This window comes from Mercenaria mercenaria, unplaced genomic scaffold (assembly GCF_021730395.1).
Source record: "Mercenaria mercenaria strain notata unplaced genomic scaffold, MADL_Memer_1 contig_3486, whole genome shotgun sequence".
NCBI lineage: Eukaryota > Metazoa > Mollusca > Bivalvia > Venerida > Veneridae > Mercenaria > Mercenaria mercenaria.
In genome coordinates, this window is record NW_026461628.1 from 1 (window position 1) to 71,044 (window position 71,044).

At 33.4% G+C, this 71,044-nt stretch overlaps 1 protein-coding gene across 1 annotated transcript; it reads left to right on the plus strand.

Moving 5' to 3' along the window:
- Nucleotides 1–21: 21 nt before the first annotated feature.
- Nucleotides 22–41,280, plus strand: LOC128553110 (interferon-inducible GTPase 5-like). Its single transcript, XM_053534224.1, has 4 exons — nt 22–146; nt 2,870–2,914; nt 27,932–27,991; nt 37,329–41,280. Exon 4 carries the CDS (start codon nt 37,487–37,489, stop codon nt 38,483–38,485), a length of 999 nt encoding a protein of 332 aa, XP_053390199.1. The 5' UTR covers nt 22–146; nt 2,870–2,914; nt 27,932–27,991; nt 37,329–37,486; the 3' UTR covers nt 38,486–41,280.
- The last annotated feature ends 29,764 nt before the right edge of the window (nt 41,281–71,044 follow it).

Genomic DNA, 71,044 nt, shown 5'->3' on the forward strand with positions numbered 1-71,044 from the left:
CTAAAGGACCAAACAATATAACAACACTAAATCAGAGTATGAATAAGCATGTTCTATTGAAAAAAGGGTTTTTGTTTTTTTGAATTTGTATATTCTTTCAGATTGTGTTGCAGGTGCCCATAGGAAAGACTATCATCTGGAATCAGGTAAAAGATACTTTCAGTTTATTTGTTTGACTTATTTGATGCTGCACTTACCTTTCGTTAATATATGTTGTGTTCTATGAATTACATGTATGTAAATCATCATAAGGCAGATACACACACCCTTTCAGCAAAAATACGCAATAACTGCTCGCCTTCACTAGGGATACTTTCTTGTTTATCCGATATTAAGTGTTTTCTTTCGGCAGTAAGAAGACGGTTATGTCTGAACTTTCACTCAAGCTTGCAAATGAAAAAAAGGACTCACTACGGTGGTGTAAAAAGCGATTTTCATTTTGTTTCTTTTCTTAGGCAAAACTTCTGTCATCATTTCCTACTCCAAATTTATCTATAATTTATTTATTTATAATTAAATTTCACTAAATCATTATCATAAGCTCTGTCAGGAAAACAAATTTGGATGATTCGTTTACCTCAATGAAGAGTAAGGACATGAACTCATATGGTATAACGAAGGAATATTACATAAAACACTGTTGATTAAATACGTTTTGATGGCAATACTGTAAAATATTTAACTACTTCACAAGGCCACACCAAACTGATTACCTATCGTCGGATTTCCCGCACCAATTTACGGCAAATGAAAAAAAAAGTATTTTGATTTTTTTAACCGCCATATTGAACAAGTGGTAATTTATCTTCCATTGTGTACCAGTCACTTGTCTTCAATATTTCTTATCTGAGACAAACACGCGTTGTTTATAGTTTTTTTCAACGTTACACAAAAAACTTCGTTGAACTTCCCTAGTGAGATTCCGGTCTAGCCTACGAACACACATTCTGATTGGCTGATGTGAAAATATGTCAGTCGTGTTCGCTAACATGCGTATTTGCAGCATAAATGTGCAATATAAATTAAATAAACAGTACAGATGTATACCAATGTATGACTAAAAATTCAAAAACATATATAAGATGAACTCCATTCATCATTTCGAGTTTTATTGTTTAACTGTGAATATTTTGCATTCTGTATTTGTTTGTTTACATTTCGCCTAACATGTGCACACTGCCGTGGCCTCTAGACCGGATGTTCATTAGGGGAGCTCACGCAAGTTTTTCTGTAACGTTAACGAAAAACATAAAATATGTCGAGTATCTTTGCAATATGAAATATTGATACAATGTGACTGGTGCACGACTGAAGATAAATTACCGCTTGTTCAATATGCTGGGTACACATTCACCGAACTTATTAGGTGAGAACCTTACGATTGAAATGTGTTAAAGCACTTTTCCGTTCATGACCATGGTTCTTATAGAATATCTATGGGTAGGATATAACATGTACATAGGCATTTTCTTTCTGCTCTGGTGCCAGTGGTCTAGCTACCGCACAGAAGCGATACTTATCCCGGTAGTATCAGTTTATTCGATTATTTTTTTGTAATATTCGATAGCTTTAAAAATCGTGCATAACAAAATGCCCCCCACCCCATGTCTCTTTTGTCTCATGCCGAGATGACGAATGGCAGGCATTTCAAGCAACAAAAGTGTCAATATTTATTTTTGTTTACTTTGAATAGTCAAACTCTCAAAGTGCTGGGTTTTCATCATTTGATTTCCGACAGTAAAACCCAGCATGCTGACTTAGTACCGAATAGTACCACCTCAGATTAACAAGTTCAGTTGGGAGTTGTGTGATCTGCATTTACAATTGATACGTTGTCCAGCATCAAGGGCTAAAAGGTCTAATGTCAATAGCGGAGACAATTGTTAAGTGATATGGAATAAGTAAGACATTTCAGATAATAAAAGAGCTGAACTATTTCTTACTTTTTATTCTATGCATCACAAATTAAACATTGAATACTCTTAAGACAAAGCTGTCTGAATATCACTTCTCACACATTTGTTTTTCCGGCTTATGAATAGAAACATACTTGATTTGGTGTTAAATATGACACAAGCGTTTATTTACTCTTTTTTTTTTTTTGTGTGTTTCATTGTTTTTCGCTCGCTTCAAAAAGTGACGATTTAAAAAAAATCGCTCGCTCGCTCGCCCGAAATTATTTTGGAAAAGAACAGAAGAAGAAAACATCAATTTGGTGTGGCCCTAAGGGAATGGGGGCAGGATGTTGTTAAAACAAAGATTATTATCCAGTTTAACTACACTAATTTCGAATGTTGTTGTCGTACGTGTCGTGAAACGTACAGATAATCATAATTGTAATCTAAATTAAGTTTTGTACTATTAATATTGATTAACGAACATATTAATTACATCAGTTGTGTTTTGTTCTGATACCAGATGATGTCTGTAATAAATAAATTTGGACAAGTTACTTATAAAGCTTTACAACAGAGATAAAAAAATGTCATTGTCTTTCACTTTTTTGACTGAAATTGAAACTAGTTTTGCCTGCTTTTTAAGACACTGCTTACTGTATAACAAGGACTTCAACGGGTATATGCATCTAGAGACTTTATTTCCAATCATTTTCAAAATCTTTTTTACAAATATCATTCACCGATTGAAATATTATTGCTTTGTTTTGTCTCTTCCTCTGTAAAACAGAGACCGAAACAGCGCATGCTGTAGCATGCTATAGTAGCTTAAGCGAACATTCTTTATATAGATATTGAATGGAATCCCTGATCCGAAGGGACCAGAAAATATGATAACACTAAATCTAAGTACATGTACGAATTAACATGTTGTATACAAAAAAAAAACTTTTTAAAATTGTTTATTCTTTCAGACGATGTTGAAGATACCCATTGGAAAGACGATGATCTGCAATCAGGTTGTAATACTTTCACTCCTCAGTTTATTAGTTTCACGTATTTGATACAGTACTTACCATTATAAATTTTGTGTTTTATGAACTAAACAGTAATTTAAGCCATCATATCTCAGATATGCTTTTAGTACCCATACGCACGAGCTTCTCGGTTTCACTATGAATACTTTCTTGTTCATGCGATCAAATATGTTTTCGGTTGTAAGAAGACAATGATGTCTGAATTATCACTTCATTTTCCAAATTAAAAGAAACAACATTAGACTCTACAACTGTGTGAAAAAGCGCAAAGTGCATTGTGCGAGTATCCGTTCTTGTTTTAGGGAAAACTACTTTTAAGTAGTTAAAACAACCGCATGGCGCATGAGAGTAGTTTAAATTATGCCGGTATAGGCGCATACTTTTTTCCTCTACTAACTGTTCTCCTTTATCGTTACTGACCTCTACAGACCAATTTAATATCTGGGATCAAATGTTATATATGAATTCTAAATTTAAGAACATTAAGTAAAATGCAAGCTATACGGCTACAGACATCCGGGTCCGGCAATTTTTACATTATCTTCAATCACCTCTCCCCGTGTTCCTTCTTACCAGTTGACACATTTATTCAAATGTCAGCTGCTAGTTCAGTTCAGTTGGCACACTTATTCAAGTGCCAGCTACCGCTTCTGCCTATCTCAGTTACTCCTTTTAGCGGATTTTCCTCGGTCAAAAATACATGGAAGATCTACATGAAGTAGTGACATATATGATTTCAAGCTTGATTAAAACTTTTCAACCACACATATCAGTACTTCAGTCGGACGAATGAAAATTATTTTGAAAGATTTATCTATCTGCAATATGATGGATATTCGGTTAATTAATTATATGCTAATGTTTATGTTCAGCTTTTAAATCATCAATAAGTTAATTAAAAACACTGTAAACGCATGAAAATAAAAAAGGGAAAAAACACTGAAAACGTATAAAAAAATATAAAAAAAAATAAATCATTGTAAACAAAACCCTTTGCATGAGGTAAACTGCTTTAAACATATCGACATTTAATTGCATTTAGATATGCAGGCCTCTATAGTGTAATCGGTAAGACGGAGGAAATAATTTCAGTATCGCAGTGGTCCCGGGTTCGATCCCAACCGTGATCAGGTTTTTTTTTTCTTTGAAATAATACTTATTTATTTTATTTATGTCTTCCTTCTTTATTTTGTCGCTGATTTTTAATATTTTATACCATAGATCATATAACGGCACTTGTAACCTCACAATACACTAAACTAAAAATGATACTGGAAACAAAATAGAAACTACAATGAAACACTATCTCAAATAACATAAATGAGTCAAAAACAAATATATTGTGTAAAAGAAAAGAAATTTACTGAACGTGTAAATCTTCGAGACGCTATGACAAAAAAAGGTAAACTTAAGTTAGACCTTATGAGTGTCTTACCCTATAATAAATCAAATGTTGCGAAACGTATTGGTGAAGCATTTGACACTCATAAAGCAATGTTATACAAACAATCGGTATGTTGTGCTTAGTCAAAAGTACAAAAAAGGGGGGAAAGGTGGAAGCCTTTAAAATAAACTTAATGGCTAAATTCCACGAAATAAACTGGAGTGAAGAATTACATCAACCAATTAAACAAAAATTTCAAAAACGTTCAGTTATAGTGAACAATATTGATAAAATTTGATCGGCGGACCTGGTTGACATGCAAGCATTTTCTAAGAATGGTATTAAGTACTCATTGCCTGTGATAGATGTTTTATCAAATGTATTTTGGTTATTCCATTAAGAAATAGAACTGAAAAATCTGTTACAGAAGCTATTAATAAGATAGTTTCAGAGGGGAGAATTCAAAGACGAAATTCCCCGAAGCCTGTAAGGAATCCAAAACCTTTATGGGTGGACGAATAAGAATAATTTTATGATAATACTTTCAAAACATTTAAAAAGGCATACACTAGAAAGGTATCACACATTTAATGAAGAGAAGGAAGTAGTTTTTAGAAAGAATTAACGGAAGTTTAAAAAAGATTAATGTAGAAATATTTTACAGCAAACAATACTTACTTTTATCTTTATAATTTAGTGAATATTGTAAATATAATAACACAAAGCATTCTAGTCTAATAATAAGTTTCAAATCTATATGCCTTTTAGTAATATCTGTATGCATTTGTACGCAAGACTTTAACCAGGATTTTCTAAGTCCAAAAGGGGGCATTGTTTGGTCAAAATGCAGGTCAGAGTTATGAGACTTGATGCAATCAATTAGTTTTATAACTCCGAAGACACATGTGAAGTTTCAAGTCATTTTCAATATCCCAAATAGTTTTGAAAATAGTAACTTGCATTTAAAAAGTTTAACCAGGATTTTCTATGTCCAAAAGGGGTCATAGTTTGCCCAAACTACATTTCAGAGATATGCGACTTGACCCAGTGATGTTGGAAACTGAGCTAGAAAAAGAAAAAAAATAAGTTTCAAATCTAAATGCCTTTTAGTAATAGCTGTATGTACTTGCACGCAAAACTTTAACCACGATTTTCTTAGTCCACAATGAGGCATAATTTGACCAAAATGCAGTCACAGTTATGAGACTTGATGCTATTAACTAGTTTTATTACCCATGTGAAGTTTTAATTCAATATCTGCATTAGTGTTGGAGATAGTAACTTGTATGTAAAATTGTAAGGTTGGTAATTGACCTAGAAAAAGAAAAAGAAAAATAAGTTTCGAAGGTATACGCCTTTAAATGATAGCTGTATGTACTTGCATGCAAAACGTTAACCAAGGTGTGACGCAGACGCAGACGCCGATGCCGACGCCTGGGTGATTAGAATTATAAGACTTATTATTTAGATAGAAAAGATACAGCGACGAATCTAATATCTTAATTCCCGAATGATCGATTCATTAAGAAACCTTTTCTTCAAATAGGTATAAATTTTATACAGATTTATGAGTTCAAATTCAAAAATAATAAACAGCAATGAAATAGAAACGGCCGATCAATTAAGGTATTAGATCACTAATAGAGAACCTCCTTTTTTAAGAGTATTCAATTCCTACCATAAGCCGACTTTTACTGCAATTCCTAGGGGGGCGTAGGTTCAAGCCCTACTGGGACCAAATTTTTTCCCCCTTATTTTCGTTTTTTTTAGTAAGTTTTTACTTCTTACAAGACTTATTATTGATTTCTCGTATAAAAATGGAAAAAGATGAATCTTATAAGCGATTTCTTGGTGTTCAAAGTGAATTTACTACTTAAACAGAAGGGGTAGAGTTAACATCTTTAAAAATATTGAGTTACACGCGGTGAAAGTTTTCTATTTTGCTTTCACTCATAGATTATACATTGTGAAAGAAATTTAGGTAGGTTTTACGTCTGCCCTAAGGTTATTCTTAAATGGAGTAAGCAAAATTCAAAACAGAAACACAGCATTCAACCTTATTTTTTTAATGTTGAAGTATGAATTCTGTCTCATTAAATCCGTTTACTTGAGGCACCATAGAAAAAATGATATTGCCATTTTTATTTTGTGTGTTATAATTGTTTACCAATAGTTTGATGTTTCTTTTATTAAAATTAATGGTATAATTAGTTCTCTGCAAACGTTTTGGATAGTGGCTATCACTTTGAAATTTGTCTCTACTTGAGCTTGAGGAAATACCATAAGTTATTTAAAATTATAAAAAAACGGCATGGTAAAAGTTGTTTAAAAATTGCAAAATAGTGCAAAACACGGTTACCTTTCAGAATATACCAAGGAAAGGCCATTTTGTAAACATTACTATTAGTGATCTAAAACCTTAATTATAGACTTAACTTGCAGCCATTTACAAAAACAGTTATAAGTTTCGTTAAAGAATGAATATTGCGTTAAAAATCCCATCCGGAATTCTAGGTTGTTCAGCTTTTTTAGCGTTAGTCCCTGCTATTCCTATATTTGTTGCAATTACTGGAGCTATTCCGCCAGGAATTACTATTCTTTCTTTAAAACTGGACGCTGGAAAAAAGAAAACTATTTTAAAATTATATCATCATGTTAAGATAAAACAACTGATATATCAAGCTTGAATTGAACATGTAAAAGAAGACAGTAAAGTATATGTAGTCACTTTTACAGCACTTTTATAAATGAAGAAGGAAAATGAACTATTCAATGCCTCTTGAAATGCATCTGAAGGAATCTAAGATACATGGATACAGTGATAAATCTTAGTGTGCGTTTCTAAAAAAATATTTTTCTACAAGTATAGTATAAAGAGATAGCTTATGGACTCAACTCTATGATTACAACAGAACTGGCTTGCACTTTTGGTGAAATAACACATCCAGATATAAATGTTAAAAGTCATACATTCGTATTTCAAGAGAAGGAAATATAATTACATCTAAACGTAATAAAAAAAAAAGTAAAAAGCATGTAATTAATCAATAAGAAAATGATAAAGGTAAAGGTAAAGTTTCTTGTTTAACGTTGGTAGTCGACGATGTCCCCAACTGGAATGAATGGATCAATTTATTTCCAGCCGAGCCCACGGCAGGCATTATATTTACCTCCCCAGCATCTAGTCTAGGCCGATACTGCTGGAAACAGTACCAGTTTAAGTAAATCTCCTAGTACTGAACACTAGTCGGGATATCAGCCGCGACAGGGAATAGAACCAGGACCGCTGGCGTTGTAGTGCAACCCGCTAACTGCGCTACTGACTCCCTACAAGTAGTTGTTATATACCGGAAAAAAAGTGTACAAAAAGGGTGTGTGATTGTTACAGACAGATGAAAAATAATGATTTACGAAAGAGAATGAAAAACATTCAGAAGACCTTGTACAGCACCAAAAGACCTTGGAATAAATTCAGGAACAATCAAAATGTGCTGTTAAAATCGTGTAAACTTTGGAATATCACACGATTATTAAAAAAGATATGTGTAAATATTTGAGTTTTGCTCAGAACATGAAATATATTAAATATAGATGCCTGTAAGAGAAATTGAGGAATCTTCAAAACGATACCTTTAAAAAATTTAAATTGCATATAAACATAATCCAAAAAACAATAACATTTAATTTTATCAGACTCATCTAACCAGCCTGTAACTACATATAAGTCAAGTGATTGTCAGTCAAAGGCTTTAATAGTTTGTTTTCTTTTTTGTTAGATTTAAAGTTGCACCGACACTTGATAGGTCATATGGCGACTTTCCAGCTTTTATGGTGGAGAAAGACCCCAGGTGCCCCTCCGTGCATTATTTCATCACGAGCGGGCACCTGGGTAGAACCACCGACCTTCCGTAAGCCGATGGTTTCCTCACATGAATAATTCAACACCCCGAGTGAGGCTCGAACCTACATCGATGAGGGGCAAGTTATTTGAAGTCAGCGACCTTAACCACTCGGTCACGGAGGCCCCGTTTTAATTGTTATCAATGAAAACGAAATTAAAGTGCTTTACGTCAAGCTTTCGATGAAGTAATAAATAAAATTCTTTTTTGGATTTCAGATGGTAGTGGATTGAGAATGGAGTCATTACATACATATACATAATATAGTCCTTTAGCTACTTCGAGTTACTTAGAATTACCGAAGCCATCAAAAATCATGAAAAAGAATGGATAAATATAAAGAGCAAAGTAATAACATGTATATTTGTATATTTCAAAATTTCAATATGAAGAACACTTTGATGTGTTATTGATTAACGAAGAAAAAACAAACTATTATGTTTCGATAAAAAAAAGAAAAACACTTTTATACATTGGTGTGAAATAAAACCAAGCACTAACATAACAGCATTTTTGTAAATCATGCTTATAATGCTTTTTTGCACAATTATTATATATAGTATTAAACGAACATATTCCGAATTGTTTATACATTGGTGTGAAATAAAACCAAGCACTAATATAACAACATTTTTGTAAATCATGCTTATAATGCTTTTTTCACAATTATTATATGTAGTATTAAACGAACATTTTCCGAATTGTTTAACTAGTTTTGGTGCTCAAAGTGTAAGAATGCCAGAAAAGGGAAGTCAGCTGTCTGTTAGAAATTAGCATTAACATCTAAATGTTGTAATTTATGCTGACTTTGAAAGAATAACTAAGAAAATATTTCACTTACTGATCCATATGAAAAACATATTGATTGTGGTTACAGTCATAAATATACTAAACAAACTCAAGTTTATATAGGTCTTTTTGCAGTGTTAACAGAGGAAAAAATACCGGCGTGGCAAAAAGACAATTCAAACAATAGTGCTGGTTGCTGAAATGCAAAATGTAAGATTGAATATAGTACTTAGGACTTGATTTTATCATTTTGAAACAATTTCTTTTAAGACTTTTTGAAACTGCTTATCTAATTTCCATATAGCTGCTCTTGCAAATAGTCCTACCTATCAAGTCGATAATCATTTGATCTCATATTATACCTGGATCATTGACGAAGAATTTATCTCAATGCCAAAAAGTGTCAAATACATAATTACTATGTGACTTCGAAAACATGTTTAAGTCTAATAAAATAAATTCATATCCACTTTTTTAGCTGAAATTTAAACGTAATATTATTTGTGTCATATCACATATTATATAGAGGAACAAGAAAATTTTATGCAGTATTTAACATGAGAATTGAGATAAAAATTAGATGACTAATCATTAAGTTTTAAACCATACATTTACTTCATTATTCCTTTTAACTTGTGTCATGAGGTCGAACAGGTATATATGAAGAATAAGATAAATATCTGTGTCATTGACTGATCTCTAGTACTATGTCTAAGATGAGGCTTTATTGAAAGAACAACTTCTTGGCATATTCATGGTGAAGAATATGAGACAGAAGAAGTAAAAGCAAGTCATCATTGTCATAAAACAGATAAATTGACAGGTAGCGCTCATTCAAAATATAATAAAGATTTCAGACTAAAAACGAAAATTCCTACATTTTTCCTAAAATTTAATAGTTATGATAGTCTTTATATAATGCAATAAGTAGGTAAAAATTATGATAAGTGATTTTGTTTTTTATTGACAGTTTTCAAATTATGTCCCGATCATTGGATAACTTAGTGAAATATATTTCTGATTTAAGTACAGTTCCCTTTTTAATAAAAAAATAAAAAAAATCTTTTGAAAGGAATTTTTTAAAACCATGAACAACAAGATATTCGGTAAACTATGGTAAAATTGGGAATAGGGACTGATAAAAAATTTACAAATGTTGAAAATGTTTTATTAAAGTACACAGCCAAACCTTCATTTTGTTTCCAGCATAATGTTTCATAAGAATTTGTTTGATATTCATAGAATTAAAGAAAGTTTATTATGCGACTGACTGAATGCAAAGAAAATATCCTTACATTTATTTGCAAACGACCGTCTTCATGTGTTAAACTGAAATGTCCTGAAAGGAGATCAAATTGTAACAAGTATATTAACATACCAACAAGAAATTAGCTAAAACGGGTCCTTAAAACAGGATTGGAGCTCCTTCAGTAACCGGTTTTGAATGGTTAACATTAAAAACACATTACTGAAGATTGGCACAGAAAATAAAAATACTATAAAACAACAAATCCAGGCAGTTGTATGAATACATAATTTTAACTACTAACATAGTACTATAGCAATTAATAACTTATTTCGTTTTGATTAATGTTTGGCAGAAATTGGTCACAGCTTCACATGAATGTCGATATACAAATGCATATGATATAAAGTATATGGTTAAAATACAAGCCCTAGGAACATTGGATTAATACAGTATACTTGAAACAAACAAACTTCTTATTACACAACGTTAATTTATACTGGTGGAGGCTGACCTAATCGCAACTTGTCGAGAATATGGAACAACGTGAAAAAACAATCAAGGATTCCTTTAATCAGAAGCAAAAAAGCAACCCTAACATTTATTTGAAAAACGACTTTCTTCCATGTGCAGAACTGAAAGGACCCAAAAGATTAAATCGCAACAAATTTATTAATATACCAACAAGACATTAGCTTAAACGGGTCCATACAACAGTATTTGTCCAGGAGCTCCTTCAGTAAACTGTTTTGAAGGGTAGACATTAAAAACACATTGTACTGAATGATTTTTACAAGGACAAGCATTTTTGACTTACAGCCCAGACTCAAAATTTTATTTCGAAAGTACTGAAAAAGTTACGGACAAATTTAAAGATGAGGCTGCCGGCATTTCCATTGTTGATTTTGTAGGATTTAGAAGTAAATGTATTTTGATTTATTAGAATAATAATTAAAACATAACAAAAAGGTAAATGTATATAAAAAAGACTAAATCATATCTTAAAATTATTTGTTCAGAAAGCACGATCTTTTCAGTTATGTTATTAATAAAACTTGTCATGTTACGATGACAAAAGATAAATTTTCAACAATGGTATTGGTTATATTGATACTAAAGCGTCATAAATAGTTAACTGAATATTCTTCACATTAAGACCAATTATAGAAATCACATCTTTTATTTTGAATCTATTTAGATAATTAATTAATGGAAATAGAATCATTTTTTCTCTTATGTTCTGCTCAGTTTATAACTTTGGAGAATGTCTGATTTATGTTTGTTACCATTTCGGGTTAAACCTAGACTAGCATAAGCAGTAACCTATCTACATAATCTTCTGTTGTAGCTGTTAGAAATAAAGGCGGTTTTCTTATTGTTTAATTTTAGCTATTTTTTTTCATTTACTTTTTCATTCATATGATAGAATCTGATATGACTTCCTGGTTCAATAGAAAGTTCCACATTTATATTTTCTTGGGACGGATGTTGGAGTTCAGCGTTGATTGGTGCAATAAAGAAAAATGCGTATCCCCATTTTAGTTTTTTCCTTGAAATCCACAATTACGCGGAATATTAACAGGTTTGGCAAAATCACCCCTCGTTTCAAATTTAAATTCAAAATAACTTATAAATCTGGTATCTTTAAAGACAAGATAAATTTCGATAATATACTCCCTGTCAGAACAGAACAGAAAAGAACATTTTCTTTAATTTTGATGACACATATTACAAAGTACAAGTATCCTGCAATACCATGTGAGCAAATAAGTATTATAGAAACAATATATATTATAGGTAAGAACAATCGGTTGTAGAATATCTAAATAGCACGTGGTAAAAAAACATTTCAGTTTATCGTTTAAGATATGGGTATTGTTGTAGAAACTTAATTCTTTGACAATAGAGAAAAGAGTTATACCAGTTACAATGTTTTTTTAAGTTCAATACACAGTGACTACAGAAGTACTTTCGCACGAGAATTTCTTTGTATTAGACGATCTTCTTATATGAATGAGTTACAGTCGCGCGATTTGATTGACTAAAATACTATTTCAGAATAATTTTATTCATTAAAATGTGATACGCATATTTACTATGGATAATGGATATGGATTTAAAAAGCACGTAAGTTAACGCAATTTGTTACTACCTTCTAAAATGTTCAATCAGGTCTTTAACAAAGAAAGTAAGATTTGTCAAAGTACTTGATGAAAAATTTTTAAACTTTATAATATTTGGCCTTTGATAAAATCTTTTTGGTATAAGCTTTGATCTTTTATCAAAAAAGAAGGGATATTCTAATAAGTAGTGCATTTCTTCACCAAGGCTGCTAAAATGACATAGTCGATACTTGTGCTCTTCATGTGGAACAAATGACTGGGCCCAGCGGCCGGTTTCAATAGGGAACTTATGGTTGCTGGTGCGAAAATGCATCAGAGACAGTCTTAATAAATTAGGTAACGAAGTAAAATATTTCTCCTAGTCAACAGAATCTTTATAACAACTGTACATTTTCCCTTAATAGAAGTTTCTAATTTTGAGGACCACTCCTGTCGTCTTGAATTCGTAATGCAGTATAAATATTCATATCCCCATGAATGTCATTATAATAATAATTTGATAAAATGAGTTTTTTTATCTACAGGTTTACTGGCTTTTGTTTCAAATAGTTCAAAAAAGTTCTTGGAATTTGACACTTTTTGTGATAGCTTCCTATCTTCAAAATCATAAACTACTACTGGCTTTACATTTTTTACATGCAGTTGAGTGCTTCTGTAGTATTCCAAAAATAAAATCTCACGCCCTGATTCTTCTGAATTTTCTTATATAGTTTTATATTGTTATTAAGTATAAAAATAATATCACCCAAGTCATCAATTCGTTTTGTTGCGGCAACATCAGAAGCAGACACATTGTCGACAGTAATTTTTGCTCTGGCTATTTTTTAAGGTGTGTTGTACTTCAATTATTGCATCTTCTTTCGTGATAATTGATTTGCTGTTAATTGTAATTAGGTCACTATTATCTTGTACATCTTCAAATGTATAATTATTTTCCATATCTTAATTCTAGTATTACATTCAATGCTATCTTTTTGTAATATATCTGTAAGTTAATTAAGTGTTCACAGTTTTTATTATGCCATGCGTTGACAATATTAACCCAGTCTCGAAATTGTTTCTTAATTTTTTCTGATTTATCATTTGACTCTTTGGTAAAGTTAGTTAATGCTGTTTCGTGGTCATCATCTTTTTGGGAAGCTCCCCTTTCAAGCTCAGATTTATATTTGGTAAGCTTATTTGAAAATGTGTCTAACAGAGCTTGATTTTGTTTTGTTATGTGGGTATTAATTTCATTTGATGTCTAACTGATACATATTCCGTAACCTTGTTCGCAACTTCAACAATCTTGTCTTTTTAGTTCTTTATGTCTAATCATACTTTCTTTTAATTCCTGTATTTGTTCGTGAATAATTTTCAAACTTGCCAGGAATACTTCTTTCCTTTATTTGGTCATCTCTCAAATCAGATTTCTTTTCAAGTTCATCCATTGCATTGGACACAGCTTTCGTTTCTTTGTCAATTTTACCTTGTAACTCAACTATTACATTTTTATTACTTTTTAAGACTTTTCTTAATTATGCAATATTCTTTACTTCAGCTGCGCGTGTCTATTTAATACTTTCTATGTCTTTGAGGTTGTAGTAATTGACTAACTTTTGAAGATTTTTAAACACAAAAATTTTGAAAAAGCATCATTGGGTTTATCGGGGTATCCTGGATTAGTTACTTCATTATCACCCATGTCAAACGACAAGTATATATTTTGTTGAATGGAGATATAATTCCATTTCTCTTTTAACATATTTAAATTATTGCCTTGTAACATATCTATTTATTAAGTTAATATCAAATTTAGTTTTAGAAACAGAGTCATCAGTTCTGAACTTTTAATACTTTTGAATATTCGTGTTTATATAGTTAAATACTATTGATAAAGTAAATTGATTTACATCTTTCCTTACAATATTTTAGCAATTATTTTCATTGTTAATCTTAATTTAGTATTTTTGTACATTCAAATAAAATATAATTAGAACAATTAAGACTTATATCTGTTGGGGTTTTGTATTATCATGATTGAATAAGAAAAATAACCAAACATTCATAAAGTCGGACCCGATGAAATACTTTGAAATATTGTTTTGATTGGCTTTACAAACATAATTATCAAAAATAACAACTTTTTGAGCTCCGCCATTTTCGATATTATCCAAGGAAATTATTGAAATATTTTAAGCCATTGATAAGTCTGTATATGGCGTTTAAATATTTCTTGCTATGATTTTAAGGCAATTGATTAAATCCTGATATTTATCATGTTTATTTTGCTCTAAATATTTAGCATATGAAATGAATTTTGTTATAATAAATTAAAGACTTCTTAAGCATGTAAATTGGTACATTTGTTTTAATAGAAGGGGATTTAAGTAAAAATTCATTCGTGTAAATGACTTATTACTGCATGTAAGTTACTTTGATACAATTAACATTCTAATATTCTTTTTCCCACTTTCTAATTTCTATGTCCCATTTTCTAATTTGTTGTATGGAAAATCAAACTTATTTTGTAAATCAATAGGGTAAGATATACAATTTTGTCACAAAATTCCTGAACGCAGAATGGGTTTTATATATTTTGTTATGTGATATATTGCTACAGCTGAAGTTTTATTTTTGTCTAAACCGTTTTTCTGTCTCTAGGTTCTAATTTGCTAATCACTAAATGTAAATTTTATCATACACTTTACAAGTGTTTCATCGCAATTTTTCATTCAGAAAGTATTTTCCGTAATTTTAAACATATAAAACATTATCTAGAAGTTATAACAGGAAACTTGTCTCGAACGCAGTTAGAATTTAGAAGGGTACCGGTGATATTGGTATTCAGCTACATAGAAATTATAACGAAGAAGGAACCAGAAATACCGGTTCCCTTTTAAGACAAAGGGCACTTCAATGGGCAATTCCAGAAAATATCCGCTCCCTCCCCCCACCGCTATGGAAGACATTTGAGCCCCCAAATACCCCCCTAGACGAACCTCTAAAACACACCCTTGGACAGGCATTAGTAGAGGAAACAAAGTAATTTGAGCCATTGTATCCCCTGGATAACATATGGAAGTCATTATTCCAGAAATTTATTCCCGCTCCCTAGACAAGTCATCGTGAAAGACCCCCAGGACGAGCAACGCCTGGACAACATATGGAAGGCATTTTTCTAACTTATACCCCAACAAGCCGTCTCAAAAGACACCCCCTGACAGCATGTGGAAGGCATTTTTGAATCCCCCATGGTCAAGCTGTCTCGAGAGACCCCATGGTCAGACAACACCTGGACAACCTATGGAAGGCATTTTTTCTGGAAAATACTTCCTTGTACAAACTGTCTACAGGAAAACCATGGAAGACCCCCAATGGCCAACCTGTCTTCAGAGAAGCTCTGGATAGACACCCTGGACAACCTATTGAAGGCAAACTTTCTGGAAAATGCTACCTGTACAAGCTGTCTCCAGAGAACCTCTTCAAGACCCCCGTCTTGGACATCCATTGGAAACACCGTCTCATCAGACCCCCTCCCCCATAAACATGGAAGATATTTTTTTCGAAAAATAGCCCCTGAACAACCCGTCTCCAGAGACCCCCTGGATAGACACCCCCTATAAAAAAGGAAGGCTTTTTTGTGGAAAATATCCCTCTTGACAAGCCGTCTGAAAATACAGCCCTGGACAACCTATGGAAGACTTTTTTCCTGGGGTATATCCCCTGAACAAGCCGGTGGAAAAGATCCTTTTTGCAAGTTATGGAAGGCATTTTTTCTTAAAACACCCCGGGTCAGCGGTAAACTACGTTGAACTATGCTTAGGTACGAGTAGCCTCGGATAACTACGTTCGGCTACGGCAAGGAACGTAACAACACGGACAACTACGTTTAAGTACGTTTAACTACGGATGAATAAGTTTCAGCCAATTGGACTGAAGTCACGCTCAAATGGCTACGGTTCGCTCAAACTTTTATGCATGTTCAAAAGTTGGAGAAACTTGCAAGATTAGAATAAGTTTTGAATACGTATTGACAACGTTTTGGTACGGATTAATACGAATGACTACTCTGAGGTACGGCTCAGGTACGGATCGATACGAATTAGTACGTTTCTGTCCGTAGTTAGTACGGGAAAATGGTGAGAAACAGGAAACAAACGAAAGAATACAGGACGCGAATAAGTACGGATAGGTACGAGGTACTACGTTGAATTACGTTTTACTGCGCCTTGCAACTTGCCCAGCGCACGGACTGTAATGCGGTAAACTACGTTGAAATATGATTAAGTACGAGTAGCCTCGGATAACTACGTTCGGCTACGACGAGGATCGTAACAGCACGGACAACTACGTTTAAGTACGTTTAACTACGGATGAATAAGTTTCAGCCAATTGGACTAAAGTCACGCTCAAATGGCTACGGTTCGCTCAAACTTTTATGCATGTTCAAAAGTTGGAAAAACTTGCAAGTTTGGAATAAGTTTTGAATACGTTTTGACAACGTTTTGGTACGAATTAATACGATTGACTACTCTGAGGTACGGCTCAGGTACGGATCGATACGGATTAGTACGTTTCTGTCCGTAGCTAGACGTAGCTATCCGCGCCCTATGTGTGACTAGGGTAACATATGAATCGATTTTTTACTTAAATGCCCTCCCAGCCCGCCCGCTTAGCTCAGTAGATAGAGCGTTGGTCTACGGATCGCGAGGTTGTGAGTTCGATCCTCCTCGGGCGGGGCATATGTTCTCCGCGACAATTTGATAAAAGACATTGTGTCTGAAATCATTCGTCTTCTACCTCTAATAATTCATGTATAGTAGTTGGCAGTTACTTGCGGAGAACAAGTTTGTAGGGACTACCGCCGTTACATGACTGAAATACTGTCGAAAAAATGGCGTTAAACCCAAAACAGATCAATAAATTTATCATATCTCTCTTTGTCTACAATGATAAAATTCCATTGCCCGAGAGAGAGATATTTTGACTATCAAAAACATTTTCAACCTTTTTGACACGTGACCAAGCGAAAAGGACTGTCAGGTCATGTCACCGCGCTCATATTTTGAATGTCATCTTCGGGCAATTAACTGCTTCAGTGTTTTAGCCATATGATTACCTCCCTTGTACACATATAGTATTGACGTCACTATTCAATGTGTACACAGGCGATTACCGTGTTAAAGATTAAAGTTAAGTTAAATTGATTAAAATCATTCTTTAACATTTATGTACAAACTTTTATTAGGCATGATAAATATCATCTGGCAGCGTGTGTGACATTGATATTGTCAACCCTTGAAACAAAATGTCACCACTCGGCTTTCGCTTTGGGTGGCATTCCTCCCTCGGGTTGACAATATCAATGTCAAACACGCTGCCATGATATTTATATAATGTTTTCCTAGATAAGCATTCTGAAACATGAATCTGGTATTTAGGATATAGTTATTTAATATTATTTTGTTCATTTTTTATGTCATAACTGGGAATTTACATATATTTATATAAAACATTATCTTACATTATATTACATTATTTCACATTACATCACAGGTCGCTCAAACGACAAAAACGAAAATGTTGCAGACTCTGCTTCAAGCAATACTACCTGAATTAAAAGAACTACTAGCATTACTTCTTGAAAGCATTTCTGAGTCACAGGAAATTGCAAACCCTCCATAGTATGCCAGTACCGGTACCAGCAAATGAATTTCAGAGATTAGAAAATTATTCGTAAAACAAATATGAACGTAGACACTGGATTAGCTGAAAGTTTGCTTGAGAAAGAATACTTAGTCTATTAGCTCGACTATTATTACATGAACCGTTTTGATTTGTTTATAGGAAGGTGTAGAAAATGTTTTTAAAAGATTGTGTTTCAAATGTCCTAAATTAGAGGGCCTTTCCTGGTAGAACTGATAAATGTGTGAATAAATATTAATATATTCACGGAATATATAGGATGGAATCAAACGCACAAATAGATCTAGTATCTGCTAGGGCATATTTGTTTAAACATGTTCATTGACTGGTATGTCAATATACAATACATAGAGAATTTCCACATTCTATGCTTGTCTTCACAGAAATTATAAAACGATGCATAATTTTATACAAATCTACGGTGGTATGTTTAGGACATACCATTATTTTTTTAGGATTAAATTATCTTGAGCGATCAACATCTTATCTCGTGCGCACGACATCTTATCTTGAGCGATCAACAGCTTATCTCGAGCGATCAACATATTATCTTGAGCGATCAACATCTTATTTCGTGCGCACGACATCTTATCTTGAGCGATCAACATCTTATTTCGTGCGCACGACATCTTATCTCGAGCGGTCAACATATTATCTTGAGCGATCAACATATTATCTTGAGCGATCAACATCTTATCTTGAGCGATCAACATCTTATCTCGTGCGCACGACATCTTATCTTGAGCGATCAACATATTATCTTGAGCGATCAACATCTTATTTCGTGCGCACGACATCTTATCTTGAGCGATCAACATCTTATCTCGAGCGATCAACATCTTATCTTGAGCGATCAACATCTTATCTTGAGCGATCAACATATTATCTTGAGCGATCAACATATTATCTTGAGCGATCAACATCTTATCTCGAGCGATCAACATATTATCTTGAGCGATCAACATCTTATCTCGTGCGCACGACATCTTATCTTGAGCGATCAACATATTATCTTGAGCGATCAACATCTTATTTCATGCGCACGACATCTTATCTTGAGCGATCAACATCTTATCTCGAGCGATCAACATATTATCTCGAGCGATCAACATCTTATCTCTAGCGATCAACATATTATCTTGAGCGATCAACATCTTATCTCGAGCGATCAACATATTATCTTGAGCGATCAACATCTTATCTCGTGCGCACGACATCTTATCTTGAGCGATCAACATCTTATCTTGAGCGATCAACATATTATCTTGAGCGATCAACATCTTATTTCGAGCGATCAACATATTATCTTGAGCGATCAACATATTATCTCGAGCGATCAACATCTTTTCTCGGTCATCTTATCAATATCTATTAAGGACCTTTGTGTGAATTCAGATCATTAGTAAAAACAAACGGCTGCCACCGTTTTTGTTTTTATTTAGATTATACTTATAACCGTTTCACATGTTTGCAGGGTTAGACATTTAAATACGGAAACTGATAAAAAAAGGCAGCAAAATGTCAGTGATGATGCAGAGAAATAAATTTAAGTCCTTGACAAAAAAAATAGTATGTAGGCTTCGCTATGGAAGCCCTGGAGGGACAATTGATTTCCGTACTTCCCACTTCAGACTTCTAACTTTTGCACTTCTCACTTCCAACTTCTTGACTTCCTACTTCCTACTTCTAACTTCCACACTTCTGACTTCTAACTTCCGCACTTCTGACTTCCAACTTCCCGACTTTCGACTTCTGATTTCCAACTTCCACACTTCTTACTTCTGACTTTTGACTTCTTACTTCCTTCTTCTAACTTTCGCACTTTTGACTTCTAACTTCCGCACTTCTGACTTCCAGCTTCCTGACTTCATACTTCCGACTTCCAACTTCCACACTTCTTACTTCCGACTTCCAAAAAAGAAAGTTGGCAGTCAGAAGTGCGGAAGTTGGAAGTCGGAAGTCAGGAAGTTAGAAGTCAGAAGTGCGGAAGTTAGAAGAGGGAAGTAAGAAGTCAAAAAGTCGGAAGTAAGAACTGTGGAAGTTGGAAATCAGAAGTCGAAAGTCTGGAAGTTAGAAGTGCGGAAGTTAGAAGTCAGAAGTGCGGAAGTTAGAAGAAGGAAGTAAGAAGTCAAGAAGTCGGAAGTAAGAAGTGTGGAAGTTTGAAATCAGAAGTTGAAAGTCAGGAAGTTGGAAGTCAGAAGTGCGGAAGTTAGAAGTAGGATGTAGGAAGTCAAGAAGTTGGAAGTGAGAAGTGCAAAAGTTAGAAGTCAGAAGTGGGAAGTACGGAAATCAATTGTCCCTCCAGGGCTTCCATACTTCGCCCATATATTAAACGATTTTCCTTGTTTTCCCTTAATTCATACATGCAACTTTTCTGCGCGAATTTATCAGTCGAACTGAAATTTGTTGCTGTTCTAACATGCAGTATGCATCATTGGTTATGTTCATTTGATTTTGAAGATAGGATGACCAATTATATGCATTGCTTTCCAAATTGATGTGATAAACGTGTACATGTACTTGTGGGAAGTTTAAATAACAGCAGAATAGGCGGGACCCTAATTAACAACTTGTCCGTATGTTTTACTGATGACCTAAATGCACACACAAAGGGCCTTAATATATATAAATAAGATGTCGTACGCTCGAGATAAGATGTTGATCGCACAAGATAAGATGTTGATCGTTCAAGATAATATGTTGATCGCTCGAGATAAGATGTTGATCGCTCAAGATAATATGTTGATCGCTCGAGATGAGATGTTGATCGCTCAAGATAATATGTTGATCGCTCGAGATAAGATGTTGATCGCTCAAGATAAGATGTCGTGCGCACGAAATAAGATGTTGATCGCTCGAGATAATATGTTGATCGCTCAAGATAAGATGTTGATCGCTCAAGATGATATGTTGATCGCTCGAGATAAGATGTCGTGCGCACGAGATAAGATGTTGATCGCTCAAGATAATATGTTGATCGCTCAAGATAAGATGTTGATCGCTCGAGATAAGATGTTGATCGCTCAAGATAATATGTTGATCGATCGAGATAAGATGTTGATCGCTGAAGATAAGATGTTGTGCGCACGAGATAATATGTTGATCGCTCGAGATAAGATGTCGTGCGCACGAGATAAGATGTTGATCGCTCAAGATAAGATGTCGTGCGCACGAGATAATTTAATCTTAAAAAAAATAACATATGTCCTAAACATACCACCGTACAAATCTTATCAAAACTTTAAAAAATAAGATGTCAAATCCCTAATTGTTCTAGCAGATCTACTTCAAATTTTAGACTAGAAAATGGACAAGAGGCCACCATTTCATACCTGTATATCAAAAAGAAATTCCTTAGGGGATATTCCCTGACCCCCTTACTGTATTTTTCAACTGATATTTATGAAATTTTCTCAGAATGAAATCTTTGATAAAATCGAGGCCAGATTCGAATATGGGTCATCTGGGGTCAAAAACTACGTCACACGGTAAAATCAAAGTAAAACCTTTGGTTTGCTGTGTTTTTCATTTGATCTTCCTGAATTTTGGTTTAAATGATTATCTTGAAAACCTCTAGGCCAAGTTTGGAAATGGGTTGTCAGGGGTCAAATACTTATAAATTATAGAAAGATCTCGTGTATGCGATAAAGATTTTATTTTTTAATTGATTTTCATAAAATTTGGTCAAAATGATTGCCTTGATGTAGTCCAGGTTGTATTTGAATATTGGTTTCCTGCGGTCAAAAAGTAGGTCATTAGGTCAAATCAAATAAAGACTTTTGGTATGGGATAGAGGCTTTATTTTTTTTCAATTGATCTTTGTGAATTTGTCAGGGTGATTGCCTTAATAAAAACTAGGTCAAGTTTGAATAAGAATTATCTTGAGTCAACAACTAGGTCACTAGGTCAAATAAAGAAAAAAATATCGTGCATGCGAAAGAAGCTGTATTTTTCAATTGATCTTCATTAAATTTGATCGGAATGATTTCCTTGATAAAGTCAAGGTCAAGTTCGAATATGGGCTATCTGTGGTAAAAATTAGGTCACTAGGTCAAATCAAAGAAAAGACTGTATTTTTCGATTGATCTTCATAAACTTAAGTCAGAATGATTCCCTTGATAAAGTCTAGATCGGCTTAGAGTATGGGTTGTCTGAGATTAAAAGCTAGGTCACCAGGTCAATTCAAAGAAAAACCTTTTGCATGCGATAGAGAATGTATTTTTTCTATTGCTCTTAATGAAATTCGGTCAGAATGATTGCTTTGATGAAATCTAAGTCGGATTTGAATGTGTAGGTCATTAGATCAAATCAAAGAAAAACTTTTTGTATGCGATAGAGACTGTATTTTTCTATTGCTCTTAATGAAATTTGGTCAGAATGATTGCTTTGATGAAATCTAGGTCGAGTTTGAATATGGGTCTTTCTGGGGTCAGAAAGTAGGTCACTAGATCAAATCAAAGAAAAACCTTGTGTATGCGATAGAGACTGTATTTTTAAATTGATCTTCACGAAATTTTGTCAGAATGTTTGAATATGGATCATCTGGGGTCAAAACCTATGTCATATCTAAGAAAATACTTGTTTAAACTCAAGAGACCACATTTTTTGTCCAATCTTAATGAGAATTGCCCAGAATATTTCGATGAACAAACATGTTTACATTGTTATAATGTGTTTCTCAGGTGAGCGACCTAGGGCCATCTTGGTCCTCTTTTTTTAGTGGTTGACATCTTTACGAGTAAATTTGAGACGGAAATGTTCAGAAATGATTTTTTGGGTTTCTATGCCAAAGATCTGAAAATATCTAAAAATTATGTTTAAGCCATTTTTAGATGAAATTATGGCGTATTTAGTGAAATTTACATACCTCAGCGAGTCGGAACCAACATCATTTTCAAAGTACATAATTTATATTCTTTATTACATATTTTGAGTAATTTTGATGTTGCTTCTTGCATCCGAAGGCTGTTAAAAATTTAATCAACGATACCCATGTGTATACGCTCCTGGCTCTCTAGGCGACAGTGTGAATGTATCTGCTTCTTTTAATCAAAACACTTGTCATTTTCAACGCCTAACAACAAATGAAAATTAATCAGTTGCAACTGGTTTTAGTTCATAAATGCGAGTCGTCCGGTTCGTATACCGTATATTTTTTCTTACGGTTTGACTGCCATAATAAGATTATATCGGGGATATGCCTCATGTAACTTAATATAAAACTTGTAATTTATTTATAAACTCTATAAACAATCCGGCGAACATATAAGTGTCAGTGCAGTTTTAAAATAAATAACTTCCCTGAGAGCCGTTCAATAGTCTAGTTTTAACGTGATCTTCAATATGAAATACTTTTGTTCGTTTTCATAATCATATAATTATTATACATTATTTTCATCTTTTATGTTAGTTAATTTGTACTTCGGCGCTGGATATTTACCGATGCGTAGGTGTTTAAAATCCATTAGCATGTTTATTTGTTGATAGATTACCTTCATTTCTTCATTCTAAAAATTGAAAATGACTTGCTAGATCTCTTGATCCCAAAGGACAAGAAAGTATAACAACACCGATTTAAAGTACCTTAGATTTTTGTATCTGTCACACAGCATTTTAAGACTATTGTTTCGATAATTAATAGAATTTTAAACAAAAAGAAGAAGTGTATATCAAAGTACCAGAAACTATAACAACACTACATTGGTATGCATTCGATATTGACATTACTGACATAATATCATAATAATGGTTTTAGAAACTTAGTCAACATATCAACAGGCTTTATTTCATAGATAAGCCTTGCTTTAAGTCTTAGTGAATATTATGTTTACACTATGTTAATATTGTCATTACATAAAGAAAAGAAAAGCAGTTGAACAATATTACTTTTACAGGTAAAATTGGGAGAATATATAAATAGTTATCTTGAACTTGAAGGGTTATTGCCAATATCTTATTAATAAAAATAAATTATTATTGTAAATTGGCAGTGTGATACGCATTTGATAATATAGGAATGTATATAACATTAATAAAAAAAGCAAAAGTACAACAGCTTATTTCTTTCTGTGAACGGAAATTTTTCTTTCTGTCGTTTTCTTCGTTTGAAAAACCGTTTCATTTTTGATGATAGTGGACTATGAAAATATCCCCGGTAAAAGACCAATTTCTGTTGGTCGCTTTTCAATAAGCCCATTACATATTATGTTTCACTTGCAGTGATAGGAGAAACTAGAAGTCATGTACTTTCTGTTTTTTAAGTACATAGTTTGAGATAGTTTTACAGTAAGATTTACTCATTATACCATCTCGCCAAGGAAAGTGGGCATAAACTATCAACGAAACCAACGGATGTTCAATAACTCAAGTATAAAATCTGATGGGGAATCTTGGCTAACATTTAGAATTTGGAAAACTGTCAGTCGAGCTGCATCTTGTCTTAAAGTAATATAATGGCATCATATTTCACGTTTATGAACTTTATAAATTTTCAACAAAATATGAAACAGGCATTTTTTTTAGATATTTTGGAAATCTAAAATTTGGCCATATTATGCCTGCCATGTTGGATTTTTCGGCCATTTTGAATAAAGACATAAAAAGTGTTAATTTTTCGAAAATTGGATTTAAATATCTCATTACCCATTTTAACTACATCCAACATTAAATATTAGTTAATGGCCATTTTCATCAAATATTAGAGAATTGGCGGACATCTCTGCGCACATTTTAGATTTCAGACGCCATGTTGATTTTGACGCTTGGGTCTTGATGAAAAATTTAGCGTATGGTTTCAAACAATAAACATAAAAAGTAATCTGCTTCTAGACTTATCTGATTTTTGTATTATCACTCTAACTATAACGGTCAAAGTATACAGATTGATTCTCAGCAAAGGCCGTATAGACGAATTCCTTTTGTACCAGTAAAACGAAGTAAAATTTCGTAGTACCAAAGGTACTAAGTCAAAACCTGTGTTTTTTCGAAGTTCCAAAATACAAACTCCAACTCAAAAGCTTTTGAAAATAAAACCATTTCTACTTTGGAAATCGAACAATGGGTAAAACAATTAACAATTAAACCAGGGATGTATTTAGAAGAAATAATTTGCTAAACGCGCCTACGTTAAGTAGTGAATGGGGAATAATCAATTTAGATGACTCTGTCAGCCCTGGAACTCATGGGATGTGTTTTATTGATAATATATATTTTGACCCATTCCGGCTTCCTCCTCCGAAACAAAAAATCAAATATATTCCAGGAGTAACGTATAACAACATACAATATCAAGACATCGTGTGGTTATTATTTGTTATTTTTCATTAAAATGTAAGAAGATGATAATTATAAACATGTATAATTATCGTAAAAAAATACTAAAAGTAAATAATGTCAAACAAAATGGAAAGATAATCAGTTCCTGTTTCATATCAAAGAATTTTTATTTCTTAATACAAGTATTCACTTTCTATTTTATTTAAGATCTTGTTTTTCATCGCATTTAAAGGCAAAGGTCAGTATTGGTCAGTAGAGGACAGTAAAAGTGAAGGGGAGCGGTCAGTAGAGGTCAAAACGTGCGTCCATACCGTCATAATCTAAACTACTCTGTGGTAATACGTGTGTGTTTGGTTATCATTTTTAAATACATCCTTGGTCAGGGGTGAGTTGGGCGAGTTTTATTTTACGGCGAACTGTCACAAAAAGGTCATATATCGTCTAGAAGAAGTTGTATTCAAAATGTCTATTTAAAAACATCTCTTAAAACGAAAGCAAGTATATAAAGCGAGGCGAGTTAAGAATTAATTGCAGACAAAATAAATCACATTACATGAACATGATGAATCGAAATTTATAATATTCAAGTTTTGTTATAAATACTGGACTGATTTATTTCAAAAGAATTTCATAATTTTGCCGATCCATGCTTTCAGTGCAACGTTCATACAGTCCCTTACAATATGTTTAATGAGTTAGCTTAGAATAAAAAATAGACCGCTCACCAGACTAAGTGTCATAATCATAATAATTGGAATGCTTATCTCACACCATTTTTCAATTTATCTTGTGCACTGGACAAATCAGCACACACGTGCGACATACCTAATCTTATACTATCGATGTCATTTATTTTAAAAATGATTGAACTGCCTTTTTGATTTGGAACTTCACGTTCCGGTGTCTCTTGCTGCAGAGGTTCACTCCATAGTGATATTTTTAGCTCCTGTAAAGTTTCTTTGATGCCTAAACGACTATAACATGCATTTTTAACTGTTCTATTATATCATTTCCTATTCTAAAACTGAAACTAGGAATGAATAATTTGATAAAACGCCTATTTTTATACAATGGCATATTCAGTGGCTTTGTAAATAATAATGATAATAATATTAATATTGACAGTTATAAAAATAACATAATAACAGCCTTATTTTAGCAAACTGTCATGATCGCACACCTTCCCTTGAATTCATTTAAAATTGGCATAAAACCAATGAAGAAATGATCTATTTATTTTTACATTTCATTATATATTCTGTCCGGAAAACAAATATAGATGATTCATTTGTCTCGATGCAGTAAATGAATATTACATGAAATACACTGTTAATGAAATACAACTCTTGATAACAGTACTGTAGAATACTTAAATCCTCATCAAATAGTCATGTTTTTGTGTTTTTATATTTCAAATATTTCAAGGAGAGACCCATTTGATCTCCCTCGTAAAATTAAATTAGTAGCCCGTACCTCATACTCTATACAACAGAATGCACTAGAAGCATCCATTTCATACTTATATTTCAATACTTTCCATGGGGAAGCCCCTAAAACGATGGGAGTACACTCTCTTACCTAAAAAAGAAATACAAAAAAGATGCATTGGAGGCAACCATTCGCAACTCTATTTCCAAATTTTTAGGGGGAGACCCCGCTGACACCCTCCCCTTCCATTCACCATAGCACACAATTTCATACGTATATTTCAAATTTTTCCAGGGGAACAGCCCCTAATCCATTGCAAGAGCAAAGGGAAAACTAAACCTATCCCCAAAATGGCCGGTGACGCCTTAGTTCTAAATTGGTCCTCCTCCTACACTCTCCACCTCACACCCCCGGCAATAAAATATTTCTAAATACAGGTATACGATACCGTTTAGAATTCTTATTATAAAAGTAGTGAAGCACATGGTGACTGAGTGATTTCACGTGACTTTTTACCGATATGTGATTGGCTTACCGTATCTATGGAACGCCGTTTTTGCAATATAGCCGCTACTCTATATGATATAAAAAGAAATGTCTGTGCTTCATTAATTTTATTTCATACAATTTATTAAAACTTCAGCGATGTTCAATATTGATACCTAGTTGTGCACACGGGATTTTGTTACTTGCTCTTTAATTCCTTTGATTATGGCCTTGTATTTTCAACGAAGACCAGGTGAAGGCATGAATCACATTTGTGATAGCCCGAGTAAAGTATTTCGATAGTAAAGGAATACGACCATTTGAGCTTAAAGTTATGTTATGTAGGAAAGGGAAATAGTTATTTTGCTCAAAACAATAACTTTCGGAATTAAGAAATATATATTTCATAGATCTACTTGTAAATCATGTACATGTAGAATTGAGTAATGTTTCCTGCATTAAAGCGTTAAGCAGCCACTTGCCTTGAGCAGCCACCCATCTTACTTCCCAAATCGAGTTTCTGTTCTAATTTCAACCTCTCTTAAGCAGTCACCTGCTTTTAGGAGTCATATTATGCTGCTCTCTTGGCTGGTCTTTTCACACAGGTTTGAATGCAAAAGGAACTATGTAGCATAATATTTGCACCTAATAAATAACTTATTATTTTATCAACTATTGTAGATTGGGTAATAGTCAATACTTTTGACGAGCAGAAAAACGAATGGAGCGACATAGAAGAAGGTATGATTTCGATGTCGCTTTTACTAATATTTGACCAAAACATTGAAAAAAGGGGACAAACAATGATAATTTTCTTATGATAACTGCTTTAAGGATCTTCAGGAGTAAATAGGAGGTATTTTTTTACTTTTATGTTTTCATGTGTCCGTTGTTTTTCTATGTATTTCTGTGATCTATCTTTTCTTCCGAAAACTCCTAGGGCACGGCAAGAGTAAAGCTTCAAACAAACTACCCGTCAAATGTCCATACACCTACGAAGTATTATCTGATTGAAAATATGCTTACACTGTAATTTGAATATAGAAATCTTAAAATTATTCGGTATATTCCTGAACACGTTCATCATACAGAAATAACTAGGGGATATATTTTATCTGTATCCATAATTTCAGTTACTAAAGTTTTAGAATGAATCAGTGGATAAGAAGGGTATTTTGAGAAAAAAAATGCACGCCCTAAAGGAAATTTAGAAAAATGGAGGAAAGCCCTTACATATAGCCGTAATAGGGGCCTCTGGCAAATGTAAAATGATTTTTATTACTGCATTAGGAGGAATATCCCAGCAAGATGACTGAGCAGCAAACTGTTTAATTCTTGTTTACGATATATCTTAGTCGGGTATTTCTTTTAAAGCGAAAGAAAAAAATAATTCTTAAAAAGAAAGTATCAAGAGCGTATTGTAAAACTGACTATGAAAATAGGGGTCGTGAGTTCGGGCACTAGGGCTTTCAGCTAGATATTATTACTCACCTGGCACTCTGAAAATCCTGGGTAACTCCAGGAATTGCAACTCTCTCTGATTCTTGCAATATCCCCCCGCGTTAACGTTACTACCAGTCTCCTGGATGAGCCGTCCAAATTGGTACCGGTGGCGACTATATAATTATAAACTTAAATTGAAACAATGTATAATTGTGTGTGGGACTGATCTATATTTAAATGCTGACATATTTTCATATTAAACCAATTTTAGATGTAGTTGTTGAAGGCAGCTTTCATTTGAATTGAACAGTATATAAGCAACATTCCAGTCTCTAGAATTCTGTTTTGATACGGAAAATAGGATCAACTAGATAATATAAACTTAAGCATTGTGAGATTTATTCATCTTAGTTTATTTGAGGAAGGGTACACCTTGTTACATCTGAAGTGATATATATATCAATTAATCAGAATTTCTTGAGCGTGTATTTATGTTGAAGATTCTAATAAGTGTAATCAACCTGTTCAACCCAGAAAATTCAACAGCATTATACTCAGTCTACCATTTTTACTGAGTTTTTATCAGTTAGTTTGTTAGCACATAATAAATTACAAAAGTTTTCTTTTCGTTTCGTTTTTTAACACCAGCTACTTGAATTGTCCGTTGAATGAACGAAGACTTAGTCAGTCCTTGATGTCTTTGAAAACCTCGAAACACTGGGTTATATTTAGTCCATATGTTTTAAACGGTTAACTAACATAGGTACATAGAAGAATGCTTAGTTCTAGTGCATTTCATTTATTTCATTAACTGAACCATTTAAAGTATGGTTTACGGATAAAATTTGAAAAAAAAAAGAAATATTTATTAATAATATGGCCACATATAGAACTTTTAAAAAATAATCGAGAAAGTTGCAGCTGAGCGCTTGTCCACATGTCATGGTAGACTATATGTGTGGATAAAACATTACACACGATTTCTTTTAAAAACATCTCACAAAAGATACTTATCTGTAAATCTATGTATAATATATCTATTTCAATATGATGATAATTAACCTCCTATCAGAAATTTACGGACAACAATAGCAAATTGGTGTACGGGGAAGTTTATGTGACATTATGACAGGATGTATATTAAAGCCGCAATTGCAAAATGTACAAGTAGTTTTAGCTCGACTATACGAAGTAAGAAGACTTATCCTACTCGACCTGGCGTCGGCGTCGGCGTCGGCGTCCTTCCGCGTCCGCACTTTGGTTAAAGTTTTGATGCACCTTCTCTTTATCTTTATTAATACTTGATGGATTTACTTCAAACATAAAATAGTTGTTCCTCATCATCACCCACATCATACGGCACAAGAGTCATATTTCTGGCACCAATATTTCATGAATTGTCCCCCTTTTTACTTAGAATTTTAGGTTAAAGTTTTGGTGCCCTTTCACTTTATCTCAGTAATTACTTAATGGATTTGATTCAGACTTAAAATAATTGTTCAACATCATCACTCATATCATATGATACAAGGGCCATTATTCTTGCACCAATATTTCATAACTTATCCTCCCTTTTCAGTTAGAATTTCAGGTTAAAGTTTTGGTGCACTTTAACTTTATCTCAGTTATTACTTAATGGATTTGATTCAAACTGAAAGTAGTTGTTCCACATCATCTCCCTCATCATATGACACAAGGTCCGTAATATTTAATGAATTATCCCCCTTTTACTTAGAATTTCGGGATAAAATTTTGATGCTCTTTAACTCTATCTCAGTTATTACTAAATAGATTTGATACAAACTTAAAATAGTTGTTCGACATCATCTTTCACATCATATGACACAAGGGTCATAACTCTTGCAGCAGTATTTCATGAATTATCCCTGCTTTTTACTAATAATGTCAGGTTTAAGTTTTGATGCACTTTCACTATATCTCAGTTGTTACTGAATGGATTTGATTCAAACTTAAAACAGTCGTTCCACCTTATCATTCACATCATATGACACAAGGTCCATAGCCCTGGCACAATTTTTCATGAATTATGCCCCATTTTACTTAGAATTATTTGTTAATTTTGATGCATTTTCACTATATCTCAGTAGTTACAAAATGGATTTGATTCAAAATGACACAAGGTGCATCACTCTTGCACTAATATTTCATGAATTATGCCCCACGTTTTGCTTAGAATTATACTTATATAATGTTTTGATACACTTGATTCTTTTCTTTCTCATAAATACTTTTGACACAGACTCAAGCTATTATCCAAAATATTCATCCAAATTGGAGTCATTAAACACTCCAGTGTCACCTCAAGCTTCATCAAATATGCCCAGTATCTCTATCCAACATTGAAACAGTCGAGCGTGCTGTCTCCTATGACAGCACTTGTTAGAATATCAAGTACTAGTTTTATTAAATACAGAAAGTCTATGTATACCAAAACACATTGTCGGGTATTTACACTCCATCTATCGCCAGAAAATCTATCCTGAAGCAACAACGTTTTCCGTTTTGGGTTTTGCCGACCAGGATATCTAATATTGTTTATTTACATTTTCATGACCTTTCGGCAAAGGTTGAACACATAGTTACTGGACATAGAAATATATTGAATAAAAGGTAGACCGCTTCACGTAGTCTTACAATTTATACTATATCATGATCATGCCATCAAAACGGAAAGCCTAGAAACTAACTGTATAGGGGACAGTCAGGCACTTCATCGTCTTTGGATAAACTTCTGTACGATTTTTACAAATAGTTACATTATGTTTATTTTTTCAATATTCATAAACTATATTCCCCTATTCTGCAGTGTGTGTCAGACTAATTGTAAGGTCTGTGTCATGTCTCTTAAACCTTCCGTAGTCAATGAAAATATCATCTGTAGCTCTATAATTCTTTGGTAATATAAGGATTTATATTATTTTAATTGTCTAACTTTGAGCGGCCTTTTGCTTTTGTTAGATATTAAAATGTCTTAAACAATTTCTGGAAAAAAATAGGTTGTCCAAAGCTTCAATAATCACATGATAATGTAAAACTGCATCTCTATGGACAAACTGAGTATGAAATCACGTTCAGAACAGTAAAATTATACATTAGCAATAAATGGGGTGCATTTAGTCCCCTTGGTGATACCATTTTCTTTGTTATATAATTGGTATAGTCAATTTGAGAAATATGTTTTCTTATAGCAACCTAAGCGCTTCACAATCCTGATTACATTTCTATATTGTGTATTCGTTAAATTACTTCTAAAAAGTATGTTCTATATTTATAATATGCCAAATAATTATAATTATAAATTGCAAATATTTTTCTCAATAGCACTATCAGCTTTTCTTTTATAAGACTATGTAGTGAATCAGTATAATGAGTGGAAAAATTATAAGTACTTATTGTCGAACATTTATCCTGGCACAAAGGTGACAAGGATGTTTATATATTAATACGTGCGCACGTAATAACTTATACATGCGCACGCACTAGTACAAAACATATCAGCGCACATACTAGTACGTGTGCACGTACTTGTATAAAAGACATCTATATACGTATAAAGTAATACATGCGCAGATGTTTTTATACAAATACAAACGCTGATGTTTTTATACTACATGTAATACGTGCGCACGTATTAGCTACAGTAGAAACTCCGAAAACCGAACCCTGTCCGGACCAAGTCGAAAGTCCGGTTTTCAGAGGATTCCAGTTTTCAGAGGATTTTGCACAAACTTCTGATCGAAGTTATATATGTATATTCTTATTCATTTTATGTGACTGTAACATGTTTAATGTCTTTAAGGTTTTTTCTTTTCCCAAATCTGCATTGTGTGTCTCTGTTAAGTATTAAAACTGAATTTAATTTATTTCTTTACAGAAAAAAAATTCCTTAAAATGATACTTTATAATGAAAAGAATGTTTTGCTAATCGTGTCGATATAAATAGTCTAGCTCCTATAAATCATGGAACATGCTGTTTATAGTTAATAATTAATACTAATACCAATAATGTTTAATAAGCACCCCCCCCCCCCCCAAAAAAAAAAAAATATATATATATATATATATAATTTAATGAAAAATCACCTGTTCATCAATATATCAATTAACTTCTCTGTACTATATTAAAATGTTTTGCTCTTTATAAGCTTATAAATCTTTCATAGCTAATATAAAAAATACAAACACACAAATAAATTACTTTCGCAGCTATTTAGGTAACACATGTGCTTGTTAGTTAGTAAACAAAAATTGTCACCTGCTTGAGATTATGTTTTGAAAATCAATTCAATGTGATAATACACGTAAGTTTGACACTTACTGCCCGGTTTTCAAAGGACCTTTTATGAATAATTTTCCTTTGTGGCCATGAAACACCGTCCGGTTTTCAGAATTCAGAGTTTCCAGTATTCAGAATGATTTTTATTTGAACTTATAAGAGAAAATCTTTAGAGGATTCCGGTTTTTGGATGGTCCGGTTTTCGGAGTTTCTACTGTATTACGTGCGCACGTAATAAATTACACGTGTGCAAATGATTTTTTAACTAATACGTATGTACGTATTATCTATTACGTGCGCACGTAATAAGTGATATTTTTAACTAATACGTGAGCATGTATTAGCTATTACGTGCGCACGTATTAGCTATTACGTGCGCACGCAATAAGTTATACGCGTGCAGATGATTTTTTCTACTTTATGAGCGGTGATTTTTAATACTAACACGCGCGCACGTATTAGTTTTTACATGCGCACGTATTAGTATAAAAACACCTGTGTCAACTCTGTGCCACCGTAAACATTTGTAGGGTTTGTGGAATTAATAACTTATTATAATAGCCTATTTAAACATTTCCATAAGTTTTAATGGACCAAAACAAAACAGTCAGATAACAAAACAATATCGAGCCAACATATGCGTTAGATCAGTACGTCTACACTTGGTCTGTAATTGCAGTTAGACAAGACCTTAAAAAAAGACTTTTTTTGTAATGCATGGAGTGAATTAGCAATGGATCGAGCTTGCGGTCTGTATAGCTGATACTCCAGTAGTGAGTAGGGATCTTTAACTGACTGTCGTCAAGTCTAACGTTAAATTTATACATTATTCTACATGACTTTTAAGATATTGGTTTCATCTTATGGCGTATGTTTCAATTCATTTTGTAATATTTCAGCGTGGTAAATGCGCCATATAATGATAATATTATTTGAGGCTTTGTCTTTAGTACTTCAGTTAAAACGAAATTCGTGTGAGACTTAGATGTCGTTTTCGTTAAATATAGAAGTGAAATTTTCGGTTAAAATGGTATAATAAGGAATGGTTTGACACTAGTTTTTAATAAATTCAAAAATATGTATTTTTATACTTTCAGTAAGGGATATTGTGTCTATTTTCAGCATAGCCATTAATCGACTATTTAAGAGGGACATATTTCAAAGTTATACATAAAGGAAATCTTTATTTTGGATCTTTAGAGAAAATATTCTGAAATTCGGAAAAATCAGGGTTTAATCAAATCCTGCATTGTAAAATAATTGATGAGAACACGCAGAACTAGCTTAAATCTAAAAGAGATATCATAATTTTGTATGTTTGTATGTAGAGCAAAAATGGTATCAGTCTCCAGCAGAAGGTTTATTCAATTTATTGAGAAATTTCCACATTGTCACAACTATATAATAAGATTGGATATATAATATATATAATGTTGGAGAGGCCACTCGCTTCAACTTTTGAAAGTTTTCTTTTTTCTTTTCATTTTTATGTTATATAAAGGAAGGGTTTTACTCTTGCAAAAAAAAAATACACAGGTATTTCTGTATGTTTTATATTAGTCTGTGGTGAATTGTAATCCAGTATTTAAAAAAAAGTTATGTTTTAATAATTATGATAGCTTCTGTGACAAAGCTGGCATACAAATTAAATACCCAGTTATATTTAAATTAAATTAATACATGTAATAAAACTAGAAACCAGTAATGCAAGAATAGCAAAGGAAATATTTTTCTAGTTTATTTAGAACCTTATTTTAAAAAAAAAATCATAATCAACTCATTGAATTATACAATACATTGCATAGAAATATAAAAAATTCTGTTCGTAATATATGATTTTTAACAATCACACTGGTCATTTAGTACAGTTAACAAGGTACCTCTGTAGTCAAGTGTTGAAGGATATCGGTAACAAATCACTAGACCATAGTCTCTGAGGGTTCGAGCCCTGCTTTGATCATAAGGAGATGCCTGGGTAGAACAAGTAATCTTCGGTAAACAACTGTATTCCTAACTTGCTTAAAAACTTGTACGTCACCTGAAGGATTTCATTCCACAATAGATGATGAAAAAATGATTTTAAAGTTACTATCCAGCTTTGAATGGTAAAGGAACGCTTTTTAGCCACTCAATTGAATTTAATAAAAGTATTACACCAAAAAATGTACATATTTTTATTATAGTAACAACAATGTATCTAAAAATTACTTCCTGTTATTTCCTCATTATAATATTAAAAGGTTAAGAATAAAGTATTGTATATCATTACTACAGCTCAAACGTGGGGAAAATAGTTACATTGTGAATGTTCATTCTAAAATATCTGGATGTGTTTCTCACATTTTGTAATAATTCCCCTTTTTATTAAACAAAAAGATAAATACTGATAATATAGGCATTGTAACTAAAATTACAAGCTTCAAGTAGGAGCAATCTATATTAGATGTATGTGTAGTTACCTGCATCAAAATACAAGGACTGAAAAAAATATTTATATATCATTTCCTGAAAAAGAATTATTTGAGCTGAAAAAAATGATCCCGAGTAAAATATTTGGAAAAAATGGAGACAACTCTGTTAAGACGTTATAATAGGCTTAGGTGGCTATTGACCTAGAACCTCATTCAAACTATGCCCTTTTTACCTCTATGCATGGAAAAAGCATGCATACTTGCCGCATGAATTAGCAAAGTGAATACAAACCTATGTAAAGATCAAATAATTGATTACCCTGGGGAAAGTGGGACATTCTCTGTGATGAAATTTGTCAACAAACAGACGATTTTTTTAACAAGTCAAAACCACAGAATTCACAAGGTGAAATATGTTGGTAAGGCTACTGCTAGAAAGAGAACAATCTCAACTTACCATACATATGCGTCAAAGTATGGGAAAAATATCTAGAAATATGAGAAAATCGAAGAAATCAATTTCAGGACTGCTAGATGCATAACTGTGTTATCATGCTTGGCATTTAACACAGATAGGTTACTTTTCCTTTGCCCTGATATAACATGTACAGGATTTGGATTAACAAACGGTGTTCACTCAACAATTTCACTATATAAACAGATTGTTTCCCTTGTGTAAAAAAGGCTCAGGGTAAGTCTGTAGATAATAACACACAAAGTTTACCTTGACTTATTTAATGCAATAAACGCAATCGCTCTGCTGATTGAATAATTTCAGTCATGTATGATGCCAAGAAGAAAATGCTATTTTCGCATCTTACCTCCATAATTATTTACTTTAAAGAATCAGACTGACTATTTGCAAAGAGCTAGGCTAAGTTAGCCGGACAAGCCTGTATCTCTTTCTGTTCTCTCTGTCTGTTCTGGGGGCTTTATCTCACTCTGTCCCTCTGGTCAGATCGCTCTGTGTCTGTACTAGTTGAGGATGAATTTCGCGCCCTGTGTGGCTGCGTTTGCTATATGTAAAGCGCCTTTGAACGTGTTTATCATGAAAACGGCGCTATATAAATCTGGTATAATAGTAATAATAATAATAATAAATTATTTGACTGTCTGCTATTTTACAAGTTATTCTGATAATTATTTCATGACAAGTTATAGTCTGCTTAATTTTGTATAGAGCACCTTCTGTTGTAATATTGAGAACTAAAACAATGTTTTGTCTCAAATATGCATGGTAAAGTAGTAACATAGCCTAAGATAGGATGGAAATCGAAGCAACTTGCAATTCATCAGTGTTGTGTTGTTAATGTTTATGACAGCAGTGTTTGTTGTTTAGTAACACATTATTAAATGCCAATTTTGCAGTAAAAACGGATTTTAAGGTAGTTAGCATTGTTGCCTTAGCAACCATTATGGTGTCCTTCAGCTTGAAATGAGTCAAGTATTTAGACAGGATATATATTGCTCTATCACATGTGTGTAATTTATCTGAGATTTTGGCAAATGCGACCACTAGTGAACTAACCCCTTTTGAAAAATGTTAAAAATAGCATCATATCTAGGGGCAAATAAAATTGAAAAAGTGCTGATGACCTAGCATTTTCATTTCATTTTCAATACATCATAACATGATCTTGTAGTAAAGAACAATTCATCAAAATCTATTATTGGGAAAAAGTTACGAAACTGTAGCGGGCGTCTTTAATAATGGTAGCTTTAACATTAAATTTGTATGGTTACCATATTTACTGATGCAAATCATTAGATAACGCCATTTAAGAACACTACGTAACAATGCACTTTACAAATAAGAATGAAAAAGAAATCGAAAATTTTTGAAAAAAAAGAAGATATTGCAAATGACTTGAATCAAATCTTTTCGAAGGATGCTTTGAAAGAATACACGTTTACTTGTTTCTTACAGATAGTAAAATAAAGGATCATATATTGAAATTTGGTTCGAATGGTATTGGAAATGTACTAAAAGCAAACTTAGATGAATGGAAGAAAAAGTTCGTTAATATAGCCGTAACTGGAGCATCAGGCAAAGGTAAATCAAGTTTTATCAACGCATTAATAAGAATGGACCCGAAGGATCCAAATGCTGCAAAGGTTGGTTCTAAAGAAACGACCAAGAATCCAACCAAATATCGACACCCAAAACATGATAACCTTGTTCTCTGGGATGTTCCCGGAGCTGGTACACTATCTTTTCCACGTGAAAATTACCTCGAAAAAATTAATGCGAATCAATATGACTTCTTTATTATCGTTGTCACAGAAAGATTCACAGAGATTGATTTCTGGTTGATGGACGAAGTACAAAAGCTAAAGAAGCGTTATTACATGGTCAGAACCAAAACTGATATCGAAATGGCAAGCCGACAACATGACAGAGCCGGGCCTTTTGATGAAAACGAAGCTTTCGAAGAACTTAAGACGGAGCTTCGTAGTGAAATAGGTATGCCAAGGAACCAAGATCCCAACTTCCATTTTTTTATGATATCTAACCGTGATACACGTAAATACGATTTTGAAAAGTTGGAATTGCAGCTCGTGAAGGATGTTCCTCAGGAAAAGAAATCTTTGATGGTGTTTAGTTTGGCTGGCATGTCAGAAAAAGTCATCGAAGAAAAGGCAAATGCACTCAGATCTAGAACATGGAAAATAGCTCTATTGGCCGGAGCCGGAGCAGCCATACCCATTCCATTTTTATCAACGGGTATCGACGCTGCAGTAATCCTTGAAGAAGTACTTTTTTACAGAAGTCAACTCGCTCTCGATGACGACTCACTGGGAAAACTGGCAAAGACGGTTGGTGTCAGTTTGGATACGTTAAAAAATAACGTTGGCTTTCATATGAATGAAGATTTGTCAATAAGTGGTATTGGAGCGTTCCTCGCGAAACATATGTTCTCTGGGGCAGGCAACCAAATTGCTAAATACACTTTACCAGTGATTGGTTCAGTGATCAGCTGCTATACCACAATCAGTACGACACAGTTCGTTCTCGAAGAAATCTTAGACACGATGGAATATGATGCTCGGAATGTCCTATATTTTGTTAAGACATTAAATTGATCATTCAGTATACGCATATTCTCAGTAACATTCTAGTAGACAGTATACATCGTTTGTCCTCAGCCTGTGAATCATGTAATGAAGTTGCGTAACACTATTAACTATACGGAACCTGGGGTTACATTTCATTAGGTTTCTGTTTACACTGTGACGTATTTTATGCAATGTTAAAATGACCGTAATTTGTGGTTAAAGAAATATTAGTATTTCCTTATTACATATTTTTCTAACTTGTCGTTTGCAGAAGGAGCAAACGATAGAAAGAATTTCGTAGTGCGCTGTAGTGCTTATGATCGTAAGTCATGGAACAGTTAATCTCGAAATGGTGATGTTATGCTCAGAAACGGGAAAGTTTTTTTTTAAATTATCTATTTAATTAAAACAAGCGCAAATACTGAGCTGGTTTACACATAAATTCAACAAGATGTCTATTTCATTATTTGTGCAACTGCGACGACTACCATGAAGATATCCTGCCAGAAAAGTATTTATTAATCAACAATCATCTGCTAAGACAGAAAATTCCTAAGTATTACATCTTATTCTTATATAACTATATTAGACATAAATCAAGTGACTTACAAGATATATTTGTACGAAGCGTGGTATTGCCTACTAGACCGTAAAGCATGTCAGATAAATGATTTATGTTATCCTCATGTCAGAAAGGAGTATAAATGTATAAAAGTTTATACATGAATTCACTTCCATTGTTTTCTAATACTGGTATTTTTGGTGAGTTTATAAGAATTGCATTTCCTTCGTGATATCGTTGCCAGTGCCAAATTACAGAAATTGAATAAAATTTATCCAGTCTACACTGCATAATTCAAAAACTTCAGTGAGCATGTAACGAATTGTACCCATGTTTATTTACAGCAGAATTGTAAATTCATCCGGGATAAACTTTCAAGAAGCATCGAGAGAGGCAAAATCGAGTTTCAAATAATCAAGGTTATGATCCTAGACAATGTGAAACAAGGGCAATTATTAAATGATATTTGGGAATGTCGAGATATTATGCGCTGAAGAAATCTAAAACAGTATCGTTGTTTTCAATAAACAATAATGTTCTGAACACATTTTGAACTTCATTTAAATATTTACCTATAGAAAATACTGATACACTTACGTGTAAAAATAACCTTATTGATCTTATATGAAGGAATGCAAATTTGTCCTCAAGAATGAAAGAAAATTTTTATCTGACAGGAATTATTTAACGTGTGCCCGCAAGTGCTTAATAAGTAAGTGCAATACAGGCACTAACAGTAGTTCATTCATTTATTGCATAATATTTCAAATATTTTTGTACAATTATCATAAAAACCATCATTTGCATCTCGATTTCTTTTTTCATAACATGTATTAAATCTAATTAGTCTTTTGATTTAAGACATTAATGAAAGTTATGATAAAATTAAATGCTCTCACAGACAATTTACTCTGGAATTGTCTATATCTTTATTCGTTGCAATAGGCTTTTTAAATATGTATCATTTTTTAAATTTATTTTAAAAAATGTATAAAGTTACGTATTAGATTTATAATACATTTATTTTCAAAGAACTGTTTGATTATCTTGTTCTCAACCTGTAAATATTGTTTAAGAAAAAGGCAAGATTGATGTCATGTTCATTCTGACAGAATTTTCAGAACTTCATCACAACTGGCTATGTCTAGCCTAATTATGATAAAAGTAACAGTCAGCTTGTTTCCTTGTCACTGAAAACTCAAAATGGTTAGGTTTACATATAATATTAAAGTGTACGTACGTTTTTATTATTATATTATTATCATTATTTTTTTTTAAACAGTTTTTCGATATCTTTTAACAAGAACGATAGAGACTATTATTCTTCTCAACATAACACACTGTTGTACGTCATCTGTTCAAACGGACATTTTTATATATAAAAAGAATTAATAGTATATAAATGACGTCATAAACAGTAAAATGACGGCATCATTGTAAGTCATTTTCACAAACTTTGAACCGCTATTTTATTTAAATAATGGTTCGACATTGAAAATAAATTCTGTCAGTATTATGTGTCGTTGGGCGAGATCTTGCCGCCTTATCTAAACAATAACGTAACTAGTTTTTTCATAGTTCTTAGAAATGACGTGTAAATGTTTTTACCCTACTTACAGCCTTATTGAACCAAATTTAGCCTGTTGATGTCTGTTCTACAAGGTCACGAATTAATCACCGTATAGAGGTCCTAGAAACATACTTAACAACACTTGAAGATATATCAGATCCAAATTTCATATACATAAACATGTACAGCTACTTCGTATAGTTTAATGTAAACATAAAATACACAGTGTATATGTAATAACAATACCTTGCAATAGGATTCAAATAGTGCGCACTGTGTACATGCATATATAAACACGCAATGAATACATATAGATTTTACCACTAAACATCTGGCTGTTTTGTTAACAATCAACTACATACTACATAACATTTAGATTAGAGTGTAGTTCTATATGCAAACTGGATTTAAATATATAGTCAAGCTATTCGATTTTGTTATTTGTTGAAATTAATATCTTAAGATAAAATATTCTTTTGAAAGATGGCCATTGGCAATCTTTAAATTTCTGTTTTGCTAAAAAAATAACTTACGTCATTATTATCATTGTAGAAATAAAAAGGCGAGGACATTTCGTCATAAGATATTCATTGTTCTCATAGTATTCTCTTTTATATGGTATACAGTACCAATTATTTCAGCTCATCTTAAACAATGAAGGAAATAAAAATAAAGTATCTTTATATCTGCCTCAAGATGTTGTGATTTTTGTATTTGCAGTACTTATTCGATTTAAAAATAGTTAGTGCGTAAGGACGGAAAATAGTGAATAAAAAATCATTACTCTCCTGGCAAAAGTGGATTCCTTTTCTTTTACAATTGAACATATTACAAGACATGATAAAGGCAGAGTGGTGGGTGTTGAACATTGCATACCTGATCAACGATGTACTTTAATTTGCTTACCTAGCGGCGAGAGAAGACAAGAATATCCTGGCAGGAGATTACGTTTCCCTTAACTTATCAATCTCTACTAGTAAATACTAAAACCATATTCACTTAATATCATTTATTAATTAATAAATTGCGTGTAAGCGTATTGACACTGCTGTGTGCACTATTGTTACATGTCATATCATACATATCTTCAATATCATCGATATCCTGATCAATCATCCCGACAAAATATCCTGTCAAACATTTTACTTTTAAATTGAAATATAATACATGCACTGTGTACTCAATCGCAAGTATTAATGATCATAATAATTATAACCATCCTCAATGCCCATCACTGAATGACAATTATTCTAGCGTGGTCGCCTATCTGACCTCTAGTCACATGACCAACAAAACAAGCAGAGACTGACTAATCAGGGAAAATTATTTTCCAACTAATTCATTGCATTCAGACGTTGAAAAATTCATTTACCCTTTTCCTAGGAGAAATATGTTGCACAAGCTCATTGAGATGACATAGGCAAGAAACACACGACTGTAAATGTCAATCGGTGCTTAATTTTCTAACCGTCAAGTCAGAGATGACAAAACACAAAACACCAAAGTCCCCTTTCCGTCGGGTTTTAAAAACCCTGTCCTTCACGGACAGGCATGCACGATTCTTATCAAAAAATATATATAGCGGGAAAATTACATAGTTTAATTCATTCATTCATTAAAATAAATTATACAATATCAAAAAAAAGGCATTTCGTAGGGTTCTTTTTTTTCTTTATAATGTAATTGTAATTGGAATTTTATACAGATTAATACTGGAGTGTCTGCTGTCATACAGATTGAAATATTGTACGTCAGTCAAGAGGTATTTCAAAAAGAAGCCTGATACCATATCAAATATGTAGGTTTAGTATACAATCAACCACATGTAGCTTATGATCTCTATCGATAAAACTTTTTGGGATTGACATCTTATGTTGGGCTTTTCTTAACATCAGATCAAATGAAACTTGATATTTGACAGAGAAACATGTTTTGTTGTGCGGATTGTGGCGTCATTTTTAAGTCAAGAGTGATCAATTTCCAAATGTCCATTTAATTTCTAATGATATAAATTGAACAATTTATTTTATAGGGCAAATTATAAACTTTTGAAATAATAATTCAATTCGTTTTCATGCCTACTCACATTTTTTACTATTTTCCCTTTTAACTTACGGAAGAAGCAGACAGAAAATAGTTAAGTATAATATAAGAAATATTTGAAACCTGAAAATGGAAATGATGCTGAGATGGTCCCTGATGTCTAAACACAAATTGAATATTCAATATAACCACCGAAACCGTTTGAAAGAGGACCCTCTAAAAACGAAAATTTTCATTATGGTGATGGTGTGTCGAGAAAAAATTCTGTCTTTGGATATGTTTTTGGAACTCTACTTTTGTCTCGAACTGGTGCTGGTTGGTCTACGATGTGGAAGCACAAAGTGACTTTTCAAAATTAACACATAAATAGTCGGGGACAGGACCATAAAAATAAAAAATCAATTAACTCCAAGTGTATGTGGGGCGGGTGGATTAGGACATGAAGAAATACCCGGAAGGAGTGATTATATTTAAACCGTTTATCGCTTTGCAGATAATGATGGATTGGTCAGCGATGCCCAAGGTTTTAACCACGGAGACTAACTGAAAACGAAAACGGGTCTTATGATATTTTTATTTATTAATGTATTAGGCCCATAGAAGAGTACCTCCTTATTGAAGAATATTCAATTCCTACCATAAACCTACTTTGACTGCAATATTCAAGGGGGGAGGGGGGGGGTGCGTAGGTTCAAGCCCCACTGGGACCAAATTTTTTTCCTTATTTTCCTTTTTATCTAGAAAGTTTTTACTTCTTTCAAGACTTATTATTGATTTATTGTATAAAAGTAGAAAACAACATCATTTAATAAGCGATTTCTTGCTGTTCAAAGTTAATTTACTTTTGAAACAGAAGGGGTAGAGTTAGACATCTTTGAAAATACTGAGTTACATGCGGTAAAAGTTCTCCATTTTGCCTTCATTCTTTAGATTACATATTGTGGAAGAAATGTAGGTAGGTTTTATTTCTGCCCCAATGTTATTTTTGAATGAAGTGAGCAAAATTCAAAACAGACTCGCAGGATTCGACCTTAATTTTTCAATGTTGGAGTTACAATTTTGTCTCATTAAATCCGTTTACTTGAGGTACCCTAGAATAAAATGATACTGACAATTTTATTTTAAGTTTTATAATTGTTTATCAATAGTTTGATGTTTCTTTTATAAAATAAATAATGGTATATTGAATTCTCTGCAAACGTTTTGGATAAAGACCATCACTTTGAAATTTGTCTCTATTTGAGCTCGAGGAAATAACATCAATTACACAAAATTTATAAAAAAAACGGTACGGTAAAAGTTTCTCAAAATTTGCAACACAGTGCGAAGCACGGTCAACTGTAAGAATATACCAAGCAAATGCCATTTTTAAACATCACTATTAGGGGTCTAATACCTTAGTAAAAGCTGTTGGAATCATTATATTTCGGCATACGTTAAAAATAATTCAGGCGATCAATTACATTTAAGTAACATTTTACGACAGTCATCCGTTTTTTATATTCTGTAACAGATTTATTTAAGGTTACATAGAGTCAGATTCAGATTCCTTTAAAATGTATGTTTTATAGATTTTTGCAAAATTTTTAAATTATTTTCCCCATCTACTTTAATATAATCCAGAAAGTTCATGAAATAATTGTGCACCTCCTGTGAAAAGTATGATACTTTGCATGATGGTAGATGGATGTATTGCCCTTCATTATTGACTGGGAAGCTGGTTGTAGCTATTCAAAATGGCCGCCAAAATTCAAGATGGCTGCCTAAATACACATTTTTGTAAAACATTATTTAGCATCGTGTACATGGCGAAAAAAAAATGTTTACAAAATATAGCAAAACGTTATCTTTAGTTAGAGATTAGCTCTGTATGCTAACAGAAAAAAGTCCAATATCGCAGCCTAATCCAAGATGGCCGCCACAAAGTCATTTTGTCCATGAAAATCGCTCTTCAAATGGACGAATTGTGCGAAAAGGATGAAATATTGCAGGGTACATTTAGAACTTATTTGCAAAGTAAACTCCTCAAACAATTTTACACTAACAGTGGATGAACAAATTCATTATGGCCTGTAAAATTCAAAATGGTTACCACAATTGTTTTTCAGGAAAACTGTGCATCATTTAGTCATATTGTGTAAAAATTTTGAAATGTTGCTTGGCTGTATATATATTTGTATAATACGCCCTTCAAACAATCGTAAAACTGACATTGAATACAAAATTTACTATGGCCAATAAAATTCAAAATTTTAATGCAAACTTCAGTGAACGTTGCACGATGATTTATAGATTTGTAAAATATGCTCATGAAAAATTAAACACTTACATTTGGTAAATAAGGACATGAATATGACCAATAAAATCAAAGATGACCACGAAAAAAAATCAGAAAGAATGGATTTATCTCGAAAATGCACACATGACCTCGTATATATATACAACAAGTCACAGTTATTGCCATTGGATTAATTATTCGGATAATGCTCCTATTGCTTATGTTGGTATATGTTGTTATTTTGTCATTGACTGACTCTAGATTTACATTTGGTAAATAAGTAGTTTAAACATGTTTCATTCCATCAATTAAAGAAACATTACAAAATAAAAATTGAGTAGAAAGGCAAACAACAATGCTTAGTACCTTCTCTTGGTCTGTGGCATTAAGGCTGCCATTGTAGACAAATCTACTGTCCCTTATGTGCTAACAGCTCCATTTTGGCAGCAAAGACATAATAATTCTGTTGCACGTACGAAAGGACAACATACCATTAAACTACCCATATAATGACAATAAAGCATTATCCTGGGAAGTCGCAGATGCCACAAGGGAAATTCTGGTTTCTTACATTTTTCACGGTACAAGAATGGAATCTGATCTAAATGAGTTTTGAGAATATTCAAAACTAGATTTCAAATACGACGTCACACCTGTTGAGAATGTATGGTTGAAGTATATAGTTACGATGAATCATGGTTCCCGCTTTCAGTCTGTTCAAAATTGCAGCCCCATCCAATAACATTGCACTAATTATGGATGCTTCAGTTGGCGCGACACCCTTAGACAGATGTTCAAGTATTGGCAGTAGCACTAGAATTGTTTCTGACCGCAAATTACCCAACTGGAGAAAACCAGAAATGAATTTTATTTTTTTAGTTAATTGGGCAGTATGTACAAACTTTACGAAACATATCAGGATTCCTCTCTGAAAGGATGACAATGTCTCAGATGTCAGTGGGTAACTTTCTTGAACAGCTGAGTGAGGTAAAATGTAGAAAAAAAACATAGTGTATACTAATTTACAGTCTGAACGTGTAGTGTGCAGTCCATCTTCTATTGTCAAGCAGGTCACAAATAGGCTTCCATGCGGCTATTTTTATATATACACCACTCAGTGATCAAAACCTTATTTACACCATATGTCATAGGCCTATTCCGCTTTATTTGTTTCGTGATAGCATACGGAGCCTGCGTATGCCGTTACTGGAACCTTATGGAGACTGTGGAGTTGGGCAGTAGTCCTGAGAATGTACATTGAGTGGTATAACTCCTCTCTTATGCTGCAGTTTGCAGGACATTTCAGTGGATGTTTGACAGTTTCCGGGCATGTAAGACAAAGCCTTATTTTAATGTCCTACTTATCTTTAAATCGTACATCTGATATGCTTATTCATTAGTAGAAGCAACGCATTATACAGACGTTAATTGTTCCTCGGTTTGACTTAGTCTGTTCATAAGAGGTAATGGGTCGTGCAACTCACCCACGTCACCTAGCATTCGCTTTAGCGTAATCCTATATATATTGAATGGATTCCATGACCCTAAAGAATCATAGAATATAACAACACTGAATGCAAAATCAAAAGTAGCCATATTAATACTATTGCTTTATGCTGAAAGAAATTGTAAACAGTTCTAAGCTATGGTAATATAACAATACATATCAGCAGGTTGGTGGTTGGTTTGTTGTTAACAAATGAATGGCTATGTATTTAAAGTAGGAAGAACAATAAATTGACAAAAGCACAAACTCAGTACCTGATACTTCTTTCAAATTCATACATTTGCAAACTGCATATTATTGTGAAAACAAAATGAATTTGATATTAAAGTTCATAGTTCACAATTTAATATACCTTTTATACACCCCTGGACCAGAAATTGTATTTTTGTACTTTTGCTGTTAGTAAATTATCTCAACTTTACATCTGTGTCTGTGCTGCAAAATTCTTCTTTTTTTTTTACTTTTCGTCTCAGCTTGGAAAACAAAGTAATATCAATATGAAAACAGTTTTCTCTTTTACTTTATGCACTGTACACTATATGCATTATTGTCCTAACAAGTACCTGTTATATAAATATCTGAGCCGATTGTTGCACATTTCTTTGTGATCACTAGCATTTAAACATTTATTGATATGAAAAAAAAACTTATAATCAAATAAATTGATAAAATAACATTTTGCTAATTTGAATTGTTTTGAAATCATTTTTTGAGCTTTGTCCTTTCATATTTAATGTACTGTTTTAACTTATGGCTGCATTTGAACAAAGGGGTGGGCGAGCCAAATTTCATATATAATTTTGCATGTAAACGAAAGAAACCAACTTTCAACATAACTGTTTTGTATAAAAGAATACAAGTAGCATAGGATAAGATAATATGTATTTTCAGTTTAGACAATATATATTATATAACATGGATTGTATACTTCAGAAAAGACGATCAAGTGTCAGTAGTGAATCTATAAATACATTCATAGTGCTGGCCATCTTGGAATATAATGGTCTTAATAGTCTTTTATCTTGATTAAATAAGGGTATATATCTTATATGATTGTTCCAAGTAATATCCTTTTACGTGATTTAATCAATTATTTCGTCATTTTCAAATAAAAGATGTGTTTGGCGGCCATCTCGACTTTTTAATATAAATTTCAAATCTATTTGAAACGTAGTGTATATTCCACTATTATGCCTTAAGTTTTTCTAAAGGATACAAAAACTTGTTTTGTCATTTCCTAAGTAAACTGAATTACGGCGGCCATTTTGGATTTTGGCAGCCATCTTGGAATTCCACATACTGCTTCCCAGTCTTAAATGAAGCGTTTAATATCTACCTACTACTATGTCAAGTTTCATGCTTTTCACAGAAGGAGCACAATTCGCCCCTTTTTATGCACGGATTTCTGAGTCATTTGATAGATGTGACGTGAACCAAAATGCCAGTTTTACATCTAGTGTTACTGTAGCCTTTGAATTAATTTATTATCTTTCTACCTAAATAGCTTTCTATTCTTTTTCATTTAAATATATAGTTGCTTATGCAAATACTTATTTAATTAAACGCCCTAAAGTAAAAAACAACAACAACACTATTTTATGTATGACGTGAAGCACAAAGAAAGCGAGCCGAAAACTGTGGTGTTGAAAACACGAAAACTCGACATGAACCTAGTTTGTCAAGTTTTCATGTTGTCGTGTTGGTGGGGCGAAAGCACGAAAACGCGACAGATTTTACGCAAAACAGGGCGCCGACACCAACAATTTATCCGTCGAGTTTTCTTGTTGGCGGGTATAAATATGTTGTGTCGGCGTACTTTATTTGTCGAGTTTTCGTGTTGTCGTGTTTTCGCCCAGCCGACACAAAACTCGACAAATTAGGTATTTGTCGTGTTGTCGTGTTTTCGCCCCACCGACACGACAACACGAAAACAAGACAAATTCTTTTCAGACTTTTCTTATAAAATGTTGAGTTATGCTGAAACTAGTGGCAAAGGGTTTTAGAAGAATTTTTCATCCTATTCGATTTTTTATATTCACTAAAGCTGCATTAGGAAATTTGAGATTATAAAAAAGTAATAATATGTCAGATGTCAGTTATCATTTTTAAAGTTCGAAGTGTATGTATAACTGACCTTGTTCCAGAAATATTTCATTGTGGTGCGGTAGGCAACAACAGGTAAAGAATGAAGGCGGCACCGACGATCCGAGTGATTCGGTACGGAAGGGGGTACCTCCTCATGTTAGGTGGGTCAGGGCGTTTCTGCCTTTAACCTTTTAGCCTGCTGGCGGCAAGTAATTCTGCCTTCGTGACACATCCGTGCAAGCTGATCATGGTCTGCACTGTTCGATATTCAGTTAGTAAAATTCAAATGAAAACCCCTTCAAATAATAAATGGCATTGCCAAAATTGAATGATGGATCAGTCCATGATAGAAATAATAGCAGGCTAAGAGTTTAATGTTTGAAACATATGTATAAAATGGCGGCCTCGGTTGCATTTTTAACCAAATTTTGAGGAACGGGGGTTAACAGGGGTATTTCGTGTCAATAAGTTAATCTTCATTGAGGCCCACGCATATACGTAATTGTTTTTCTATTTGTACAGGCTCGGGTCCTGGGCCGGAGCCGATGGCTGTGCCATCCCCTCCCACACCCCAAACCCCCAAAGTGACCTGAACTCGTCAAAGTTGCATCCAGCCCAACTATTTTGACAGGGGAATAATATATTTTCACAATTAAGACAGGAAAATACAACAGAAGTCATCATTTCATTCCTATATTTCAAAAATGTCTGTGAAGATACCCTCTGACCCCCTAAATAGGAGGGCATGACCCCCTAACGAATTTCAAATTTTAGACAAAAATCCAGCAGGGACCACTATTCCATACTTATATTTCAAAAATAACAAAGGAAAGACCCTGTGACTACACTGTCAGAAGGGGGTTAACCTGAAAACAATTTGTCGTGTTTTCGTATTGTGTCGGCGGGGCGAAAACGCGACAACACGAAAACCCGACAAATGCCTAATATGTCGAGTTTTCGTGTGAGCGGGTCAAAAACGAGAAAACTCGACAAATGATGTATTTGTCGTGTTTTCGTGTCGGCGAGGCGAAAACACACGACAAATGCCTAATTTGTCGAGTTTTCGTGTTTTCGTATCGGTGGGGCGAAAACACGATAATTAAAGGGCACCGACACGACATATTTCTACCCGCCAACACGAAATTTCGACAGACAACTTTGTCGTGTTGGCGCCCTTTTAACGTCGAGTTTTTGCGTAAAATCTGTCGTGTTTTCGTGTATTAGCCCCGCCGACATGAAAACTCGACAAATTAGGTTTTTGTCGAGTTTTCGTTTTCGCCCCGCCAACATGAAATGGCAGAAATCAGTCACCATAGAAAACTACAATTTATTTTGCTACTTTTATGGGACAATAAAACAGAACTAATTGAAATTAAGATAAATGAAATAAAATCAAATCAAAATTCTATGTCATAGCGCCATGAGTTGATTGTTAAGACTGTATTATTTTTAAAGCAAGTCTGAACTTCAATATATTCAATATAATGTTAAATAAAACACAACACTTTTAACATATCTGAAAAGGAAGTGTCTCCAGCAAATGTCTCCTCAAAGCAGCAGCAGTATATATATTAGCACAGCCAATTAACCTGGTGAATTAACAGAGCGAGTCAAAATTCACTGCTATAGGGAATGCAAGGTGAATCTTTATAAATAAAATCTTACATAAACAGTGTTCTTTCATTCATTATTATAACCATACATTCTGGCAAAAATTACAAAACTACGCCACATAGCGAAATTCATTTTAGCGCGTTGAGGACAGAGAATAACTGCGAAGGGCCGAGATATAAATACTACCATACTTATTTTTAACTTATTGTAAAATGGCAAAAACAAAATTGCTATAATATTTAGGATAAGGTATAAGGGATCAAATGCTTAGGCTGGATCAAGCAAATAAAAAGTACCAATCCGAGACAGAGGCTACATTAAGTAACAGACCAAATTCTCAACCGCAGACTAAGAAGAAGCGGAGTGTTATCATCAACAAATCCAACGTCGTTAGAGGTAAGAAGCAAATGCGATGAACAAATATATTAGTCTGGTGGCATTTTTCTGACAACCGCATATCCACTTATTTATATTTATTTATTATTATTCATTTTCCTCAATATCTCACATCTTCATTTTTTACTTGGCAAGTGACAAAACTGTGTGTTAATCACATAAGTATCTTATTATATATTAACAGGAAAAAATCTACCTGTTCCGTCCACATATTCACTAACGTTTTCTAGGTATCTTGATTTTTGTCAGTTAGTCAGTTATGATTGCCAATATCCCGTAAACGTCCCCTATCATTATGGAATGAATGAAAATACATAAGGGGCACAATAAATATTCCTTCTGAATAATTATCATAAATCATATCATTACAGCTGGTGGTTGGGTACGAAGTGGATATACACTTATTCATTCCGTATAGGTAACGAAAAGTCTAACCGTCATTCGCCAATTTGGGTACGACTATTAACTTATTATTAAAAAAAAACTTTCACAATAACCACTTATACGAATATGTGGAAAGCAGAAGTGGACACTAACAGGTCGTTTTGTTCTGTTAACATAATTATCTAGATAACATGCAATTTTACCACTTGCCAAATAATGACTAGACATGTGACATTTTTAGAGAAAACTGTCTACATAAATAAGTGGGTACATGGTTGGCAGAAAAATGCCACTATATATAACAGATACGTATGGCCTTCAACTCCCTTACAGTATGTCACTAGTTTTATCGGAGTTAGAAATGTTGCTAAAATAAATAGCAGCAAGTTCAAGGATCTAGATTACCGATCCTTTAGGCACATGTTCTCCTTTGTCGGATTACGTAAGAATGAAGTCAGTAAATCACTATAAAACATGATTTATCAAAGGCGAGTATTCTGAGAAGATTCTTATGACCAAGTCATACTGAGCTACATATATTTAATACAAAAGTTTTATCTTATAACCACAATTGTGGATCATTTGTAGCAGAAAATTACCATAGCTGAAATTTTGTAAACATATACATATACATATATTATCAGCAGTACAAACAATCACAATGTTTTATAAATCTAAATTCAAAGACTTTGCAACTGTCTTTCAGAATGCTTTTCTATTCTCCATTAAAGGGCTGCTTGAATTATGATTCTATGTGCGATATTGGTGTGCAAATAACAGTATGGCTTCTGAAATTGTAAAACTATGTGGGAAAAACACTATAAAGCTTGAAGCATGAAGCAAAAGTAGGCAGAATTACTGTTAATATTTAACAGAGCAGAATTTCTAATTACGGTATACTAAAATTTTGCAAAAAGTACTACACCGAAGTAGACGAGATGAAAAACAAGGAAACGGTCATCATTACAGCATCTAAGTACAAACCTATACCTGTCCATGAGTTTTACAGGTAACCCAAAAATAAACAGATTCAAAATTAACATAAACGTCTTGTTTTATATTAGTCTTGTAAGTAGCTGTTGGTTGCTCACTTGGTAAAACTTCTACGTTGATATTTGTTAGATTTATCAAAAAGTCTGTTCATTTTATAATACGCTTATGACACCTCTGTAGTGCAGTTCGGTCTTCGTTTGATCTTTATGCAATGTATGGACACCATTTGAAAATAGATGCTTAATGTCATTTTTTGGCAAATGTTTTCGACACTTTTTCTGTCTGTAATAGCTAAATGTTCTTTTTTCCTTCCACGGATGGCATTCATCAAGAAATATTACCCCTGTGCTGGCGACTCTCATCTGGAAATAGAGCAAAATGACTACAGCTTATCGTGAGAACTGCAAGTTTGTGCTCTGTGCAGTAACTTTTATAACAAACAAAAAATATGCATACAAACCACAAAATGTATTGACAGGCAGATGAAATAGCAGTTAAAACACATATTCAATTTCGTAAAGCATATGTGTTTGCAACAAATCAACGAAGACGGTATAACCCTGTCAATATGTCTTAAATCATCCGTCTACCAACTCAAATGCCTGTTGGAAGTTGTTACTATCTTTTAAGGCATATGCGTGCTCTAAAGAATCAACAAATATGGTAAAAACCATGCCAATACGTCCATGAGTTCTGACTAATAATAGGAACTTACGGAAAGCAGGAGGTCCAAATGTACCTACGTCACTCACATGAGAATACTTTAAAAGCTATAAAAAGCCTTTTCAATTTTATTGCTCTAAAAGCCCCGAAATACGTAACCACTGGAGCAAATTAAAAGAAGTTCAACACAGGGTGCTACAGATAAAGCTTGATCAATTGAGATCATTAGAAAATTTGTTTCAAGGTGTTTCTATTTTTGCTCTAAGGCTGGTGGCCCCCTAAAAGGGCTTTTTTAAAAGCAGATCGAGTTAAATAAAATTTAAAAAGGTTCAAGCAAGAATGAATGTAACTGACCGAGTTTGTTAAAGATCAACCAAAGTTGTTTGAATGTTTTCTATTTTTTTTTTACTTTTGGTGGCCCATGAAAGGGGTCAAGCGGACCCATTTGAACTAAATTGTGAAAATGCTATACAGTAATGTTTCAGACCAAGTTCAATGAAGTTTTATCAAGAGAATAATTGGCAAAAATCTTTTAAAGTTTTTTTCTGTTTATAGATCTGGATGCCCATAGAACGCGCCAAGCGATACCACTTAAACAAAATGGAAAGAATATCATATATAGACTGGTAAATAACAATCAGTTGGTTCGTGAGAAGAAGTTGATTAAAGGGTTTTCTAGTTTTAGCTCTGGTGGTTCCTAAAAGGGGCTCAACACATTTGTACAAATCTATATAGCTTTTGCAACCCAAAACAAAGACCAAAAAGGAACCCCTGAAACAATCTTAAGAGAGGTCTATACAAAGATGCTATAGACCAAGTTAAGATCCATCGTGCAGTTTAATTAGGGGCTTCCTAGTTGAACATTTTGAAAAAAAATCTGTGAGAGATCCATGCGAGGGTGCTACAGATTAATTTCGATCAGTTTTAAAACCTTTTCTATAGCGGATCCTTATAGGGGCAGCAAAACTGAGAACGATCTTTACAAGAGTTTTTAAGACCAAATTGATGAAAATCAATCAAGTGATTCATGCGAACATGTCGTTTAAAGGCCTAGATCCACTACTGTATAAGTGCCTTCCGCCCCAAATCCAATATACAACTCCCAAGTTATCTGCGGCTTATCAGCGGTTATGTAACAGTAGCTGATTAAATGGTTACAGCAGGGTTCCAAACAAGATCATGAGGAGTAGTAGAGTTGAAAGAAACTAATTTTCCTTTGGTGAATGTGGAATAATAATAATAGTGATAACGATAATAGTATTTTATAGATAATGATGATGACTATTTATTATTATTATTAAAATTATTATCAAATAATATTATAGATAAAATGATAAAAGATATATTAATGATATTCTAGAAATAAAAATGCTAATAAAACTCAGATATGGTGAAAACTTACAATATCTTATAATTATAATATCATAACTATAATGAAAAAAGGTCATACCGATGAAGTCATCCTTCAGTTATATTTATATAGAGAACTTACAAAAAGAATCGGAAACTGATTTTCTCATATACATGCAATCACCATTAATGGTATATAGTATTACTGAATACAATCAAATTATATTGTGTTCTATCTATACTGTATTTCCGATTTCAAGATGTTTCACTTGCAATCAATCTGAGTAAGTTCTTGTTTGATTTGTTACTGTTCTAACTTACTGTTGCATATTGCATTTGCCAATTCTCCATAAACATGTAGTCATTAACATGCACTTTTTCTTTTATACCCAGCTGGTAGTTAGTTCCTTACTAAAAAGGCAGCTTCTGAAATCAAAATCAACACCAATATCAGTTTCAATATAGTATAGGGCATTTATCTGCCTAGGATGTGTTGTTCAACGGTGGTATGACTGATGCCTGTCCTATATTCGACTGTCGCGACTGGATTTGATTTTGTGATACCATATATGTTTCGGTACAGATGGTGCATTTATATACAATCAACATGAAAATGTCAATGTAACTACATTTCAAAAGGTACTTTTTCAAGAATCTAACCACCTCGAACACAAACCATACAACAGTTAAGGTATAGAGGTGTACATGATTGACAAATACACAATGATCTATACAAAGTAAAGCAAAAAAGTCATAGAAGAAAACACAAAGATATAAAGGATATAAAACATCAAGCTAAACGACAAGTGGTAAAACAACGATTTGGAGTTTACACTGTTCAACCGTTAGTTACACCTCAATCTCAATCCTCCCGACCGTGCTCAAATTGTAATAAAATACAAGTCTGACAAATCCCTAACGAGCGCAATGATAACAAAAAGAAGAGCATGCACTCCACATGTAGGCACTCAGTGGCAAAACAGAAGACAGAGCAACAAAAAAAAACATCGTGAAGGTGATCACTACAAACAGAACAGAATACAAATATATTAAGCAGCTGAGTAACACTAGATTTTACCACATTCCTGCTTACAAAGGTGCTGAATACCAAATATATGTGTTGATCAAATCTTACGGTGATAAACATTTGATAAGTTCACAGAATAGTGAAAAAACTGTCATGGCCAAGAATGTAAACGTTTGTAAATAATATCCGCATAAAACATTGGCGATGACGCAATAGTACCATATGATCTTCGAAATTAGCAAAATTACTTTACAATAAGGACGTACTTGAGTAAAGTTTATCAATAATGGGTTGCTGAATTTGTGATCTTATGCCTTTAATTGTTTTGAAATACTAAGATTATTTTCAGTCGTTACCCTTTCAAAATAAGTTAATGTTATTGCTAAATCATGTGCCTTAATTTTCCTGCTTTTAGAAGAAAATAGAACTAATTTTGGAACTTTACAGAGTATTCAATTGCTAAGATAATAAATATCTATTTGTCAAAAAGAAGCTTCATACTCGTAGATGCTAAAGAATTCATCCTTAACAATGATTAAGTAGGTAATATTTACCTGTAATACACACTGTGCTGTTATCCGATGGTGAAATCTTATCTTTCCTGCAGGTTGAATTTACAGTAAGTATTAAAGTTCGTCATTTGAAATTGCAAGACATTAATGTAATATTAAAACATATTACAGATTTATAAATGAAACAAAGCCTGTTAGGCATTCACGCAAATGCCAAATGTGTATTACATCTGCGTTATTCTATTTTGTTCAGTGCACAGATCATCATGTTTGTCAAGTATTGGTTTTGTAAAATTAAATTAAAACTTCAATATTATACAATCTTGAAGGCGATATGGTCATGAAAATACGTATGGTGAACATATTTTGAATTGTACGTACGAGAGAGTGGAGAGCCCCCTACCCGTCACCGGAAGTAATTACTCCAACTTCTGACATAACTATACATCTCCACAAAGAAACTAGCATACACAAAAACATATCCGCTATCTTATCATATGATAATGTCTTGACCTTGCTAGTTTAAAAAAAAAGAAAACATACTGTTACGATGTTTACACCGGGAAATAGATAAGTGTTTTACATGTATGGATGCCTCACAGATGGTCACGTGGATCATTAGGAGTACAAAATCAGCTTTTAATAAGTCATTATACGGTTTTATTCACTATAGTATTTCTTTCATCATAAATGCGGTCACGCTGCTGACTAGTTTGCTACATGTATAACGTCAACGAATAAATTAGAATTATTACATATAATATTCTAAGGATAAAGTGTGGGATTGTGTACGGTTCTCTAGAAACGAAATTGCACAATGAAAAATATCAAATTAACTATTTTAATAGATGAATGACGCTAATACATATACAAATATTCATTTTACGTCTTGGTTTCTTTTTGTGACGTCACTTGTATATGAAATACTGCATGACGCAATAAAAATGAGAATTTTTATTTTAGATAAAAAATAAACAATATTCAAAATAGCTAAACGTTTCATTTTTTGCTTGTTCACTACTTCTATCATTTAAAAATGTAACGTTTATCGCTTGTGGATACTGATTACTTTACAAAGATTTGTCGTCTGGTCGGCGTTGTCCGAAAAAAATGTAAAAAGAGACTATATATCTAATTATATGGTGGCATATTTTTGCCACGAGATAGCTAGGTTGCTATCGCGATACTTCAAAGGAATATCTTGATTAAACGAAGCTTTCTGGAAAGATTATCTGAATAGTGGAAGGTTTTCTGGAAATATTATTGCAATAATTTAATACATTATTTTCTTGATACTTTTGTATAAGTTCCAACAACTGCCATTAATAATTAGCTACATTACATTTCTCGATACTTTCGGAAATTATCTCGATATAATTTCGAACTTTTCAGAAAACTAGCCTGAGGTTTCCTGGAAATAAAAGACATATCGAGAAAAAATATTGCGATAATGATTTCAGAAGAATGCACAACTTTGCGGGAAGATTTTAAAACATTATAGTGATAGTTACCGAGCATCTCGTGGCAATTCCAAGCATTAACGCAAAATGTTGCGCTGAAAAAAATCTGAAATTGAATAAAAAAAATTTACTTCTGAAATGTTTGTAGAAATAAATGCACACATGTCCTGGAAAGTTTGCAAATTATCTTGATAGCTTCCAAGCTATCTCGTGGCAGTAATATGCCACTATATTATAAAAATAATTGTCTAATAGTATGCATTTTGCGTTCTTTTAACAACAGTACCTGGAATCGTGCCGGTATTAAACCTATTAACATAGAGTCTACATATTCGTGTACATGGTTCTGCAGTAAAAAAACAAAGAAAAATATCAAACAGGGAATGCCACGCACCAAAAACGTAGCCTCCTCAAAACGAAACCCCCAGCACGCAGACGCGTGCACCACACACACACACACACACACACAAAGCCAACACATAAGGACAAAACGAACAACACACACGCACACAAAGCAACACAGAAGGACAAAACGAACAAACAAAGGAACACAGTGGGGCACCGCCTTGGAACGGTCAGTGGCAAAAACACCACTGGGGAGCTTAAACCGGTTTATGGTGCACCTAACCTCACTCTTACCCCCACCATGTTCCAAAGACATGGGACAGTGTAAATAAAAGTAATCCCCTCCAGGTGAATCTCTAACACACGTAATGGAAACAAAAAGGCATGGCATGTAAAACACAAAAATGCTCGTGTATAAATATATAAAAAACAAACCTTAAGAACCAAAAACGTATGTACTCAATCAATGCCTTTTCAGAAGACAGAGCAACAAGAGAAACACCCTTAAGGGCCCGACGAAACAGGCCAGAAGACAAATATCAAAACAGTTCAGTCTTGGTAGGATTTAAAAACTGCTCATCATAGAGTCCTCCCCCTCTTCCGTATTTTGGAGGAGTCAAATTTAGTTTGGCATTAAAGCGGATTTAGTAAAATTGAAATTCGTTTTAAGTGACAATTCATTGTATTTAATTTGTGCCGCTATCAGAACAATGTAATATAGAGATATTGTAATTGAAATCCCCGTCAGCCTGTGAAACAATCTGACTGGGTTCGTTTTAACGTATTTGTCAATGAGTAGTTACATAGATCAGGATTTATAAAAGCTTTTGAACATGTTTCCTTACGAACTGAGAGCCTAAAATGTTTATAATGTCTAAAAGCTACGTTATAAGCTCTAGAAAGTTTACAAAATCTAAGAATCACTAAATGTCTTCCTGAACATGTATCTCGTAGTTATTATGACAAACTTGTTAAAGACGTGAACTAAGATCTTTCAGCTGATCTTCTCTGTTTGTCCCCAAAAAAAGTGTGTTGAAGCATAAATGCTTTGTTCTTTTAAGAGTTTTGTTCATGGATGCCCTTGCAGGTAATGATCAACTGTGTCAGGCCGGCTACACTTGCTCAAAGGAGAGTCACTTAGACAAACTCTGTAAATCTGCATTATGCAATAATACATCCTTTGAAAATGCATGGCAGGCAAAGATACTCTTCTCTACTATTTTATGGAGCAGTGGTCTTAGTTGCTACTGTTGCGTTCATCCGTCATTGGTATCATATTTAATATTCAGTTTCAATTTGGTTGATAAACGTGCTTCGTCTTCCATTTTCTCGTCTTCTAGGGATGCTGTATTTGCCAGATATTCTGCTGATCTATTTCCAAGTATATAGGCATTTTCTGGTTCAATGTGGCAACCTCTGACTTGGAGATCTTGCATGCAAATTTTACTATCTTAAATTTTTGTTTGGTAGTTGTTAATCTCCCGACAAAGTTGTAGTATATCATTAGCTGACTGATTTACTCACAAAAAAACTTATCTAAGCTGGGTCCATACCGCTCATTTTCTTTTCAAAATCACACAGGAATGAGAATTGCTGGTAGTGAGCAAAAATAATAAAGAGCATTATTGGTAGCAGTTTCCACAATAACGTGTAGTTGGATCACTGCAATGTCATACTGAATGGTGTAGCTAAAGGTGAGGTGCGTTAGATGCGAGCTGCTATTAGGACTACGCAACAGTAAATTACTCGACACATTTAAAAAGTCTTGAATTTCAGAGACTTATTGTCATTGTTTTAATTTTCTTTCTTTTTTTTTCTTTTTTTTTTTTCTTTTTCTTTTTCTTTTTTTTTTCTTTGATAACTGTTTTATATGCGAAAGCAGTAGGTGATAGTTTTCACTTTTTTTGTGAAAGGCTTTACATTACAACCTTTTGTATTTTCAAGGTTTGTTTCATTACAAGTAATTGTGTGTACAGGCTCTATGGGAAGGGTAGTGTGTAGAATTTCCTTTTTTGTTGCAAATATTACGTGATGGCACTATTAACCGGGAGTCATTAAACCTCTATATGCAGCCCGTCGGGGCCTACCATGTGAGGCACTGGTATTTGCTTTAGAGATAAGTTAAAAATAACCTCAAAAAGAGTAATGCGATCAAGACCTTTTGCTTGAATAAGGCTGTTATGATTGTTATTATTGATATTGTCGTTTTCATTACTGTTATTATTATTATCTTTTCTTTTGTTGGATATAAAGTCGCACCGACACATGATAGGTCATATGGCGACTTTCCAGCTTTAATGGTGGAGGAAGACCCCAGGTGCCCCTCCGTGCATTATTTCATCACGAGCGGGCACCTTGGTAGAACCACCGACCTTCCGTAAGCCAGCTGGATGGCTTCCTCACATGAAGAATTCAACGCCCCGAGTGAGGCTCGAACCCACATCGATGAGGGGCAAGTTATTTGAAGTCAGCGACCTTAACCACTCGGCCACGGAGGCTCCTGTTATAATTATTATGTTTTAACGCCTTTGAATATACCACTGTATAGAAATAGGCGTTTAATCAAATAATTCAGCTTCAATTTCAGTTTCAGTGTAGTTGTCCTGATGCAGCACGTATGCGATGTGCCAGTGGTACATATTCTTTCCGATACTGAGATATTTAAGGTAGAAGCAACAGTACTGTTAAAGTTTTGTATGATGGTCACTTTAAAAAAAGATCTTCATGTACATTTTTTTCTTTGTCAAAATTGCTTCATTCTTGTCATTCACTAATGCAAAATCACTCCTTAAATGTTTTAATCCTTACAAGAGATTAATCTTCTGAATTGTTCCTACATTTATTTGTGGGGATAGGGGAGGGGTCATGCAGCTATTGGATTTTCACCGTGAATATGTTTTGGCATTGGAGTCCCACCGACACAAAGCAGTTTATTTCATTCACGGGCAAGCACTTGAGTAGAATCATCGACTTTCTATTAGCTTGCTGGATGTTTCCCCACACGAAGAGCCTACACTGATCTGTGTGTGGCGAGTGAGGGAGGGGTCGTGAGGGGAAGGGGCGTGGGAGAGACAAGTGATTTGAATTTAGCAGCCTTAACCATCTAACCATTCGACCATGGAGGCCCTTATTAACTTGTATATTTTCATGTCTGTTACTGAACTGTTTTTTAAATCTTTTTCTCTTTTGCTGACAAATTGTAAGTGATCTGAACTTGACAACATTCCTCTAAGTATAATGAAGGTGTTGTCTTATGATAAAGAAAATCGTTTAGTGATGTTATTTTTTTTTTATTCCTTTTTTTTCACGAGACAAATCCATGTGTTACTTAAGTAATCTTAAATGTTTGCAGTCTGTATAGTTGACATAATTTGCAACTGTCCCTATGCTTAATGGCATAATGATAATGGTGTTATTGTGCAACCATATGTAGTGATGAATGCACGTGATTCTATATTGCCCAACCATGTATTGTTACATGTTCCAAACAGGCAATATGTAAATACATATACATTAATGTCGGTTTTTAACACAAGTTCATAATAATGACAGACGACTGAATAAAGATAGAACCAGTTGTAAAGCACACTGGATAACCAGCTATCCTGACGCCCGCTGGAAATGTAACCCAGCTGGAAATGTAACACAGCTGTAAATCGGTAGGTAAAGCTTTTCATTTATTTCTATTAAAACGAAGCCAATTCTTGCAAATCAACTTGACAGTTTTGTCAAGGAATGACCATGGCTTACATTTACAATTTCTGGGCCAAATACGATCGTTACGTTTTGAGATATTCGCTAACAATTTCTTCAGTTTGAAAAAATCGAGCAAAAATCCAAAGTTTTGCGCAAATTGTTTTGTTTATGAACAACCTGTGAAAACTTTTATCATCTGGTTTAATAGATGGGTCCTTTCGGAACACCTGTGTAAAGTTTCCGGGTTCTACGTTATTCCTGAAAAAGAATATTGGCCGTTAAATAGGCATGGTCGAAAGAAAGAAGACTGTCGAAAACGGCCGCTAGTGCTGTCGTTGAACTCGGATGTTAACATATATAGACTATCCATTAACTCCGATGATTTTGAATACTTTTGCATGTAAAAAGTATTACTGGCAGTGATTTGACGGAAACGTAATTATTTTTGAAAATGGCACTTTCATTTCAAGAGGCTTTAGGACTATATTCTTTCACACCCGGGCTGAATTTTAACCTAGTTCACGCGTTCTTGCCATTTTTCCGCCATGCGAAAGCCAACCATATATTTTTTGCAGTAACACCGAAGCAATATAGTACATATTGCCTGATGGTGGAGGAAAACCACTACAGGTGCCTCCGGGCTACTACAGAAAGTCATTTCACCTCGGGTTTTGCATGTGCAAATGATTGCTTCTGGTCGTCAGTCCTTTGAATTTCGTTTGAAGAATTAGTATCTTTAATGAATCTCAAATGCCCGTTCTTGTTTTGAAAAGTGTTCTTAATGCGGTGCTTGATAGGTGTATAATCTTATTTGCCCATACATAATTATTTAATTGCTCCTAATGTAAATCTGCCATTTTGTTTTATTCATAAACACCTTTCCAACAAATACCAGTTTATTCGTGGTCTAAAACTGCAAGTTGTTGATGTATAGAGGCAAACGATTGAAAACGATTGTTTCAGATCTAAATAAGCAGAACTTTGCAAAATCTCACATGACTGTTAATCGGTTATTTCTTAACATGGCAGCCACATGTAGCTTTAATCAACATATAACAAGGTAGATCAGAACTCTTCTTTGCTTGTTTACGATCTTACACAGTCAGCTATCAAATAAAACCGCCTGAAAATAAAAGTTCTACTATACGACACAATATATTTGAAATTTTGTCTATGCATGTAGGAATTGCCAGTCTGACACAAAATATTTATAGCTCTGTGTTAAAGATTTTTTTGTTATACTGACATTGCAGGTGGTCATTAATGAATGGGCCTCACTAATACTTGTATCATTGGTAACACATGTTTGAAGTTTAAAAATCAATACTTAAAAATCAGTCCATGCATGTAGAATCAGAGCCCGGACAAGACACTGCGGGCGGACGGACGGACGGACGAAAGGAACAAAGCAACTTGTAGACCCTAAACCAAAAGGACAATGATAATGAAATCAACCAGAATTACTTGACATGGCAATAAGGACCATACATAAGTATATAAAAACTGTTTACTGACTGCAAGTATACACATTTTACAGAAATGAAAGACGAAAGAAATCGCAAAAACACAGACAGACTAAACAGATACAATGAGTGGACGGATAGCTCAGTGGTTTGCACACTGGCCTTCCAATCCTGAGGTCGGGGTTCGATCCCCGGCAGCTACTCGGGAATTTTCAGAAACGCTTTTCAGTGTTTCCCACCCAGCTAGAGGTGTACTGGTCAGGAACCCAGGCAATCCTTGCGTGTATCAGTGCTATACACTGGGCACGTTAAAGAACCAGGCTGTCTATTCGCAACGAGCTAGGCTAAGTTAGCCGGACAAGCCTGTATCTGATTTCTGATCTCTCTGTGGGGGCTTTGTCTCACTCTGTCCCTCTGGTCAGATCGCTCTGTGTCTGTACTAGTAGAGGATGATTTCGCGCCCTGTGTGGCTGCAGTTGCTGTAAAGCGCCTTTGAACGTGTTTATCATGAAAAGGGCGCTATATAAATCTGGTATAATAATAATAATAAATAATAAAACGAAGCCAATTCTTGCAAATCAACTTGACAGTTTTGTCAAGGAATGACCATGGCTTACATTTACAATTTCTGGGCCAAAAACGATCGTTCTGTTTTGAGATATTTGAAACGGCGGTCATATTTTGTTTACTCTTTCAACATTTAAGAGATGCACATACTTTTGACAAATATTCAGTTTAGTGAATTATTTCAAAGGAAAATGTTCACAATCTTAATACCGTTGGTGAAATGAGGATCTTATATGAGTGTCTTTTCTTAATGAATTTATGAAACGTTTAACATTTTATGATAATAAACATGAAGTTTGTGATAAGACTCTTTTTTTTTTTATTCAACGATTTTGAATATTTGATGCAGGTGTTCTTCTCGTTTTCTCGTTTTGGTAAGTAAATGTTTGCTGTAAAATTTCCAGCATGTTCAGGAAATGTACAAATTGATTCTTAGGAAACATAGACCGTGGCCAAGAAAATACATGTAATTGCAGACCTGTTTTGACATAATTTTGTTCATGAGGGATATTGAAGTATACACTATCCCTCACGCCCAAAGCAACTACGAAACTTTTTTATTTCATCTCGTTGCCACGGGATAAAATGAAGAATTTTTATTCTGAAAAAAAAAAAAACTAAAAAAAAAACGATTTTCTTCTACTTTACAACGTGAACATGCGATACACTAACATTTTTTTTTACAATGATATCTCATTTTATTTCGTGGCGACCCAATAATCTGAAGGATTATTTTAGATAATGACATCCACAACACTTTATTCTTATTGTGGCCACAACTTAGTAACAGATAGTGAGGCTACAACATAGTAACTTGTGGCCACGATTTACTCTAAGTTGTGGCCACAATAAAATAACTCGTGGCGACTTAGTAAATCCTGACCATGAGTTATCATATTGTGGCCACAACTTAGTAACTTTTAGCTGCAACTTAGTACATTGCGGGCACGAGTTATAATTATATTATGGCCACAATTTAGTATCTTGCAGCCACGTGTTAGTAAAACGTGGCCACAAGTTAGTATCTTGTGACAATAAGTTACTAAGTTGTGGCCACAAGATAATAACACGTGATAACGACTTCGTTTAGCAAATCAAAAGGGCCGTTTCATCTTTGCCACTTTATGGTAATTACACAGTTAGCACCTCTAATACTAAAACACCTAGTGTACTCAATAAAGGCGAGTACAATGGACAAAGACAGGATTAGCCTTATATCAGATTACTTTCAGGAAGGTCTTTCAAATGCTGATATTGTCATCGTTTTAAGGGAAAGTCATGGAATTCAAATAAGTAGAATCATATCAATAACTTACGTGCAGTCTGATCTTGATCTGAACTGTTCGCCATTCATTCAGTATGTTTTTGATAAACACCTCTTTAACAGTTAATAGCTTTGTCAAAATTGAAAGATAAACGAGTTCACTGAAGAAATATAATAGGATAATGGTTTAAGAAGACGAAGAAGAGTTCCAAATACTTAGGTAAGCGTTCTGCTACATTCGAGAGGTTCAAACTTCCTCTCAAGTCTTTTTGTGAATTGGGTTCTCGACTATAAAAAACAAGATGACGACTGTCTGAAAATGCTGTGATATTTTTATTGAAACTGAGTTAGTGCCGGGTCAGTGTACTAGCATGTTGATAACAGCATGTACGATCAGTTATAAATAAGCAAATTTTACTAATTTAGCATAACAGAAAATAGTAAAATCTGATGTGCGTGAAGTTGGCAGCCTAGCAGCCTCACTTTTCGGTGCAACGCCGCCGAAAGGGGCGGCGTTCGGGCCATCACGTAACATCGATTGATCTCACGTGATGGCCCGAACGCGCCGAAAAGTGTGTGTGTATATATATATATATATATTAACCTTTTAATTATTTATGATGCATTTGAAGGTGAATTTATTATTTATTTTATTTAGTAAGTATTGGAGATTTATTTTGAAAAATGCCTCATAACATATTTATCTTTATTGTTTTACCGAACTGCGCAAAAGATATCATGAATGTGATAGAAAAATTACGGGTTCTAAAATGTATGTGCTCTAACTTGAAGATCATTCAAATGATATAAATGTTGAATATTGAAATTTGATCTTTGACCAGCTTTGAATATATATGAAATCAATTTAAAAAGTCAACCCTTTTTTATTGATGACACTGTTATTTACTTGTTCTATTACTATATGTATCATACATTAAATATTTAATTGTTCATCTTTGATCTTTCTATACAAATGTATACATGTACTTTATAAGTCTTTATTCTATGTAATAGAATCTTATGAATTTTAATGAAAAATGTGTCTATGTGATGAATACAGTCTTGTGACTCTAGTTATGGAATGATAATTTATACTTAAGAAATATATACCTTTTCGTTTTCATTTAAATATCTCTTTATAAGATTATTGTGAGTTAATCACATATGATAATACTATTAGGTTATTTAACATTGTTCTGTACAATACGGTGATATATTTGGACGAGTACCCAGCTGAGAAAACCATATTGGACGAGTCGCTAGACTGGGTACGAGTCCAAATATATTTCGTATTGTACAGTACAATGTTAAATAACCTTTTTATTCTATATCTATTTTATCTTAGTTTAAATTAAAAATGTTTCACTGAATATTGTATTCCTGCCTTTTCTGTATTTTCCCAGCTTGGTATGAGTGCAAATGTATATATTATACAGAACAATGTTAAATAACCTTTTTATTCTATATCTATTTTATCTTAGTTTAATTAAAAATGTTTCACTGAATATTGTATTCCTGCCTTTTCTGTATTTTCCCAGTTTGGTATGAGTGAAAATGTATATATTATACAGAACAATGAAATAAACTATTATACAGAACAATTAAATAAACTAAATAACCTTTTTATTCAATATTTATTTCACTTCATACGTAATATACGTAATTCATTGAATGTTGTTTTTCTGCGTATCAGTATTTAATTTAAATAAATTATATAGTGCAACCTCCCTACAACAGCTATTTGGCGATTTGGGTGGTAATAATACTTGGCTGAGATATTATGCCCACAAACATTGTCAGCAAGTTTGGTGAAGATCCGATGAAAACTGAATTAGAGCGGACATGCTTTGGATGCCGCCCGCCCGCCCGCTGCCACGGGTGTTCACATAATACGCCGAGATATTATGCCCACAAACACTGTCAGCAAGTTTGGTGAAGATCGGGTGAAAACTGTTGGATTTAAAGAGCGGACAAGGCTAAATTTGCAGTTTTCCTGTACGGGTTGCCTAGAGGTCCGGTTACCAAACCCCTAGCCACTGCCATTCAAAATTTTCTCAACCTGTGACAAAATAATAGATTTGTCCAATCAATAAGATTTTCTTCCAATTATATCTGTATAGATCTAGATCTATATAATTTCTATTTGGGAATACCTGTGTTCTTCTTCTTCTGAGACTTGTTCTAAATCAGATAGCATTGCAATCACTTGAATCGTTTTTGGGTGTTGTAAACAGACAAACGACAATAAAATCCTGATTTCAAGACGCATAATCAAACTCTGTACATAGAGCGCCTACTACATCCGATTTACATTTGGAACATTTTCACGCGTTTCGGGCTTTATCATATGTTTAACATGGGACTGTTGAACCGTCCAAATACAGAAAATACAGGATTTTTTTGTACGCACGTGCGTCCAAATACCGCAATATATTGTACGGTCACGTGTTGCAAATTAACGTTCGCGATTGGGTAGATAAAATAGATATAGAATAAATTGTGTTATTCCTGCAATCATTGAAATGAAAGATATTCGATCATATTCTTTCAATGATAATCTATTTTCACAGTATAATATCAATTTGTTCAAGAAATATTCCAATCCATATAACATAAGTTTAGCTCAGGCTCCATATTTTCGTGCTCTCTTAGACTATTTTTTATCTTATTTTAAACAATTCTGTGGTTGAAAATTTTCATCTAAGATTGAAACTTTCTTAGTTGTTTTACTTAAAAATCTTAAACATAAACGGGCTAAGAATCTTAAAAGTATCTTAGAAAAAAAATCATGAAATCTTAAGGACGCTCGTCTTTAAATTTAAGATAAAGACTCGACTTCTCAGATATTTTTCCCTATTATTTTTTTTTCTATCTTAGAGAAGATCTTAAAAATATCTGTCTCAGACATATATATCCTTTACGAAAATACGGACCGAGATAATAATGCATTTCATCAAGAATAAAATAAAAGTAACTTGATCATCTTTACCTTGGTTATAAATCCGTGCTTTCTGCAGACCAAATTATCAGAATTTTCTAAACTAAATTTTGCATCACTTTTAAATTTTCAGCAAATTGGCAATTACCAACAATAAACAAATGATTCTCACTTTCCCACTTAACCCCACCACTCTTGATTCAAAAAGAGACCCCACAAGACTGGTGGTAATCAGAATACAGGATGTTTATTTAAGGCCAATTTAATGTTATGTAATATCTTGAGCAGAGGGTGCCGTATCCGGCTGAGCGTGCAATATCCGATCTCAAAGCTAATTTGCATAAAACGCAGGTAAATCCAGGCAAAAATCCATTTTCCGAATAGAATAAAAATGCATGCTTAAAAAAGAATAAAACATAATTTAGTCGATGAATGATTTATAAAATTCATGTATTATCAAAAAAAAAAATATGATTCTTAGGTGGTACATGGAAACTTATTTACAAGTAATAGATTCAATTTTATTATGAGACTGACATTATCAGATACAATGCAGAAAATACCGGCCAACAGTACCGGCAATAGGGCCCGAGCGTAAAACAACGACCATGCAACGCTACCGGCGATCGGACCTAAGGGGGATAACTCGAGGAAGAAAATATTGGCAATGCCCCCTGTGTCAACCATTTTATTCCAGTTTTTTGGCTTTCGATCAGTAATCATGCATCTTAATGTTAAATTAAATAGTTTGTCAAACGGAAGAGTAAACCTTTGAAAATAAGCTATTTACACGAAATAAAACGTTTTAAGACCGTTTAAAACTTTGCAGATTTTCACTTTTATCATATTTCCATAAAAATGTACCTTTATTTTAAAATGATAAAAATTAATATCAGGATCATACAACATGAAACTCACGTTTACCTGTATTTCACAATATTATTGAATTCATTAGCTCTCTTTACCAATATGATACGTGTATTGTTTTCATGTAGAACTAACGTATGTAAACTAACGATTTTAGAGAAGAAAACGTTTAAAATGTATGCCTATCTGTTTTTTTTTTTGTTTTTTTCGGCGACGCCGTCTAAATTCGTTTTCGTTACCTATGCCACGTGACTTCAGTTTGCAAATCAAACTACTTGATAACGCATTATAGATAATTTATCAAAGTGGAAGATTTATGCAACACTCTGCCTGATTGGACGAGAGTGTCAATTTTTTTCACCCTGTTGATTGTGTTACGCTGAGTGAAATGTAGACAAAGCGTTTATCCTAAACGACGCTGTTCACAGTTTTAAAGCTAACTTTGGCTCAGTATATTTAACAAGAATATTGATATATCTCAAAATGATAAGTAAGTTTAAAAAATATGATAAAAGCCTGTTCAAATGCAAACATATATCAAATTAAAGAAAGAGCTGAATACGGTCTGCGTATCACATGAATAAGGGTGTGATAAGAATCTTTTATGTAGAGAAGTGCTTTTTAAAAGATTTTCCTTGTTACAGTTGTCGTCTGTATATGAAAAGGCTTCTTGCTTTTGTGACTTATTCAGATTGCATATTAAAATGAGTACTTGTTTGCTTTGAATATTTGTTATAAATTATTTAACTGATTTATTATATATGAATATTTTTCTTTAGTATGGTATGCAAATATTGAACTCAGTTGAAATCTGTTTCATTATATATATGCTATATAATGACTGATTCTCGTTACACTGAAATGAAGGTACGCTGCATACAGTTTATCTATGTGATATATGACTACGGTCAAACTTTGCTTATGAAACAGAATTATTGAAATAATTACAATAGTATGTTTTGCTTGACCTTCACCTTTTTATAGGTGTGACGTCATTGTCCAAAGATTCATGAATAGCGAATATGCATTTGTTAAAGCGGGATCAGTTGGCCTATTTTAGAAATAAATAAAAATAATAAATAAAAAAATGCTTTAATTGATTTTTTTTCTCATGTATTGTAATCAAACTTGATTTGTAGCATCTTTATTTGGCCCGCAGCCAACTTTGTTCAGCTGGGACAGTTGACCCCTTTTAGGGGCTGCTAGAGCTAAAACTAGAAATGCCTTTATACAGCGTCTCATGAACAGCTTGGTGGATCTTTGTCATACTTGGTCTGGAGTATCATTATAAGGTCCTCTTCCAAATTTATTTATATAGGAACTTGGGCCCTATTAGGGACCACTATAGCTAAAAGTAGATATGCCTTTCTTCGCATTAACCACTAAAATGTAATGGATTTTTATCAAACTCGATGTGTAACAATATCGTAAGGTCTCCTGCTATTTTGTTACAAATGGGGATAGGGACCAATTTAGCTAAAAATATAAACACGTTTAATGACCTCTTCTCATCAACCGCTTCATGAATCTTCATCAAACTACGCTGTAATTATTCGTCTAAGGATAAACGAAACAAAATTGCAACCCTACGAAACCTTTGCGAAAAATTAAAAGAGAACCATTTAAATTGTTAAAGTGCGGTGTTTAGTTTTGCAATTTGAAAAATGTTAGATGAAAGATGAATGTTAGATGAAAAATTCATAAACTTCTTTCCTTATTACAATTCGCCGACTATCATTTTTAAAGATATTTCTTGTTTTGTTTTGTTTTTCATTTCAATTTTTCCCCCAATTGAATGAAATCTTCTATTCAAGTACAGCTAAAATTATCATCATATTTCGGCAAATCAATGCGTAATAAAGGTTTTAAAATCGTTTAGACTTTCAATAATCTATATTCACACATAAATAACGAAAATAGTATAAATTCAAAAACTGCTTAATTCATTAGCGTTTCTTTCTTCTAATATGATTCATATTTGACATTAAATGTATGAATGAATATGAGTTTAAAGAAATATGATGTATTTGAATATTTAATCAGATCAACGTTTTTTCCAGTTGTGTTATTTTTTATAAGGGATATTTAGCTATAATGATATACTTTTCGGCCAAATTTATGAATTGCTGAAACATTAAAATTTCAATTTATATCTTAATGATAAGCCTTCAGTTCACAATATGCTTTAAAACATTGTCAAAAAATCTTTACAAGTATGATTAATATTTTTGGTTACAATGATGTATGAAAGTATCAGTTTTACGGTATACATTAAGAATAATTCAATGTTCAAAATATAATTATTGTTTTTGAAATGAATGATTTTTTATGAATGATGCTAAAATGACACGTTTTTCGTCGGCGAAATATGTTTCTTAGATATACTTTGTGAACTTTTCTTTTTCATTTAATAAATGTTATACTTCAATCTTTATGAGGCTGCATTTGAAATATTCTATGTTCTATATTGCATAATATTGTGAACTAGATCTACATTTAAACCTAAATTTTATGTTGTATTGATAATATATATCATGATGTTAATAGTATCAGGTTTTAACGTTTTGATTGGAAAGTGAAGCAACATTTTATGGAAATATGATGAAAGTGAAAATTTGCAATGTTTTAACACGGTCTTAAAACCATTTTATTACTCATAAATAATCATGATGATGATAATGATGATTGGTATTATAATAACAGCAGTAAAGATGTTATCGCATCTCAAATCTGTATGTTCTCCGTGACTATTAGATAAACGACATTGTGTCTAAAATCATTAGTCCTCCATCTCTGATTCATGTGGGGAAGTTGGCAGTTACTTGCTGAGAACAGGTTTGTACTGGTACAGAATCCAGGAACACTGGCTAGGTTAACTGCCCGCCGTTACATGACTGAAATAGTGTTGAAAAACGGCGTTAAACCCAAAACAAACAAAAGCATCTCAAATCTCGAATCAAAAACTGCGAAAAAAGAGTTAATATACGGGAGTGTACGGGATC

What these genes read in the sequence shown, in the direction of transcription:
- LOC128553110 (XM_053534224.1), top strand. Translation starts at nt 37,487, where the DNA reads ATGGACCCGAAGGATCCAAATGCTGCAAAGGTTGGTTCTAAAGAAACG.